This window comes from Bos taurus, chromosome 28 (genome assembly GCF_002263795.3).
Source record: "Bos taurus isolate L1 Dominette 01449 registration number 42190680 breed Hereford chromosome 28, ARS-UCD2.0, whole genome shotgun sequence".
NCBI lineage: Eukaryota > Metazoa > Chordata > Mammalia > Artiodactyla > Bovidae > Bos > Bos taurus.
This window is the reverse complement of record NC_037355.1, coordinates 7427569-7499657: the sequence shown is the minus strand read 5'-3', so window position 1 is coordinate 7499657 and position 72089 is coordinate 7427569. Positions and strand designations below refer to the sequence as shown.

The 72089-nt window shown below is 44.5% G+C and overlaps 1 long non-coding RNA gene across 1 annotated transcript; it reads left to right on the top strand.

Moving 5' to 3' along the window:
* The first annotated feature begins 53330 nt into the window (after positions 1-53330).
* Positions 53331-60434, top strand: LOC104976162 (uncharacterized). The gene is made up of 3 exons (XR_816146.4): positions 53331-54204; positions 54776-55030; positions 55577-60434. It is a non-coding gene; the product is annotated as an uncharacterized lncRNA (long non-coding RNA).
* The last annotated feature ends 11655 nt before the right edge of the window (positions 60435-72089 follow it).

Here is a 72089-nt window from a genome sequence, read left to right as displayed (position 1 = left end):
CCCCTTAGCTCCTTTGGCTGTCATTAAATTGTTCTGCCTTTTTCTTTCTTTCTTCCTTTCTCTCTCCCACCCTCATGTTTTTCCTGAAAACTTTAACCTAATCCTGGTGTTCTTTCTCATTTCCCCTCCCTTGTGTCTCCATTTTTTGAACAAGTTCAAGAGGGAGTTGCTCCTTTGATTTTTTTTCCCCTGGCCCGGCTGAAAACACACGGAGCATTTCTTTTCTTTCTTTCTTTTTTTTTTTTTTTGCTATTTTTTGTTCTGTTTCACAGGGCCCACGGTCTTGGCCCTGCAATTATGGCGTCTTTCATGTTATCTTTCTCCCAAGGCAACGGCTCACATCCTGGCAAAGGAGACAATGGCAGTGTGTGTCTTTACTTAGCTTTTATACCTTTTGTTTCAGAATGCAGGATTTCCTTATGGTTTGTTTGGGCTTTTCAAAAAGCTTATTTACTGATCCAGAGAGGTGCCAGACTCACGGCCTGAAGAATGCAGGCCAAGTTTATATGTGCCTGAAAATACACCATCGTGTCCAGGCACATTGGGTGTTTGGAGCCAATGTCGAGGCTGATTTGATTGCTGTGTGTTCTGTCCTGTTCTTTGCCAAAAAAAAGTGGCTGTTAACACAGGCCAAAACCTCAGCTCACTTGAGCCTCTTGTGTGGGGAAAACAGGGCTAGAAATTCAGACCAGGATAACGGCTGAACTCTGAAGAATGATGACCACCTTTCAAATTATGATCCTGTTTATGTGCTGGTAGGCGCCTGTAATCATTTGCTTGTTTAAATTAAGCTCCCTTCCCTTCATAAAAAGTTGGGATTTAAAAAGTTTATCCAACTATATTTAAACCTCACATTCCTATATTCTGTCCCCAGGCCCTATCTCTGTATTTTTGATATGATACCATATTTTCAAAAACAAACTGGAGACCTGAGGTCTTTGGGGGAGAGAGAATATGTGATCTTCCTGATAGAACCACAGAAAGGACTGTTGGGCATGAGCGTGTTGCTGGTTACTCAGTTATCTCTCATGAATGTAGGCTGCCATATTTATTTTCCTTGAGGTCAGTGTGATGTCATTGTCCAAGGATCACTGTTTATTGGTTGAGAATACACACACACACACACACACGTACACTCACAACAAAGGCAGGATTGTTCCCCTGCCTTCCTCACAGAGCCATGGTGTGGACCCAACCTTTGGTCCGAGAGTAGTTAAGGAACCTGCATCTTGGTGACTCAAGAGGACATAAAAACTAGATCCAAGTAACTTTTGCCAGAAACTTGACTCTGTGTACTAGATTCTTACCTGATTCTTACTCCTGTGTGTTAAGACAGTGCCTCCAGAGGTTTCTCCTAAACTTCTCCTTAAAATATCGCATCCTCTGCCTGACATGACCATCTCACGGTCAAAGGCTCATGGACCATCCAGTTAACCTTTATACCCATTGTTCAAAGTTTGAAGTTATGCAACCTTCTCAGGGAGACTTTCCTTAATCTTCACTTAAAATATATATTTGATTTTTCTTTCTGGGTACCCAAAGTACGAGGCTTCTCTTCTAAAGCAATACTCCTGTTATAACTCTCCATGGACATAAATGGTAATAAGCTCCTTGAGAGCAAAGATCATGTCTTGTTTCTAGTGATCCTGACTTATGCTAAACACTACTCTGCCCAAGATTCATGGTTTTGCATTTTGACATGTCTGTCCATATGTCTCTCTGGAACCACAGATGGAAAACTCTTTGGACACGTGGACTTTTGTTATATCCCCAGAGTGGGACAGATTGTCATGTTGAAGGTGCCCTAACACCTGTGGCATGGTTGAAGCCATCTGACCTGCAGACAGGATTGCAGAAAGTCCACACAGCCTTCTCAACATTTTCTCTTATATATACCTTCCTTACTGCCTTGTGGGTTTCCCAGGTAGTACAGTGGTAAAGAACTCACCTGCCAATGTAGGAGATGCAAGAGACCTGGGTTTGATCCCTGGGTTGGGAAGATCCCTTGGAGAAGGAAATGACAACTCACTCCAGTTTCTTGCCTGGAAATCCCATGAGCAGAGGAGCCTGGCAGGTTACAGTCCACAGGGCTGCAAAGACTTGGACACCACTGAATTCTCTAAGACCCTTGCTGTCTCCACTATGCCTTTCTTACTTTTTTTTTTTTTTTGGACTGAGATGCACAGCTTGTGAGATCTTAGTTCCCAGAGCAAGGATCGAACCCAGGTCCTCAGGAATATAAGTGCAGAGCCTAACCAGTGGACCACCATAAAATTCCCCTTACTTCTTTTTAGTCTACTTAAATCTGTAAAAAAAAAAGTATCTGTGCCTGACACTTTTTCATCGTAACTGTTATTACTTCAAATATATGGACCTCCTAAACGCCTGTATTCCAAAGGGCATTTTTCATGAGACACCTTCTTCTGTCCTCCTGGAATATTTGGCCCTGATGATGGCCCGTCACCCTGAAGCTCCCTCCTCCCTTTAGCATTCATGGTGTAACGCTCTTCTGCGTTTCTTCCACTCACAGAACCCCTGTGTATTCAGTTGATATTGGTGCCCCAGCTTCCTGAGTCCCTTCTCTTCTTCAGCTGTACATGCTCCCAGGAGGCTCCCAAGGAGCCTCATCCAGGGCTCCCCGGGTGGTCCAGTGGTTAAAACTCTGAGCTCCCACTGCCGGATGGATGATTTAGAACCCTGGTTGGGGAACTAGGATCCTGCATGTGGCATAGCCAAAAAAACCCCCCAACCCAATCAAACAACAACAAAAACCAACCCTAGCCCAACTGTGCCATCCACAGCCATGCCACCCACAGCTGTAATTCATCTAAATCAGGGACCTCTTCATGGTACTTGAATATTCATTTCCCAAAGTATGCGTGACATCTCCTTATGGAAATGCCATGTGTGAGTCCTAAGTCATGTCTGACTCTTTGCAACTCCATGGATTATAGCACTCCAATCTTCTCTGTCCATGAGATTTCCAAGGCAAGATTATTGGAGTGAGTTGCCATTTCCTGCTCCAAAGGATCTTTCTGACCTAGGGATCAAACGCACATCTTCTGTGTCTCCTGCATTGCAGGTGGATTTTTTACCACTGAGCCACCTAAGGCAACCCGCTCAGTACATATCTTCCCACCCAAATCTGTCTCCACCCTCAACTCCTTTTCATCCCAGTATCCTGAGAGTGTACTTAACAGCTTTATTCATCCCTTTGCCTCCCATTCACCTCCCCATTGCCACTGGGCACATTTTTCTGAAATAGACAATCTAAGAGATGCAATCATGTCATCTCATCCAAGTCTCCATATGCACACAGGCTAAGCCCAGCACCGGACACACAAAGCCTTCCTGATACTATCAAAGATATGTATTCTCCCTGGTTTTCAAAGATTCACAGTGCATTTATATTTTCTTCTTGATTCATCATTTTCAAATGCTAATAAGAAAGAAGGGGGAGAGGAAGGAAGATTCCTCCAGATGTATGGCACTGCTATAAATCCTGAAATAAAATGATCTTTGTGAACTAGATGGTACCTGGGTTTTATTCAAATGAAGAGCTAAGCAGTTGACTGTGATTTTAGACTATCAGTGTTCTATACTTTAAATGCACTGACTCAGATTTTTTTTCAATGACCTAGGGAACATATGCAAACTGAAGTTATATTGTTTAGTCTTAAGCAGTCAAGGCTGACTGAATAAATTGATCTACAAGTACACATAAAGTGTCCTGTTGGGATTATATACTATGATTTACCACTAAATAGTACACACAATTAACATGTACTTAAGGTGTGCAGGAACTATGTCGATTAGCTAAAAAAAGACCAAAAATCCTAAAATAGCTAATGTGTAGTTGATTTTCAGAGGTTTTGTTCTGTTTTGTTTGAAGGTAGGAGAAGATATGAGGGAAAGATAAATATACTGAAAGCTTCCTCGATGTCCATTTACAGTGTAGGGTCTGTTGTTTAGTCACCAAGTTGTGTCCAACTCATTTGTGACCCCCATGGACTGTAGCCCACCAGGCTCATCTGCCCATGGGATTCTCCAGGCAAGAATACTGGAATATCCATTCCAATATACCATTCCTTTCTCCAGGGGATCTTTCTGATCTAGGGATGGAACCCACATCTCCTGCATTGGAAGGTGGATTCTTTACCACTGAGCGACCTGGGTCTGTATTATGGAGCAGATGTTCTCAGACTCTGGTCTGGGGAAATCTTTTATTATTTGCTTCTTTTAATATGCCGCCATGTCCTACCCATGACTGTGGAGTCTGATGTGGGTAATTGATCTTCTCAAAAGGGCTACAGTCAAAAGTCCTGGTGTGCATCCTGCCAAAACCAGCAGAAATTAAGCAGTTAATTATTATCTTGCCTACAGAACACCTTTCCTAGAGAAGATGATGCTGGCTGGGGCCCTGAGGTATTGAAAACACACATTTTGCCTCTGTTTATTCCCTTCCTTTAAAGGATCTGACTCACGTAGCCACATTACAGCTACGGGTCGGGGGACGGTGGGGGAGAAGCAGGACAGATGGAGTGGGAGCTGTCACCCCACACGAGTCACCCTCTTCCTCCACACACTTCCCTCAAGGGATTCAGGAGTGGGAGTTACTCTGCTCTGAGATGGGCAAGAATATGTCTTGGAAGGTTAAGTAAGTGTCCTTTGAGCTGGCACACGTGGGGACAACCTCAAGGCCAAGAAGGACTCCATCTTTGCTGCGAAGTGCCAATCCCTGCCCCCTGGAATGGGCCAGCCCCTGCATCCCCAAACCCTTGTTGCTGGGGCCCCTATCTGGATCCCTGCTAGCCTTGGTCCAGACAGAAGACAGGACCTGGAGTGACGCACAGCAGTGAGTGATGGCAAACCACAGTGAGGTGCTATGAGACTCTGCTGTCCTGGTGACCTAGTTCATGCCCTCAATATGCATGTGAACAGGAAGCAGCCATCTGAAGGGCCAGATCACTTGGTCTTTGTTTTTGTGTAAGTTGTTCTCAACTCTGGGATCACTTAGGGAGTTTTGAAATACTACCTATGCCCAGGCACGTTCTCCCTGACCAATGAAATCAGATTCTCTGGGGAGGAGAGCTGGCCATGGTGCTTCTTAAAAAGCTCCCCAGATGATTTTAACATGCATCCTGGGTTGAGAGGTTCCCTGGTGGTTCAGACGGTAAAGAATCCACCTGCAGTGCAGGAGACCTGAGTTCAATCCCTGGGTCAAGAAGATCCCTTGGAGGAGGGAATGGCAATACACTTCAGTATTGTTGTCTGGAGAATTCCATGGACAGAGGAGCCTGGCAGGATACAACCCATGGGGTTGCAAAGGGTTGGACACAACTGAGCAACCAACACTTTCTGTGTTGAGAACCGCAGGATCAATGGCCATATTTCTGACAGAGGCATAACTTTGAGTCAAGGTTTGGGCAACGTTAAGAAGCCCTGCCCTGTGCAGGACCTGTGCCTGGGCTCTGGCGATGCATGAATGCATCCAACACAGGCACCTTCGTACTGTAATGAAGATTCAGATAGATAAAAGATATTCCTTTACCAGGTGGGAATGCTCTGAGGCACGCACGGGGAGCACGGTTCAGGGACTCTGTGATCTGGGAGAGCTGTGAAAAGTTTCCTGCAAAGGTGGGAGCCTGAGTAGAGCAGATGATGTGGGGTATGGGGAGTGGGACATTTCAGCAGGAAGGACAGTGTGCAGATGTGAAGCAGCTTGAGTTGCCAGGGGCCTAGAATGTCAACTCCAGGAGATCTGGGTGTCTGGGTCTTCTCAGCTCTTTCCTGAGAGCCTTGACCTGAGCTGGACACCATCTGGTACATAATAAATATTAGCAGAATGAACAAATGAACATATGATTTTTATCTTCTCAGGGGTGTGGGGCTACCGAGAGATGAGGCTGGGAGAGCAGCAGGAATGCCATCACAGATGGAACTCTGAACCATGTTCATCAGATTTTATCCATAAGGCAGTCATTCTCAGTAAGTTCAAAAATGAGGACCCACATTGAGTGAGGGGGAAAAAGTCTTCTCAGACACTCCCATAGTCGCAGCAGTACTTTTAGTACCATAGATGGAGAAAATGCATACAGACTTTAAAAAAAAACACAAATTTTGCGATCTTTACAATGAATTCTGTGATCACTGTAGAAACATACAAGTAATATATTTCTCCTTAACATCGAAGGGTATGAAATGTGTGAATCATGACCGTTTGAGCTCTTTCTAGCAAACATAGAGGGGAAAGTCTTTCTCAGTCCATTGTCTGGCTGAGAACTTTGAAGAACTCCAGATCTCATGTGGTCTGGTCTGTGCTGGTCCCATCTCCTGAAGGTCTACAGAGATGTGTGTCCCTCCTGATCATCTTCTACCCTCCTTGCAAATCTTGCCAAGGAACCCCAAGATCAGGGGTTTTGAGGGTCCAGTCTTCCCAGAATTCACTTCACCATGGCCTACCAGGGCTTCACAGGTGGCGCTAGTGGTAAAGAACCTGCCTGTCACTGCAGGAGACATAAGAGATGCAGGGCTCAATCCCTGGGTTGGGAAGATCCCTGGAGGAGGGCATGTCAACTCATTCCAGTATTCTTGCCTAGAGAATCTCAAGGACAGAGGAGCCTGGGCTATGGTGTATAGAATCACAAAAAGTCAGACATGATTGAAGCAACTTAGGATACACGCACACATCCTCATCTCCACCCAATGAGATAGGTACTGTTACTTTCTCAGTCTTACAGAAAAGAGGAGAGAGATCAGGGAAATAGGTGGCAAATTTTAATGAAAAACTAGATGGAGGAAGGAGGAAGTGGATGGTTTAGGATGATTCACAGATTCTGCTTTAGTCTATGAGGAAATATTAAGGGAGCTGGGGACGCAGGGGAAGAGCTTAAAGCCGTATTAGTAACTTTATGGTCTTTAACCTTCCATATTTATTCTTACTGTTCATATTCCTCTTGTACTACATTTCCTACAACAACTTCTAAATCATTCATCAGTAATTAACCAAACTACTAACTATCGATTAAATCAGACTCAGCCAAAGAGATAAAACTTTGACACTGACGGTGAAAAATGGATTCTCTTTACACTCTTTTCCAAGTCCTTCACCATGACCCTGATTCATTAGAGGCAGTCTTTAAATCAGCCTTGGAAACGCAAGGAGAAAAATCTTATGAAATTGGGCATGTGCTTTACGCAGGCCTAGGGTCCTGGGTGTGCTGCATCCTGGCTCCGGGGACCAGCTCCCGAGACAGCTTTGTGGTCACGAAGTTTCCAGGCCAGCAGCAGTCTCTCTCTCATCCTTTGTCAGGTGCTGCTCTCACCCCGCAGCTGACCTGAGGCCGTGGTATGACTGTGAACCTAATGCAACCAAAAGTTACCCTTAAAATGAAAGCCTATAAAGTAAAACAGGACTTCCCTGGTGGTATAGTGGATAGGAATTTGCCTGCCAGTGCAGGGAACACGGTTTTGTTCCCTGGTCCAGGAAGATTCCATGTGCTAAGGAGCAACTAAGCCTGAGTGCCATAGCTACTGAACCCACCTGCTGCAACTAACTGACCCGGCGCTCCTAGAACCCACGCTGCACAACAAGAGCCCGTGCACCACAAGAAACCCGTGCACCGTAATGGAGAGCAGCCCCCTGCTCGCCCCCCGCCCGCGTCCTGCAACTAGAGTAAGCCTTCTTGAGTCAGCAAAGACCCAGTGCAACCAGAAACAAAAATAAATAATAAAATAAAGCAAAATAAAATAACAACAAAAAAATGAAAGCAAAATAAAATACAATAAAAGGCTTCAAATGTTCATCTCAAAGTTATTTCTACAATTCACTTAATCAATCACTCAGGAGATCATTATTTGCCTCTTCTGTGCAAGACGCTGTACTATAAGTGACCATAAAGGAAAGAGAAGAGGGTATGGTAGACATCTTTGAGGAAAAAGAAGCCCTGTTCCAGCCCCACAGGCTGCCCTGGCCATGGAGAAGAAGCATCAGAGACAGGGAACCCCACAGGTGAGGCAGGAGCTGTCCTGGGGCCCAGTCTGTTCTTTTCGACTCAGCTGGCGGCAGTTAGAGTTGTCTTAAATCACTTGTAACATCAAAGAAATACCTTTGAATCTTGGCCTAGGGCTTGCTTAGGATCAACTCCAGAGGTCCAGTTTAAAGTGCTCAAATAAAGGGCTTCCTCTTTGCAGTTAATTCCAACAAGGAGTCGAGTTGTCTTCAATTTGGCAAATATTAGGACTTGAGGCCAGGCCATGATATATCTGTATAACGAAGTCACAAAAACTCCTAACACAGAGTCCCAGGTTCAATGGATTGGGGTGCCATTGGAGAAACTGGTCCCTGCACGTCCTTACACCCTGGGGAGCCTTTCTGGGGCCAACGGTGATCAGCACACAATCATCTGATGCAAATAAGCTCTGATGTGCCACCTAAGGCTCAGGTTGGCCCCCGCTGTAGGAGGACAATGTGTGCCAGAGGGTGGTCATGATACCAAGAAGGAGCTATTGTGACCGTGACCCTGGGTCCAGATGCACAGTCATACTTCAGAGGAGAGGTGGGTGGGAACCCCTTGATCCCTGCAGCCTGAGCACAGAGCCTTTCACCCCCCGCCCCCCCGACCCTCCTCGGATGGGTGCTCTTCTGGCCACAGTGCAGGGAGCCTGGGACACTTCAGGGCTCAAGTGGCAAAAGGCACTGGTGTCAGATCTTCAGGTGATCCTTCCCAGCAGCCCTGTGCCCTCAGGCCCCAGGATACCAACCTCAGCAGAGCTAGCCCCCAGGGATGACAAAGAGGCCAGTCGGGAGTAGCTGGACAGTGTCCCATGGTCCTCACCACACACAGAATCAGCCCCCGCTCCTCGGCTCACCCCTGGGGGCAGGCCTCCAAGCCTCCACTTGCCCCCCTGCCTTGGCATCCGTGATCTTCCCCCAACCACTCATCTTCCATCTAACTTTGTGTAGCTGCAGTCTTTTTGTTTCTGTAAGATGTGTTCCCTCTCCACATGGCAACTCCTATCTATCCATTGCACTAAGAACTGTCTTCTGGCTTGTGAACTTTCTTGACGCACACCCCGTCTGTTAAGCTGCTTCTGTTGGGATCCCTCAAGTCCACGCTCTACAGAAGACCAGAAAGATCAGATATTCAGGTGTGTCACCACTTCACTTCCTGGTGAGTTTATATGAAGCCTACATACACCCAGGGCCGCAGCCCTGCATCCCATCCAACCAGCCAGCTCCCTCCCTCCCAGCACCAACCTTCTCTTCCTTCTAGTGCCATTGCCTGGTGTGGTTCCTGGACTTGCCTAGGTCTTCCCTTTTACCCTGGGTACTTTGCACACACTCTCACTTCCCTGGTGTTCTCACTCCTGGTTTCTAGATCTCAGCTTCCTTCTGTACCTCTCTGTCTATAGGAGGTTCCCACCACTGCTTCACTGCTAGTCACATTTTATTTCCTTTTTTGTTTACTTCAGTCTTCCCCCTCCCCTTACTAAATTGTGGGCACAATGAGGACAGGACCACATGTGTAATAGCAGAATGTATGTGGGCTAAACACCTGAAGCATTAGTTACATAGTTATCTTTGTCATAAGGAACATGTTTCTCCAATTGCACCCAAATCCATTGAACCAGGGACTCTGTAAGGAGTCTTTGTGACTTAATTATATATATATATATATATATATATCATGGTTTGGCCTCAGGTCCTAATATTTGCCAGATTGAAGAAAACTTGACTGCTTATTGGAATTAATTGCAAAGAAGGAAGCCCTTAATTTGAGCACTTCAAACTGAACCTCTGGCATGAACTCCAATCAAGTCCTAGGCCAAGATTCAGAGGCACTTCCTTGATGTTACAAGTCACTTAAGGCAACTATAACTGCCCCAAGCTGAGTTGGAAAGAACAGACTGGGCCCCAGGACAGCTCCTGCCTCACCTGTGGGGTTCCCTATCTCTGATGCTTCTTCTCCATGGCCAAGGCAGCCTGTGGGGCTGGAACAGGGCTTCTCCGCCTTCTTGAACCTCCAGCCTGGCTTGGTGGAAAGTCATTGTCCCATGGAGTCTGCTCTCTCCTCCTGCCTTGCTTCCCAGTGAATCCTCACCAGCAAAGGGAGGGTAGCTGGGAATGAGATGGACACTCCAGGTGGGTGATTAAAACAGTCAAACAAACAAAACCACACAAGCAGAAATGCCCCCCCAAACTGAGATGGTGTGCTGGAGGTTGGGGTCATGGGCTCAGCTTAGCCTCTGTGCTCTCGTGGTACTGGCAGCTGGCCCCTGGCCCCCTTTCACATGACCAGGCATAACAAGCATGACATTTAAGCTCTGCAAAACCTGGAGAACAGCCTCGTGCATTTTGCACACAGTCTCCAAGATTTAGAGATGCTGAAATGTGTACCTGCTGACTGTAAAGAGTTAAAGCCCCCCAAAGAAGGTCTTCCTGGGAACTGAAGGCCCCCTGGCCTCTTATACACCTTCACAGGGCTTCCTCTTAGAGGTTTTCAACAGTTCAGTCTTGTTCCAAAGCCAGAAGGAGACTGGGTGAAATATTATGCTGTCACACTGGCAGGGAAGGGGGTGCTCTGTGTGTCCCAGCACCCAGAAGCCATGGGATCAGCGATGGCATCACACTACCCCAAAATGATTTCCTGGGGGCTCACTCAAGTCCACTCTTGGGAGGGGCATGTGGGAGGAAGGAGAGGGATGGCTCTGATTATGTTAGTGGACAGAGGTGGAACCACCTTCCCTGCCCCAGTATATCCATCTCATTAACCAGTGGCATAGGAAATACTTATACACTGTGACAGGGTCACTGGCCCACTCCTGGGCCCCACATCCTAAGATGAGTCCACTGTTCTGTTCCAGCCATGCTGATGCTCTTCTCCTTAGTGGGGCCAGTCAGTCCTAGACACAGGTGTGCAACAAATGATGCTGGCCCTCCAGAGCATCCTCTTCCTTTCTCTCCCTGCACCTGATTCTGTGTGCTCCCTTCCTCAAGATCCCAGTATTCTTTTACAGTTCAGGCTCTTCATGCCCCCCCTCACTGAAACCCAACTGTGTGTCCACACCTTTCCCAATTCAGCCCTTTGACATCCCCCCATCCTGACATAACAGTCCGCTCACTGCTGAGAAAGAAGTTTGATCATCCACTCTCTATTCTTTTCTCCACAATACAATCAATGAAGGTCCAACCGAAAGGGCCATCCTGTCCAGGGTGCTCTGAGTGATAACAGAGAATCCCCAAAGTGACACTGCCCGTGGCTGGGCCTCTGGCATTGATATTTTGTTTGTCTTTTCATCTCTAGGGTCTGGCACACAATTCAGACTTCAGCATAAGCAGCTTGTCATATTTTGGACTATTTTCATATGTGTTATTTCTGTCTCTCCATCTAGATTTTAAATTCTAAATCTGCTATGTCTTAGCACAGGATTAAAACATTGGTTCACTCACAGAAATAACTCTCTAATGTACATGAAGTCAGAAAGGAAAACAGACTCATAAGTTGCCTCATCCTATAGTTGAGAAATCTGAGTTCAGAAAACCATGAACACTTAAGACAGTGAATCATTTATTCATCCAAGAACAAATATTTAGTCAATGTCTAATCCAGTTATTGTAGTAGAAATATAAAGATGATTCAGTCATGGACCTTGTTCTCTAGGAACTTCATGTCTGATGTGTGAAGGAGATAAGATATGAATGAACATCAGTAACTATTCTATGTGAAAGGAAGCTGTAAGCACTACTAAGGTGCTAAATGGACTGTAACCAGGTGCTAAAAATGAATAGAGTTGATCCAGCAATCCCATTGCTAGGCATATATCCGAACAAAACTCTAATTCATAAAGATATATGCATCCATATGTTCATAGCAGCACTATTCACAATACCAAGACATGGAAGAAGCCTGTATACCCACTGGCAGATGGATACAGAAGATGTGCACATATATACAATGGAATACTACGCAGCCATAAAATAGAATGAAACAATGCAATTGTAACAATGTGGATAGGCCTAAAGATTATTAAGTGAAATAAGCCAGACAAGACGAATATCATATGATGTCACCTGTAAACGGGATATGAAATATGACACCAATGAACTGACAGGACAGAAACAGACTCACAGACACAGACAACAATTACATATAGAATGGGTGAACGTCAAGGTCCCACTGTATACCACAGGGAACTAGATTCAATATCTTGTGATAAACCATAAGGAAAATAATTTAAATTATATATGTGTATATATATCAGATCAGATCAGATCAGTCGCTCAGTCGTGTCCAACTCTTTGAGACCCCATGAATCGCAGCATGCCAGGCCTCCCTGTCCATCACCAACTCCCAGAGTTCACTGAGACTCATGTCCATCCAGTCAGTGATGCCATCCAGCCATCTCATCCTCTGTTGTCCCCTTCTCCTCCTGCCCCCAATCCCTCCCAGCATCAGAGTCTTTTCCAATGAGTCAACTCTTCACATGAGGTGGCCAAAGTACTGGAGTTTCAGCTTTAACATCATTCCTTCCAAAGAAATCCCTGATCTCCTTCAGAATGGACTGGTTGGATTTCCTTGCAGTCCAAAGGACTCTCAAGAGTCTTCTCCAACACCACAATTTAAAAGCATCAATTCTTCGGCGCTCAGCCTTCTTCACAGTCCAACTCTCACATCCATACGTGACCACAGGAAAAACCATAGCCTTGACTAGACGAACCTTTGTTGGCAAAGTAATGTCTCTGCTTTTGAACATGCTGTCTAGGTTGGTCATAACTTTCCTTCCCAGGAGTAAGCATCTTTTAATTTCATGGCTGCAGTCACCATCTGCAGTGATTTTGGAGCCCAGAAAAATAAAGTCTGACACTGTTTCCACTGTTTCCCCATCTATTTCCCATGAAGTGGTGGGACCGGATGCCATGATCTTTGTTTTCTGAATGTTGAGCTTTAAGCCAACTTTTTCACTCTCCACTTTCACTTTCATCAAGAGGCTTTTTAGTTCCTCTTCACTTTCTGCCATAAGGGTGGTGTCATCTGCATATCTGAGGTTATTGATATTTCTCCCGGCAATCTTGATTCCAGCTTGTGTTTCTTCCAGTCCAGCGTTTCTCGTGATGTACTCTGCATATAAGTTAAATAAACAGGGTGACAATATACAGCCTTGACAAACTCCTTTTCCTATTTGGAACCAGTCTGTTGTTCCATGTCCAGTTCTAACTGTTGCTTCCTGAGCTGCATACAAATTTCTCAAGAGGCAGATCAGGTGGTCTGGTATTCCCATCTCTTTCAGAATTTTCCACAGTTTATTGTGATCCACACAGTCAAGGGCTTTGGCATAGTCAATAAAGCAGAAATAGATGTTTTTCTGGAACTCTTTTGCTTTTTCTATGATCCAGCGGATGTTGGCAATTTGATCTCTGGTTCCTCTGTCTTTTCTAAAACCAGCTTGAACATCAGGAAGTTCATGGTTCACATATTGCTGAAGCCTGGCTTGGAGAATTTTGAGCATTACTTTACTAGCGTGTGAGATGAGTGCAATTGTGTAGTAGTTTGAGCATTCTTTGGTATTGCCTTTCTTTGGGATTGGAATGAAAACTGACCTTTTCCAGTGCTGTGGCCACTGCTGAGTTTTCCAAATTTGCTGGCATATTGAGTGCAGCACTTTCACAGCATCATCTTTCAGGATTTGAAATAGCTCAACTGGAATTCCATCACCTGCACTAGCTTTGTTCGTAGTGATGCTTTCTAAGGCCCACTTGACTTCACATTCCAGGATGTCTGGCTCCAGGTCAGTGATCACACTATCGTGATTATCTGGGTTGTGAAGATCTTTTTTTTGTACAGTTCTCTGTGTATTCTTGCCACCTCTTCTTAATATCTTCTGCTTCTGTTAGGTCCATACCATTTCTGTCCTTTATCGAGCTCATCTTTGCATGAAATGTTCCTTTGGTATCTCTGATTTTCTTGAAGAGATCCCTAGTCTTTCCCGTTCTGTTGTTTTCCTCTATTTCTTTGCAATGATCGCTGAAGAAGGCTTTCTATATATATACATATAACTGAATCACTTTGCTGTACAGCAGCAACTAACTATGCCAAAGCCTTTGACTGCATGGATCACAATAAACTGTGGAAAATTCTGAAAAAACTGGGGATACCAGACCACCTTACCTGCCTCCTGAGAAATCTGTATGCAGGTCAGGAAGCAACAGTTAGAACTGGACATGGAACAACAGACTAGTTCCAAATAGGAAAAGGAGTATGTCAAGGCTGTATATTGTCACCTTGCTTATTTAACTTTTATGCAGAGTACATCATGAGAAATGCTGGGCTGAATGAAGCACAAGCTGGAATCAAGATTGCTGGGAGAAATATCAATAACCTCGGATATACAGATGACACCACCCCTATGGCGGAAAGTGAAGAAGAACTAAAGAGCCTCTTAATGAAAGTGAAAGAGGAGAGTGAAGAAGTTGGCTTAAAGCTCAACATTCAGAAATCTAAGATCATGGCATCTGGTCCCAGCACTTCATGGCAAATAGATGGGGAAACAGTGAGAGACTTTATTTTTTTGAGCTCCAAAATCACTGCAGATGGTGATTGCAGCCATGAAATTAAAAGATGCTTACTCCTTGGAAGGAAAGTTATGACCAACCTAGATAGCATATTAAAAAGCAGAGACATTATTTTGCCAACAAAGGTCCATCTAGTCAAGGCTGTGGTTTTTCCAGTGGTCATGTATGGATGTGAGAGTTGGACTGTGAAGAAAGCTGAGTGCCGAAGAATTGATGCTTTTGAACTGTGGTGTTGGAGAAGACTCTTGAGAGTCCCTTGGACTACAAGGAGATCCAACCAGTCCACTCTGAAGGAGATCAGCCCTGGGTGTTCACTGGAAGGACTAATGCTGAAGCTGAAACTCCAATACTTTGACCACCTGATGCAAAGAGCTGGCTCATTGGAAAAGACCCTGATGCTGGGAAAGATTGAAGGCAGGAGGAGAAGGGGACGACAGAGGATGAGATGGTTGGATGGCATCACCGACTCAATATATATAGGTTTGGGTGGACTCCGGGAGTTGGTGATGGACAGGGAGGCCTGGCGTGCTGCAGTTCATGGGGTAGCAAAGAGTCAGACACGACTGAGCGACTGAACTGAACTGAGCAACTAACACATTGTAAATCAACTATACATCAAAAAATGAATAAGAGGCACTTGAAATGCTGTGAGTGACCAGGAAGGGAAGAGCTGAGGCCAGGTGGCACTATAGAGGAAATTTCCTAGTAGATCTGTGTCAAACATGTAGCCAAAGTTGGAGGATGAAATCAAATAATGCCCTGCTCGTTGCTTGGTTGGTGAAGCTGTGATTTAGCCCCGTGTTTATGAGGAGTGTATTGTGTGCCCTGACATGACTACTAAAGAGACAAGGAGGGAAGTTGAAAGAGCAGAGTGAATGGACCAAATCACCACCTTGGAACCATCCAGCTTAGCCTGACTTTTAAACAACACAGCACCTTAAAAAAGAGGAAGAGAAACTGTCTTTGTTTCTTTTAATATCCTCTCTTTCCACCAAGTAATTCTTATTTTCAACTGTAAGTTGAGTTTTCCCCCTCATCTTATTCCAACTAAATCCACGCTTGCCAAGTGTACTAGGTCAATGCAAATAATCTTTAAAGGCATCCCCAGCTCTCAAGAGGTGAAGAGTGCCTGGCACTTGGTGCTTCGTAAAGATTTGCCTGGATAATCTGAAAAAAACATCAGCAATGAGCAAGACAAGGTTCATTCACAAATCACACAATTCTTATCCTTGGTGATGTTGGGATGGCAAAAGTAGTGGGAGCCACAGTCCTTACCTTTAAAGAGATGACTATCTAAGGGAGAGGATATATCCATGCTTGAAATACTTAGAGAAAACCGACTCCTACATGCAAGACAGCATGGTTTGCATCACACACACACACACACACACACACACAAACACACACGCACAGAGTTCTGGAAACAGTGGTATGTTTTGTGGCCTTACAACTTCACTCAGCTTCTCATCCATCCTGAACACTTTTCTTCTGCCTCAGAAAATGAAGGATCATTGCTCTTTAAAGGCTGCCCTGTCACTTAACCCTGTACCACCCCTGAAACCTCCACCTGCGATCTCTTCTCGATTTTGAATCTTCAGTCCTGTCTTCTCCTTGGCTTCTTTTCCATGCCCTTCAAATATGCCAATGATACCCTGCTCCAAAAATCCTTCTCAAATGACGGCTCTATATCATGCCTTCCCTTCATCATAAACATTTCCTTTTTTTTTTTTTTCTTTAGGCCTCACTATGTGGCATATGGGATCTTAGTTCCTGGACAGGGATCAAAGCCACCTCTCCCCCTGCATTGGAAGGGCCGAGTCTTAACCACTGGACCACCAGGAAATTCTTCAATTTCATTTTTTAATAAGGCTACCCATACCATCTCCATGGCCCCAACTTCTACCCGTTCCTCAGCTTTTTTATAGTTCAGCTTTAGCTATGGCCACCCCACTGAATGGCTCTCTCATTCTCATGACTGCTCTTGAGATGTAAATGACTCCCCGTTTGGGTCTTGGGCTTACTGCCCCAAGATGCACTTTCCAGCCCTGATCACAATTCTGAGATACAGAGACAGTATTTCCAATGACCCACTAATTTCCAGTGACCCACTAAGCATCCGGTCTACTTGGCCATCCTTGAAAACTGTGAAATTCTACATGCCCCAAATGGACTCAACCCTTTTTCCCTCAAGCCTGTGTGCACACGTGTGTGCCAAGTCACTTCAGTGGTGTCTGACTCTGTGCACCCCAATGGACTACAGCCCACAAAGCTCCTCTGTCCATGGGAATCTCCAGGCAAAAATACTGGAGTAGATTGTCATGCCCTCTTCCAAGGGATCTTCCTGACCCAGGGATCAAACCCGTGTCTCTTACATCTCCTGCATTGGCAGGCAGGTGCTTTACCACTAACACCCCCTGGGAAGCCCTCCTTAAGCCTGCTCCTCCTCTAATCGGAACAATATTTTATGTCATCATCAAGCATCTACCAGGCAGCCCCAAGCTAGAACTTCAGGGTTGTTTTAGAGGCCTCCTTCTTTTTCATCTGCTTCCTAACCATCTCTTAAAGTTATTCCCACTTGACATTCTATCCCGATTACCTCAGTACAATGGACTCATCTACATGCTTTCTCCTGGTTTCCCCTCCCTACAAAATCAGCAAGCAATAGACATTTTAGGTAAGAGCCCCAGGTCCCTCCTCGTTGTTCCCAGCTCTCTGCTTCTTGACTTCTATTTTGTACCCCCAAACCTGATTTTCCATTTCTGGCCACTCCGGTTTCATGGATTATAGATTTCCATGCGATTTTCCACAGTGGATCTCCACCTGTCTTGTACTTCTGCTTTCAGATATAAAATCACACCCATTGTCTCTTGGAGAAACATCATGATCCATTCCTACTCCTGTGAGCCCTACTGGCCAAGCCAGCCTCAAGGCTATTACCTCAGTGCTTCCACAGTCTTTTTCTTTGTGTGCCTATTCCTTTCACTGAACTTGAAGTTCCTTGAGGATAAGAACTGGCCATTATTAACTTGCCTTTGAATTTCATTATAGGTACAGTATGGCTTCCCAGGTGGCTCAGCACTAAAGAATCTGCCTGCCAATGCAAACAATCCCTGGGTCGGAAAGATCCCTTGGAGGAGGAAATGGCAACCCACTCCAGTATTCTTGCCTGGAAAATCCCATGGGCAGAAGACCCTGGTGGACTACAGTCCACGGGGTCACAAAGAGTCAGATATGACTGAGCATCCATGCACGCATGCAAAGGATTATTATCAGGTTAGCCAAAAAGTTTGTTTGTGTTTTTCCATACCATATTAACAGATAAACCCGAACAAACTAATTGGCCAACCCAATAAATTGGAAAGAGTGTAGTGCATACAGGAAACATTTAAGAATGATTCAAGGCAATACATGTCCTGTAGAAATACAGAGAGAGGGATGGGGCTGCTGTGAACTGAGTCAGTACAGGAAGCTGGATCCCAAGCTGAATACAGACGTTGTAATTATGATATGTCCTGAAAACAGGAAAGTGCTGGTTACTCTGATAAAGTCTATCTTTTGACTCCTCCCAGTGCCCAGAATTCTCCTCTTACTCTATTACCTTTTCTTAACCCAGCTGGAATGACTACTGCTGGTAACACCAAGAAGAGCTGCCCATGGTGTCATTAGAGGCATGGTCTAGCCAACAAGAAGCCATGGGCCAACAGCCTCCCTGATGTGTTAGGGCCAGGAGTTTGGGAGGCCCTCGTCTCTGTTTACTTCAACCAAAGGGATAATGTACTCTTTGCTTGGCTCTGGAGGAGCTTCAGAATCAGAAACATTCATCATTCCAGATGAACATCCAGAGAGTTTTCATCATGAGCCCTCCCTAGAGTTGACTCCCCAGCCAAATGTGACAGCCCTTGGATAATCCTGGCAGATGCTCATGGCCTTAGATTTTTTCAAAGAAGTATCCTGGCCTTCCTGTTGATTTCTCCATTTATTGTTTCCTGTCAAGCTCTCATGTGATTGGAATACCGCTGTCCTTAAGGCTGTGTCCCTTTGGTACCATGAGCTCAAGTTCTGCACCGTCCTCCTGGCCTCACCCACTGGCCAGCCCCCTTGGCTGAGAGACTTTTGGACTGCACTGCAGCATCAGCCTGGACTGTGTTTTTTCCTAAGATCCTCCTCTAGGCTTTTCATCACAGTTCTGTGAAGGGCACTGTTTGGATCTGGCTTATACTGAAGGGAACATCAGTCCATAAGAAGCAGTTGAATCAAACCACCTTCCCAGTTGAGTTTTGGCAGCCAGGCCCTTCTTATTCATCCCTCTCTGGTTCCTTCCTTTTGGCCACTCACCCTAACCTCATTGTCCTCCTGGCTGCAGCGGGCCACAGATTTTCAGAGAAGTTGCTAGAGATGACTTGCTGTTCATGGTGAGGTTGTATGGGTGGACACTTGGCCAACCACACCACGAGTGGCCTATCAAAATAGTGTCTGAGGGCAGATAAGCCTTGACCCCTGGGCCTATTCTGCATGGATTTGTCCCTTCTAAGATGCGTGTGTCCCCTGGATTTTGCTGACTTCTTAAGCTTGACGCAGAGGTATTTATAGCCCAAGCAAGTTGCTCAATGGTCTTATTCATGGTCCACGTGTAAGTCATCACACAATCTCTCTTCCAGTTTCTTTGGTTCCTGAAAAGCATGGATGAACTCTGTGCAACAGAAATCTGATCATTTTGTAACACATGGAATGCACATGTTCAGAACCCCACATCCAAGTCATAATAGGTTCATTCACCCTTTTGGGTTTCTAAACCTAAAAGAAGACCCTTCCTAAAGAAAGAAAGAAAACAATGAAATGAATATGTAAATAAAGGAAAGCACCCTAAGATTCTCAAAAACTTCTGTCTCACTCTCTCAAAGCACATCCATGTATTAATAAATGCCTTCTCTTCTTGCCTGATCCAACCTTGTCTCTGGCTGCAGACAGATGATAGGTAAAGAGAGAGATCCATGGGGGAAAAAATGTCCAGTATCATTCTCTTTGGAGAAGTTCGTCATATTATGAAGAGCCTAGCTTTTCCACGCATGAACCTGCTAAGCAAAGCCTTGGACTTTGTACCATCTCTGTTGATACAATCACCTTGTGTCAATCATGGGCTACACAATCCCCTGGCAAATGTTTCCAGGTATAATGTAATTAATGTGGCACTAGCCTTGCTGTTTTTTTTTTTTTTTTTTTGCTGCACCGCACAGCTTGCAGGACCTTATTTCCCTGACCAGGAATCTAAACTAGGCCCCCTGCAGTGGAAGTGTGGGTCCTAACCACTGGACCACCAGCAACTTCCCATCTGATATATTTTTAAACTCAATCCAGGCTGGGTCACCTTGCAGAATGCTTGCTCCTTTTCAGAAGTCAGGCCATAGCGATGATCTTTATCCACCCTCTACAGGCCCTGAGCTTTGAGCTGCCCATCTCGTCTGGAGGGGCCAGAGGTATTTATAGCCCAAGCAAGTTGCTCAATGGTCTTATTCATGGTCCACGGTTCATGGTCCATGGTTCATTCCTCCTCCTGGTTCTGTGCTGCTCAGCCCACCTTTCACTCCCTCTCACTGCCACGCTGCCTTCTAGCTGTGTCAGAGAGGGGTTCCCCTGAGAACCATTAGGTCATTCATTTGCACATGGCTGGGCCCACCAACCTTGGCAAAGCATTTTCTATAAACCACGTGAGGGAGGGCGAAAATAACAATAATAAATAACGCCTCTGAGTCATCCATTAACTTCTGTCACCACCGCCTCCGTGTCAGCTGTCACGTGTGAAGAGTGTCACCCAGAATTCCCGATGGGGCAGTGCCAGCTTTCCCACGTTCCCTCCCCCATAGCAGTGCTGATGGCCACTCCTCCCTTATGGCCCAGTCCTCACGTTCCACAGAGCCAGGCCTGTTTCTCTCAGATCTCATTCTGAGCCCCGTCGAGCTTATTCTCATGACCGTGGCCGTGAAAGTTTCAATGTCCTCTGCTTCCCTCTGATCTTTGCTGCAAACCAGGACGATGTAGGCTGGCGATGCATCGTGTTGCTAACTTGCCTTCGGGTCAGAAATCAATGCTTGGATTTCTAAAAGCTCTGGGTTGGGTTTGTCTTGGGAAATCTCTGCCTGCCAGGGCCCCAGGGCTCAGCCCACCCTGGGAGTGTCTGCAGAGTTCAATGGACCTCTGTCTTCCAATCTGCCCTTGTTCTTGCTTAGTTCAGCTCTCAGGGCTTATGGTGACATTCTCCTCGCTCCATGGCCTTGCCCTGAACAGCCACAAATGCACCACCCCAGCAGCTTATCTTGAAATGGTGGCCAAATCTTCCCCTCCGTGAGACCTGTCACCTCAGTGAGCTGAGCACCAGCCAAGCCAAAACTAGACCTCGTCTGCGGGGAGGTCAGAACCACCACTCCACTCCAGAGTGTAATTTCATGACACAGCTTCTGCGTTCGCTCTCAAGTTCTTCTTGAAACATAAATGGGGCAGGGGTTGTGTCTGCCTTTCTGGAGTGCCGCTGCGTCTCACGTGGTTCCTCAGCCTCTGGGTTCAGAGGTCTCCAGAGGGTTTCTTCTCTCACTTTATTCCTTGTGCATCACACAGTGTTTGGTCTCCCAGTGTAAAGCTGGCCCAGGCCAGGTGCTGAGGCTCCCACCGTGGCTAAGATTGCTGCCTGCTGTACCTGAGGGGAAGCTGTGGGGTGTGGGAGAAGTGCAGGGAGGTCCTGCAGAGGAGGCTGGAAGGCATTTGAGGTGGACCTTAAAGCAGGACTCCCTGGTGGCTCAGAGGGTAAAGCGTCTGCCTACAAGGCAGGAAACCCAGGTTCAGTTCCTGGGTTGGGAGAATCCCCTGGAGAAGGAAATGGCAACCCACTCCGGTATTTTTGCCTGGGAAATCCCATGGACAGAGGAGCCTGGCAGGCTACAGTCTATGGGGTCGCAAAGAGTCGGACACAACTGAGTGACATAACTTCCGCTTTCACTTAAAGCAGGATGAGGAGTTTAACACTGAAAGGGCAGTGGCAGTTCAGCCAGAAGGAAGCGTGCCCCTTGAGGGGGCCCTGGGGGCTCTGGCATTGGCAAGGCATGGGGTGGGGACCCCTGCGTCCAGCTCCTGTGTGACAGGCCTGGCCTGTGGTGAGGATGTCTGAGGCCACTGGTAGGTCCCCATGTGCGTGTGAAGGAAGTCAGACATTGTCCTGGAGATGACAAGAGTCACGGATGGTCTCTTAGCAGTTGGGTGTGAAGTGTGGATTAAACAGGCCAAGCCTGGGGCAGGGAGGCAAGTCACGACAGTCTTGGTTGGAGAAGGTGGGGAGGTTGGCTCTGGGGCCATGGGCAGAAAGGTGACATTCATGGGACCGAATCAACCAAGTCTAGCCATGAGTTGATTAGAGAGAAAGTGAGGGAAACATTGAGAATCACACTGAGATTCTGAACTGGACTAGACTGTGAAGGTGAGGAAAGATGAGGACAGAGTGGGGAATGATGGGGTAGGGACAGACTGTAAGATCCCCATGAATGTGGTGACTAATGGCGAGGAGGCAGTGGGCTTTGTGAGCTCTGTGGAGGAGGAGGAGGGAGACACTGGCAGTGCTGGGGACTTTTCTAAAGCAGGAAAAGACCACATTTGTGAGGAGAGGAGGAGACACAGTAGAGAAGGAGGCACCCCTTACTTGCGGGGAAGGTGGGGGGCATTGCTATGAGCAACCTTGCCCCACACAACGAAGACACCTAGTGTGTTTCCAATCTCATGAGGTAGGGCTTGCTGCTGCTGCTGCTGCTAAGTCACTTCAGTCGTGTCTGACTCTGTGCGACCCCATAGACGGCAGCCCACCAGGCTCCCCCATCCCTGGGATTCTCCAGGCAAGAACACTGGAGTGGGTTGCCATTTCCTTCTCCAATGCATGAAAGTGAAAAGTGAAAGTAAAGTCGCTCAGTCATGTCAGACTCTTAGCGACCCCATGGACTGCAGCCTACCAGGCTCCTCCATCCATGGGATTTTCCAGGCAAGAGTATTGGAGTGGGGTGCCATTGCCTTCTCCGAAGTAGGGGTGATTATACCCATTTTCCAGATGAAGAATCAGCCCAACTATTGGTGCAGCCACTATGAAAAACAGTATGAAGTTCCCTCAGAAAACTAAAAATAGAGCTGCCATGTAGCCAACAACCCTACTCCTGGGCATATACGCAGAAAAACTCTAATTCAAAAAGATATATGCACCCCTATGTTCAAAGTAGCACTGTTCACAATAGCCAACACATGGAAACAACCTACATTTTCATCGACAGGTGAATGGATAAAGCAGATGTGGCACGTATATACAGTGGAATATTATTCAGCATAAAAAATGAAAGCCATTTGCAGCAACATGGACACAACTAGAGATTATCATACTAAGTGAAGTAAGTCAGAAAGAGAGAGACAAATGCCACGTGATATCACTGATATGTGAAACCTAAAATACCGCACAAATGAACCTATCTACAAAACAGAAATAGACTCACAGACTTTGGGAACAGACTTGTAATTGCCAGCGGGGAGAGCGAGGGGACAGGTGGATTGGGAGTTCAGGGTTAGCAGATGCAAACGATGATATACAGAATGAATAAACAACAGAGTTGTACTGTATAGAGTGAGCCTCTGCTCGCTCAGTTGTATCCGACTCTTTGTGACCCTGTGGACTGGTAGCCTGCCAGGCTCCTCTCTCCATGGGATTCTCCAGGCAAAAACACTGGAGTGGGCAGCCATTTCCTCCTCCAGGGGATATTCCTGACCCAGGGATCAAACCCGCGTCTCCTGCATTGGCAGGCAGGTTCTGTAGCACAGGGAACTATATTCAATACCCTGTGATCAACCATAATGGAAAAGAATATTTTAAAAAAGAAGGTGTAAAAGTGTATAACTGAATCACTTTGCTGTATAGCAGAGATTGCCACAACATTGTAAATCAAGTATACTTCAACTTAAAAAATATTTTTAAAAATACAAAAAAAAGAAAAACAGAGCCCAGCTAATTGATTCTACCAGAAATGGGGGTTCACTGAGCAGTTGATGCAGAAGAATGAAGTGGTTGGGATGGGAATAAAATGAGATATAAGGGAGGTAATTGGAGGGGGTTGGGGAGGCGCTTGAGGCCCTGCTGCTGCTGCTGTTGCTAAGTCGCTTCAGTTGTGTCCGACTCTGTGCGACCCCATAGACGGCAGCCCACCAGGCTCCCCCGTCCCTGGGATTCTCCAGGCAAGAACACTGGAGTGGGTTGCCATTTCTTTCTCCAATGCATGAAAGTGAAAAGTGAAAGTGAAGTCGCTCAGTTGTGTCCAACTCTTAGCGACCTCATGGACTGCAGCCTACCAGGCTCCTCCATCCATGGGATTTTCTAGGCAAGAATACTAGAGTGGGTTGCCATTGCCTTCTCCCTGAGGAAGGCCAAAATTTTAAACTTGGGATTTGGAGCAGTTCTGGCTGAAGAGAAAGACCAGACACAAGGACCAGGGGCTCAATGGTTCACAGAAAGCGTGATGGTTACCCGAGATGAGCTAGCTACAAACAGCCTTCGGAGGGGGCGGTGGCCAAGGTGACAGGGAGGCAGGTGTCTGCCCCTTCTGTCTCTGCTCTTCCTCTTCTCACATATTCAGAGGTGTGTGTGTTCCCGCCCATCCCACTGTGGTAGAAAGTCAGTCTTGCTTTCTGCCAGCCTGTCTTTTTGAAGCCTCTACGAACCACAAATAGATGCAGCCCACATTTTGCCTCAAAGATTTATTCTTTGTTTGGTCTCAGTTACCAAGTTGAACTCCAAGCTGCTGTTGAATTTATCTGAGGTACCGAGGGATGGGGGACAGCCTTGCATAACTGGAATCTGAAGATAAGCCAAAAGCTCACTGTAGCCAAAATTCCTATATATTTTCCTACCAAATCTTTATGCCAGTGTTGCCAGCCAATAGCAAATTGACTAGTCTGAGTTTGATTTGTTCTTTATGCAATGTGTCTGACCTTGCATAACTGGTGGTGACTGGGCGTTCCAGTTGGTCCAATGCACCAGAGCCCCGTTGTAGGGTCCTTTGAGATGCAGACACTTCATGCTTGGGTGGCCATCCTAACAGATCCCAGTAAATCAAAGCTTTGTCTCTACCTCTCATATATCTTCCTGCTGATTTTGGAAAACACAACCTCAGTCGACAATGAACTTCTGGTGAAATTACTGAATAGATAAACAGATTAATGAGTGAATGAATTTCTAAGCCACATAAATTAAATTTCTGGATGGTTCAACCATGTTAGAAACAACTATTATACAGATTTCTGTGAAAGAAGTACGCTGATCATCACAGACGCAAACATATTCCAACATGTGAGATGTTTTGGAAGATTAACCGAAACCAAGATGAAATTTACCAGGGATCGTATATAAAATTAGCCACCTTGGTTTTTGTTTTTAACACCCTCCTGAGTACAGAAGTATAAAATGGAAATAATAAGATGTAGAATCAGAGTGAAAACAGACTATCAGACAATCATGCAATCTATCCATAAGGAAAATTAAGCACAGTGAGATTTCAAGACTTGCCTAAAGTCTTGGCAAAGATTGTTCAGAACCAAAATCCATTTGAAGAATCTTACATTTAAATGTATTTAACCTGAGGTTTCCCTGGCAGTCCAGTGGTTGGGACTTCACCTTCTAATGGAGGGGGTATGGGCTTGATCCCTGGTGGGGTAACAAAGATTCCACATACCTTGAGGCCAAAAAATCAAAGCATAAAACATAAGTAATCTTGTAACAAATAACTAAAGACTTAAAAATTATTTTTTAAAAGATGAACTTAACCTCACAAACAGAAAAACCTCATGGAGACTAGTCAGAAGAGGTTTAGTGGGAACTTGTGAAAAGTGATGTCATTGGTTTAGTTTCTCAGTCTCTGTTTCCATGGGGCCCTTATGGACTGCTTTCTGGACTTCCCAAGTGGCACAGTTGATAAAGAATCTTCCTGCCAATGCAGGAAACACAAGAGATGCGAGTCCAATCCCTGGATCGGGAAGATCCTCTGGAGGAGGAAATGGCAACCAGCTCTAGTATTCTCGCTCAGGAAATCCCACACACAGAGGAGCCTGATGGGCTACTGTCCATGGGGTAGCAAAGAGTTTGACATGACTGAGCACTCATATACACCCTGCTTCTAGAACCTCCTTTATGCCCTCTGCAGCCTGGTTTCCCTGCTCACTCACAGCCATCTGAAAAGACAGAGTCACTTTCAAGTCTCCATGACCTTTTAAAGGCTCCTCACAGCTAAGTGATCTGGGTAGGATCTCTTAGGTCTAGTTAAGACCAGAGCCCACTTGTGGCCCATTCCTGGGGCAGGGAGTAGAGCTCTCCCTTGTGGAGCTGGCAGAGGCTGATTCTCTAAAAGGAAGGTAATGTTGAGAGGATGAGACCAGCCACTCTAGTGACCCCCAGATGGCACAAGCAGGTCAGAACCTGACTGTCTGACTCCAGGCCAGCCTTCCATCAAAGACTGGAAGGCTTGGGTGAACTCAAACACAACTGCAGGGAAAAGTGAGGTGTCTTCTGAGGGTGAAGGCAATCATAAGCCAAAATAAAAGCGAGAACTTTGCTCTATTGTTCCCTGGCCAGGTAACACCCAAAGGTGCATGCTGCTGCATTTTAAGAATAATCCAGAGACAGTTTAGAGCACTGCCAGACAAGGGTGACATTGATGGTGAAGAGATCCAATATTATGTTATCAAAGACATGATTGGAGGATTCAGCATATTAGCCTGGAGAAAAAGGCTTAAAAGAGATGTGATTCTTTTTGTCCAAATATTTGAAGGGCTGGTTTTGTTCTTTAAAGAATTCTGTGTTTGCATACATCTGCAGAGGTTCAGAAGTAGTACCAAAGGGGAAAAACTAAAAGGAGGTAGTGTGTGTGTGTGTGCTCAGTCCCTCAGTCAGACTTTGGCTTAAAATTGGGGCCAACATTCTTTCTAATAGAATTATCTAAAAATAGATTGCCCTGTCATGTTCAAGAAGTGATGGTATGATCACTTGTAAGGACAAGTACGTTTATTTTTGTTTTTTTAAGAACTGATTATTTAGAGTCTAGGTCTTCCCAAGTGGCTCATTGGTAAAGAATCTGCTTGCCAATGTAGGAAACATGGGTTTGATCCCTGGGTCAGGAATATCTTCTGGAGGAGGAAATAGCAACCCACTCTAGTATTATTGCCTGGAAAATCCCATGGACAGTGGAGCCTAGTGGGCTACAGTCCATGGGGTCGCAAAGAGTCGAACATGGCTTATTAAAGAACAAATGAAAAAAAGGAAAGCTGTAGAAGTAATATATGAGTTAAGAGAGTTCTAAAGTCCATTCCAATCATGGAATTCCATAACGCTGTTGCAGGTGCATCTGGTTGTCTAGGTTGACTGCTGTCACAAGAGTGAAGGCCACTGTGTGTGGTCAGTTGGATTAAAGATATCAGCAGATGCGGTGTGGCTCCCTCTGAAACTTCAGCAGGCTGCCCTGATCTCACACTGGATTTCTTCTATCCTGGACCTTCTCAGGTCTGGTTGTGACAAGGCTCCTTCAGTTAAGATGCTCTGGATCATTCAAACCTCCCTACCATCTGCAGGAATGGCCAGCAGGATGGGGTTGAATACCCAAGCTATGAAATTCACCTTGATAAGGTTCTTCAGACATAGCTTATTTGGTTGCAAGCTTATTCACTGAAAGGACTGATGCTGAATACTTGGCCAATACTTTGGCCACCTGATGCAAAGAGCTGACTCATTTGAAAAGACCCTGATGCTGGGAAAGACTGAAGGCAGGAGGAGAAGGGGACGACAGAGGATAAGATGGTTGGATGGCATCACTGACTCAATGGACATGAGTTTGAGTAAACTCCAGGAGTCGGTGATGGACAGGGAGGCCTGGCATGCTGTACTCCATGGGGTTGCAAAGACTGAGTGAACTGAACTGAAATATTTGGTTGCAAAGATCAGTAGCCTTTCAAGGTAGCTCAGATTTAACAAAGAATAAGATAAATGTATCAAGGGATGCATTTTAAGGATATGAGGAGGTTTTGAAGAAACTTGGAAAGCTGAGCAGCATGAGCAAGGAGGGGCAGGACTTACAGACCATGGGGCAATCTGTCCCCAGTGACTCTTCACTCAAGATGCTTCAGAGGCCTCTGACTGCTGACCAGCTGATATATTATCTGGTTGAATCTCCTAGCCATCATCAGACTAGTAAAGTGCAGTTGGTAAGGCCTAATTATCTAGGAGCTGTACTAAGAGCAAGTTAAGCTGGAAAGAGAAATTGGGCTTGGGAAAGTGGACCAAGTCATCTGATTCAGAGGTGACCAAGGGTCCTAAGGATCCCAGCACAATGTGCATTCAACCAGTTCTCATGAATTGTGGGTTGTTGATACTTTTATAGGGGCTTCCCAGGTGACACCGTGGAAAAGAATCTGCCTGCAATGCAGAAGACCTGCAGGAGACACAGGTTTGATCCCTGGGCTGGGGAGATCCTCTGGAGGAGGAAATGGCAACCCACTCCAGTATTCTTGCCTGGAAGATTCCATGGGCATAAAAGTCTATACCATAGGGTATAGCTCACAGGGCTCAAAGAGTCAGACATGATTGAGCACATACACATAGGTTTATAGTTTTAGTCTTCTCTTCTTTCCCCATTGTCCTTTTCTCTGCATCTCTACACACTTATATTGCTCTCCACTGAATCAACAATCCCCCCAAAACAAGATCAATAGGCCTGGTAGGACAGGTGCCTGTTTCAAAAATTTAGACAAGGATATTGAATATCTGGGTTTCTCTGGTGGCTCAGTTGGTAAAGAATAAAGAATCTGCCTGCAAAGTGGGAGACCTGGGTTCAATCCCTGGGTTGAGAAGACCCCTAGAGAAGGCAATGGATACCCATTCAGTATTCTGGCCTGAAGAATTCCATGGACAGAGGAGCCTGGTGGGCTACAGTCCATGTAGCCAGTTGCAAAGAACTGGACACAACTCTGTCTTGGGCTTCCCTGGTGGCTCAGACAGTCTGCCTGCAGTGTGGGAGACCAAGGTTCTATCTCTGGGTCAGGATGATCCCCTGGAGAAGGAAATGGTAACCCACTCCAGTATTCTTGACTGGAAAATCCCATGGACAGAGCAGCCTGACAGGCTGCAGTCCATGGGGTATCAAAGAGTCAGACCCGACTGAGCAACTTTCACTGAATATCCAGCTTTGATTTGTGTGCTTGCTCAGTCTCTCAGTCATGTCTGACTCTTTGTGACCCCATGGACTGTAGCCCACCAGTCTCCTCTGTCCGTGGAATTTTCCAGGCAAGAATTCAGGAGTGGGTTGTCATTTCCTCCTCCAGGGGATCTTTCTGACCTCAGTTCAGATCAGTTCAATCACTCAGTCATATCTGACTCTTTGCGCCCCCATAAATCACTGCATGCCAGGCCCCCCTGTCCATCACCAATTCCTAGAGTTCACCCAAACTCATGTGCATTGAGTCGGTGATGCCATCCAGCCATTTCATCCTCTGTCGTCCCCTTCTCCTCCTGCCTTCAATCTTTCCCAGCATCAGGGTCTTTTCCAATGAGTCAACTCTTCCCATAAGGTGGCCAAAGTACTGGAGTTTCAGCCTCAGCATCAGTCCTTCCAATGAACACCCAGGACTGATCTTTAGGATGAACTGGTTGGATCTCCTTGCAGTCCAAGGGACTCTCAAGAGTCTTCTCCAACACCACAGTTCAAAAGCATCAATTCTTTGGCTCTCAGCTTTCTTTATAGTCCAAATCTCACACCGATACATGACCACTGGAAAAACCATAGCCTTGACTAGACGGATCTTTGTTGGCAAAGCAATGTCTCTGCTTTTCAATATGCTATCTAGGCTGGTCATAACTTTCCTTCCAAGGAGTAAGCGTCTTTTAATTTCATGGCTGCAATCACCATCTGCAGTGATTTTGGAGCCCCAAAAAATAAAGTCTGACACTGTTTCCACTGTTTCCCCATCTATCTCCCATGAAGTGATGGGACTGGATGCCATGATCTTAGTTTTCTGAATGTTGAGCTTTAAGCCAACTTTTTCACTCTCCTCTTTCACCTTCATCAAGAGGCTTTTTACTTCCTCTTCACTTTCTGCCATAAGGGTGGTGTCATCTGCATATCTGAGGTTATTGATATTTCTCCCGGCAATCTTGATTCCAGCTTGTGCTTCTTCCAGCCCAGCGTTTTTCATGATGTACTCTGCATATAAGTTAAATAAGCAGGGTGACGATATACAGCCTTGACGTACTCCTTTTCCTATTTGGAACCAGTCTGTTGTTCCACGTCCAGTTCCTGACCTAGGAAAGATCAAACCTACATCTCTCGCATCTCCTGCATTGCAGGCAGATTCTTTAGCACTGAGCCACCAGGGAACTCTTTCTAACTCACTCACTCATTAGTACAGGTAACACATAATTATTGAGAGCTTAATTGTGAGCATAGCTGTCCACTAGAAACAAGGAGATATGATCTATGTTTTATATCCTCAGGCAGCTTGCAGTCTATCGGGGAAACCAAGACACACACCCTTAAGCAAATAAATACAATTTAAGGTAGTTCCTATTATCTCAGAGCTATGTGGATTTTAATTAATCTCATGCTAAAAGGAATCAGATTCAACTCATTCAGTGTGGTGCTAAGGAGAATCCAGCATCTCCATTCAGCACTGAGAATCCCTATCTCTCTGAATCACTGAACTGCAGAACTTGATGTCTTCTGCAATTTATTATGCTGAGTCCAATCAACATGCAGAATAAAGATGGAGCTCCATGGATAAACAAGGTCCTACTGTACAGCACAGGGAACTACATTCAACATTCTATGATAAACTATAGTGGAAAAGAATATGAAAAGAATATGTATGTATAATTGTGTATCATTACATATATATATGAATCACTTTGCTGTATAGCAGAAATTAACATAATGTAAATCAACTATGCTACTGCTAAATTGCTAAGTCGCTTCAGTCGTGTCCGACTCTGTGCGACCCCATAGACGGCAGCCCACCAGGCTCCCCCATCCCTGGGATTCTCCAGGCAAGAACACTGGAGTGGGTTGCCATTTCCTTCTCCAATGCATGAAAGTGAAAAGTGAAAGTGAAGTCACTCAGTCGTGTCTGACTCTTAGCGACCTCATGGACTGCAGCCTACCAGGCTCCTCCATCCAGGGGATTTTCCAGGCAAGAGTACTGGAGTGGGGTGCCATTGCCTTCTCTGAAAAAAATCAACTATACTTCAATAAAATTTTTAAAACATGTTTTTGATTTTTAGCCATTGTTTAATGACTGAAATTCTAACATCAGAAAAATAATATGTATTTCACTTCTGGAATGCTCTTACCAAAGGAAATAGCTCTAATTGAACATATTGTTTATTTTTTCCACAAAATGTGTAATTTTCAGTGAACTATTACTTAGAATCAGCTGTAGCTATTAAGACTCATTACTTGTGTCAGACAGAAATAAGAGAACTCAATATTTTATAGTATTACAAAAGTTCTCTCCATATTGGAAATTTTTCCTATCAGATTATTTTATCACAGATGAAGATGTAAATTAGTATCAGAAGGAACACAATCTGCAGTACTTGATGAGAGATCAATTTTAGGAAAATAATATGAAAATCCCACAGATTTCCGTTCCTTTAAATAAATTAAGAGACATACCTATGTATGGAAAGGAATGTCACACACATTTCATAGAAAATAAAGATGGCCAAATCTTCCCCTAGGAAAAGCTGTTTTTGCAAAGGGTATTTAAAGATAAAGGGCTTCCCTGGTGGCTCAGAAGTAAAGAATCTGCCTGCAATGCAGGAGGTCTCTGCAGGAGATGTGGGTTCAATCCCTGGGTCAGGAGGATCCCCTGTTGAAGGAAATGGCAACCCATTCCAGTATTTTTGCCTGGAAAATTCCATGGCCAGAGAAGCCTGGCGGGCTATGGTCCATGGAGTCGCAAAAGAGTTGAACATGACTTAGTGACTAAACAAAGACAAAAACAAAACAAAAAAGATCAAGACCTCTGCCCAACTCCAAAATAAAGTCCCCTGCTTTCTTCTCTGAATCTTCTACTTTTTACATAATAAAATCTTAGGGACTTTCATGGTGGTCTAGTGGCTAAGACTCTGAGCTCCCACTGCAGGGGGCCCAGGTTGCATCCCTTGTCAGGGAAGATCCCTCATGCCTCTATGAGGAAGGAAGATCCCACATTCCATGCCCAAGACTCAGTACAGCCAAAGAAACAAATAATAAAATCTTCCTTTGAGTTAATAAAAAAAAGGAAAATAAGTGTAATGTTGCAAAATCTTGATTGAACCTGTTGAATTTGGGCAATAGGTATATGTGTGGGTATATGTTAAGTCACTTCAGTAGTGTCCAACTCTTTGTGACCCTACAGAATGTAGCCGGCCAGGTTCCTCTGTCCATGGGGTTCTCCTGGCAAGAATACTGGAGTGGTTGCCATGCGCTCTTCCAAGGGATCTTCCTGACTCAGTGATCCAGCCCACATCTCTTATGTATTCTGCACTGGCAGGCTGGTTCTGTACCACTAGTGCCACATGGGAAGCCCCATAAGTATATGGGGCACACTCAGTATGCCACGTGAGTGTGTGTGAAATTTTGAGAGAGAGAGAGAAAAATTCCTTTTACCTAGTAAGACTGGCACCTTCCCATTCTCTAACTGCTCTTTCTTTATCCAGGCAGTTGCTAACAGTAGCAATGCTTACCACTTTGCTATTCACATTCATCTTCATTTTTTTTCATATATTGTTTATTAATCCTTCGTTAGTTTGTGTATTTCTTAGTGTTGAATAGTTTATTTTATTTTATTCATTTATTTGGCCACACTGCGTGACTTGTGGGATCTTAGTTTCCTGAGCAGAGAATCCACCCCACAACTCCTGCAGGGGAAGTTCAGTCTTAACCACTGGATCTCCAGGGGAGTCCATCACCTTCATTTTTCACCCCAGGGATTTCTCTTACATTCTTGGAATTCAAATGATAACTTTAAAAGGTGTTATACGTTTTCAGTATTTCTAGGTGTTTCTTAGGAAGAGAGATTTCAGGTAGTCCAACCCACCTTACTTTTGGAAATGGAAGTTTCAGCTGTGCTTTTGAAATAGTTTTAATTGAATTTTAATATACAGGGCTATATTTAATATACAGGACTATAGACTAATATACAGTCTATAAAGTGACTATCTTCTTATCAAATATTAGTTCACACATGATTGGTGCTCAAACAATATAAATGAATGATAGCAACACCTATCCTCACTCTTACCAAGAAAAAAAGATAAATCAAAGTAAATTTCCTATTTTAATAATTTTTGCATAAAAAGCTAACAGTTTTGTTTTGGTTTTTTTCTTTGGTATTACAAAATACTTTGCTCTAAATTTTACCTCAAGAACCATGAGTGAAGAGCGCTTAGCTAAGTCAAGAGGACAGTATCATCTTAAAGTATAGAGTACAAGAGGTTGCAAAGCATTACCACATGGAACCCTCACTGCAACCTCACAACAAAGCAGGTATTGCCGTCCTGCATTTACAGATGGCAAGACTGACACCCAAGAGGGTGAAGAAATGGAATAAGCCTTGCACACTAAGTGCAGGGACCAGAATTTGAACTCTTGGGGTTACACACCCCATAGCATTCATCCTCCAAAAGGTGAGGCTGTCTTCTCATAATGGCCATTAGTGTATTCACTTTCAAGGTATAAAGCAGCTAAGCCTTCAAAGGGAAAAAAAAAAGAAGTATCAATAGCTTCTAAATCCAAAGAAGGGAGTGGACTCTGTTTTAGACAAAAAAAAAAAAAAAAAGTGGTAGTTGGTGCAAAGATTAAATCTGAAAGGGAAAAAGTCATCTTCTCCAGGTTTAGGGAGGTAGTCAGATATCTGTATCGCCTCCTGTGCTCGTAGGACACATACGGAGCATCCTTCAGACAAATAGCAACACTCCTAACGGGAGCTCCTCTGTGGCTGGCTGCCCTGTCGTTTGTCTCTTTTGTCATTTTTATCCAAACAGTTAAATCTGGGGCCGTAGATATTAGTGGCTGGGTCAAAAAGACAGTTTTGGTATGAACTATTTATACTTAATTGGCCTCTGTGTCTGTCTGTGTAGTTTTGCCAAGCATTTTAATAGTTTTCATTGAGTATTCTTTATTCTTTTTTTGGGAAAAAAAGTTATTCAGGGTGGGGAAGGGGAGAGGACAAGGCATGAAATGCTGTCTTCCCTAAAGACTTTGGGCACTCTTCCCAAATCAGAGGGCAGAGGGAACACTGACCTCTGACTTGCAAATAATTTGAGATATTTTTCTTGTAGTTCACCACTGTTATTCTTTGCTTTTAGACTCTCTGATTTAAATTCCAGTGTAGTCTTGATATGGTAGAATAATTGTGTGGTTTTTTATTTGCAATTTAATTTTTTAGCACGCTTATTTGAATAATTCTCAGCCAATATTTCAAAAAGTCTTTAGTTTTATGTTTATGAAGTAAAATACAGCTATTGTCAAAAAATATAAAGAAACAAAACCATTCATATCACATGATACCAAAAAAAACAGTTTATTAAATTTAAGGTGTCTCATATATGTTCAAAACCCTCAAATGAATTTTCATTCAGAATAAAAGCCAAAGTTTATTGATTTTTTTTTTTGATTGATAGACTTAATTTCTTTGTCCATAGTCACATAGCTGGCAAGTGGCAGAGTCAGACTTCAAACGGCAGCCCTGAGTTTCTGCACTTGGTTATCAAGTTTTTGTTGTTGTTTAGTCACTAAGTCATGTCTGGCTCATTGCAGCCCATGGACTACAGCACATCAGTCTCCTCTGTCCTCCACTGTCTCCCAGAGTCTGCTCCAATTCACGTCAATTAAGTCAGTGATGGTATCTAACCATCTCATCTTCTGCCACCCCCTTCTCCTTTTGCCTTCAATCTTTCTCAGCATCAGGGTCTTTTCTAATGACTTGGCTCTTAGCATCAGGTGGCCAAAATACTGGAGCTTCAGCTTCAGCAAAGCCCTTCCAGTGAATATTCAGGGTTGATTTCCTTTAGGATTGATTAGTTTGATCCCTTGCAGTCCAAGGGACTCTCGAGTCCTCTCCAGCACCACAATTCAAAAGCATCAGTTCTTCGGTGCTTGGCCTTCTTTATGGTTCAACTCTCACATCCATACACGACCACTGGAAAAGCCATAGTTTTGGTTGTGTGGACCTTTGTCAGCAAATGACGTCTCTCCTTTTTAATAGGCTGTCTAGGTTTGTCATAGCTTTCCTTCCAAGGAGCAAGCGTTTTTTAATTTCAAGGCTGCAGTCAAGCTTTACTGCTTCTCAGATATATATTTGATAGATAAGTTCTTTTGTATTTTATGCTCAAGTCATTCTAGACAATCACATAATTTGCAATATTTTTCCTCTTTTTCAAATATTTTTATTTTATCGTATTATTTTTTCTGTATGCCTTCTAATGGAAACTTCTAGGAAAATGTTTAATAGCAGTTATAGTAATAAACATCCTTATTAATTTTTTAACAGTCATGTCTTTATTATTTTATTCTTAACCGTGATATTAGGTATGTGTTTATTAATTGCTTTTACTGGGAATAAATGTTGAATTTTAACAAATGCCTTTTTAGTATCTGTTGAGATTTTTTTCTCAAACCTTTTTGTGCGATAAATTATATTATTATTTTCTTCACATTGAAGCATTCCTGGAATAAAATCTCCTTGGTATGATATATTATTCTTCTAATATATTTCTGGATTTGATTTGCTAAAACATTGTAAAGCTTTTTATCTCTATTTATAAATGATATTGGTGTGTAGCTGCTGTTTTTGTTCTGGGTTCCCCAGGTTTGGTAACAAGATTACACAAATTTATAAATTGACTTGGAAAGCTTTATCTATTTTGCTGTTTTATGCAATGATTTATTTAGTATGGGAATTATTTCTTTTTGTAAGTTTGAAAAAAGCCACCCATAAACTATATATCCATTTGAGCCTTTTGATTTTGTTGAAGATAGTTCATCAACAACTTGTTTCATACCTTCTATAGCTACTGATTTACTAGGATATTTTCTTTCTATTGATTTAATTTATATTTTATTAAAAAATTCATCTATATGCTGCCTATAAGAGGCACACTAACTCATAAAAATTAAAAGATTGGCCAAATCATTAGGTCAGCACAAAACAAAAAGAAAATAAATATCACAAAATTAATATCAAATTAAAATTCAAAGGTGGGAGAATTCATGGGCCACAGGAGGTAATATTTTGTTGATGAAGAACATCACCTTCTGGAATGAAATAGCTAACAGGCATACATTTTTTAAGTCCTAAGTAACATAGCCATGACATATGGAATACAGAACTTATTCAAAGTCTAAGTATTAATTGACAGAAAAAAGTGACAGGAAATTTTAAGACATCTTGTTGTTAGTTCAGTTGCTAAATTGTGTCTGACTCTTTGCAACCCCCTGGATTGTAGCATGCCAGGCTTCCTTGTCCTTCACAATCTCCTGGAGTTTGCTCAGATTCATGTTTATGGAGTCGGTAATGTTATCTAACCATTTCATCCTCTGTCACCCTCTTCTTCTTTTGCCTTCAATCTTTCCCAGCATAAGAGTCTTTTCCAATGAGTTGGCTCTTCACATCAAGTGGCCAAAATATTAGCGCTTCAGTTTCAGCCTCACACATTTTACTCATTTCTTAAAAAGTCAAGTGACAAAACATGAATGAGCATAAGGAGGTTGAATATGTTTCCCATGTCTTCAATTAGGGTTAGAGTTAGCCTTAGGGTTAGTAGACTGACTGAGCAGCCCTGTCTCCTAGGGCCCAGCAAGCATGCACCTCACACAACTCACATGTACCAACCTGGGCTCCTCTGCCTGCTTCCCTAACTTGTTGACCCCATGGGGTACATGAGGACTTCATCCCCAGTCCTGCTAACAGATGGTTTCCTCCTTGAGCCCCACCCAGAGTCCCTCATCACCATCAGCCTCCCCTCCTCCCGAAGCAGTTTCCAGCCTTTTCTCTGGGAACGGAAATCTCTCAACATTACGGGGAGAGAGCTAGGAAGGCAAGAGTTGGAAGGGCAGTTTGCAGACTTCCTGAAAGAAGCAAAACCCACTCATAGGGGACCAGAGGCTCCTTTTTCCGACTGGTAGGGTTTTGGGGTTACTGACCCAGAGCGTGAAGTGGGAGCATGAGACAAAGTAACCATCATCCTACCTTGTCTGAAAGTCACTGGACTCAGTGTCAGAAAATGAGGCAGGGTAGCTCTTCTTTTTAAATCAATTTTATCTCATTTTCAATAGAAATCCCTCCTAATTTCCCCAACACAAGATGAAGATGGTGACTGAAAGCTACAAGATCGTTTCCCCTCCAACTAAGTTAATGAGGACTTGGGAAAAGCAGTAGAAAGACCGGAAGGGTGGTCAAGAACCTTCTCCCTTCCCACCATCAAGGCCTCTTGAAAGTGAAAGTATTAGTTGCTCAGTCACGTCCGGACTCTTTATGACACCATGATTATAGCCTACCAGGCTCCTCTGTTCATGGGATTCTTCAGGCAAGAATACTGGAATGAACTGTCATTCCCTTCACCGAGGGATCTTCTCCACCCAGGGATCAAAGTTAGGTCTCCTACATTACAGTCATATTCTTTACCATCTGAGCCACTAGCTAAGCCCTCAAGGCCTCTTACTGGATTCGCAAAAGCTTCAGCAGTGACCAGGGCAGCCAATACTGGAATAGCCTAGCATTCTGCTATGGAGGATTATGCTGAGAAAAAAATCTCTACTGCCTTCCAAGATGAGGAGTTCAAGGCGGAGTAAGAAGGGAAAGAACAGAAAGGGAGAAAGCATATGAGTACAGTAATTAACACAGGATGGTATCATCCTTCCAGTTGACTATTTCAAGGCTGTGGTCCAAACTGCAGGAAAAGTGGGGAATAATTTTAATCCAGTAGACGATCTTTCTCGGATTTTCTTATTTACAGTAAGCAGGTGTGTTACACAAGTGAAGTGAAGTGAAAGTTGTTCAGTCATGTCCAAATCTTCGAGACCCCATGGACTGTAGCCTACCAGGCTTCTCTGTCCATGGGATTCTCCAGGCAAGAGTACTGGAGTGGGTTGTTATTTCCATTTCTAGGTGTTACGTAAGGGCCTGACTTAATACGTCTCCTTTAGGAATTGGGCTTTCTGAATCCTTTCACTAAAAGTACCACTATTACGATGAAAGACTTAGCAGATAGGTGTGCCATGCCCAGCATTGCGGTGATCTGCCTAGAACTAGTGAAGGTTTTGGAGAATCCCACCCCAGCTTGCATGGAGGTCTGGCTCTAATATCTGCTTGGAAGTTTGGGGGACAGTGTTAGTTGAGCTGGAAAGACTAAGTTCTTGGAGACTGAACCCCATGGCCTTGACATGTGGCTATATTTGGTGCCTGTGAAACTACCCTGATGCCCAGGCAACATGAGAGCTTCCCGGGATCAGTGGTGCATCACACCTGCCATGGTGGATGTGCCACTTCCTCCTCCCACCTGTCTCAGCCTCCAGGTGGATTGGTTTTCCCAGGACCCTAGCTACTCCCAGGACTTACTAGGTGAGATTTTATTCCTCTGAGTCTGCTAGGTACAGGAGCTCCTGTTCTCAGAGCTCTTGTAATTTGGATCATATCTATGATTCTGGAACTGATGGCCCAAAGATGATCTTTTATAAGAGACATATGTATATATATTTCTATATTCCTCTAGCACGAGATTGTGTGTGTTCCCAAGCATGAATGTAAAACTACCTCCTTTCTGAAGGCTAGCTGGTGATGGAGTATCACCATACCTGTTTTCACAGACCACCCCACTCATTGGGTGTTGTTCTTATAAAGCCCAGACTCCAGTGATTGGTGGATACTAATGAGTCCCAGATGGTAACAAATCTACCTGCAAAGCGGGAGACCCAGGTTCAACCCCTAGGTGGGGAAGATCCCCTGGAGAAGGAAATGGCAACCAACTCCAGTATTCTTGTCTGGAAAATCCCATGGATAGAGGAGCCTGGCAGGATACAGTCCATGGGGTCACAAAGAGTTGGATATGACTAAGCAATTAACACTTTTCACACATTATGAGTCCCCTTAATAGTAGCAACCCAGATTTCATAGGCTCTGATCCCCGCCTAGCATACTGAGCACAGCATCTCAGTCTTCTGCTCCTGTTTAGAAGGATCTGTGTCTTACAGGTGCTAACAGTCTTGTCCTGTTCCACTGACTCCCCCACCCCCACCCCACTGCTGATGGCCACAGTCTGCATCCCCAACAAAGAACATGCAGGTCCTTCCTCAAGTACCCAGACCCCCTTGGAAGTGGAGGAGCTCTCTCCTCTACCCTGTGTGACTCTATTTTTATTATTATAACTCAGTTCAGTTCAGTTCAGTCAGTCAGTTGTGTCTGACTCTTCGTGACCCCATGAATTGCAGCACGCCAGGTCTCCCTGTCCATCACCAACTCCCAGAGTTCACTCAGACTCACGTCCATCAAGACAGTGATGCCATCTAGCTATCTCATCCTCTGTCATCCCCTTCTCCTCTTGCCCCCAATCCCTCCCAGCATCAGAGTCTTTCCCAATGAGTCAACTTTTCCCATGAGGTGGCCAAAGTACTGGAGTTTCAGCCTCAGCATCATTCCTTCCAAAGAAATCCCAGGGCTGATCTCCTTCAGAATGGACTGGTTGGATCTCCTGGCAGTCCAAGGGACTCTCAAGAGTCTTCTCCAACACCACAGTTCAAAAGCATCAATTCTTTGGCGCTCAGCCTTCTTCACAGTCCAACTCTCACATCCATACATGACCACTGGAAAAACTATGGCCTTGACTAGCCGGACCTTTGTTGGCAAAGTAATGTCTCTGCTTTTGAATATGCTATCTAGGTTGGTCATAACTTTCCTTCCAAGAAGTAAGCGTCTTTTAATTTCATGGCTGCAGTCACCATCTGCAGTGATTTTGGAGCCCAGAAAAATAAAGTCTGACACTGTTTCCCCATCTATTTGCCATGAAGTGATGGGACCGGATGCCATGATCTTAGTTTTCTGAATGTTAAGCTTTAAGCCAACTTTTTCACTCTCCACTTTCACTTTCATCAAGAGGCTTTTTACTTCCTCTTCACTTTCTGCCATAAGGGTGGTGTCATCTGCATATCTGAGGTTATTGATATTTCTCCCGGCAATCTTGATTCCAGCTTGTGTTTCTTCCAGTCCAGCGTTTTCTCATGATGTAATCTGCATAGAAGTTAAATAAACAGGGTGACAATATACAGCCTTGACGAACTCCTTTTCCTATTTGGAACCAGTCTGTTGTTCCATGTCCAGTTCTAACTGTTGCTTCCTGACCTGCATACAGATTCTCAAGAGGCAGGTCAGGTTATTATTATAACTACTACTCTCTATTATTCATTATTCCTCTGGCTGAGGGAGAAGGGGAGAACTCTAGTTATGTGAAATCTGAATTTCAGTTCTTACCTTCTCCACCAATCTCTGTTCTGTAAACATGTATGCACCTCTTCCTTCTGTCTACCTGTCTGCTTCTCATTCCCGAACAGCAAGCACAAGTGGGTCTGCTGGACACCTGTGACCCAGTTACCTTGCAGGTCACACAAGGCTCACCTCTACTAACCACTGAGCAAACCATTTCCCAAAGGGATCATTGCCATGCAGTGCAGAAACAGTCTCTGTGCCGCGGGTGACCCCACAGAAGGGGAGGATCCCTCTCCACACAAGAACTGTCTATCAGAGTCGGCAAATGAAGGGGGCGGATGAACTTTCGTGTTGATGAAACCCAGCCACCTGGCAGAGAGTCCCCACATGAGGATAGTGGGTCTGCTTGACCAGGGAAGACCAGCTACGACTCATAGCAAGAGTGGATCAGACTGGCCTCCCATCCACGCATTCCATCAGCAATCCATGAGCAACCCTGCCAGTGACCACGGCCCCATCACATCTCCATTTAGCAAGGCTTTTGGTAGGGCACACAGACCAAGAGGGACAGCCGCTCAGGCCCCCTGGGAGGGTGGACCACTGCAATGGCAGCCAGGTGGCATGGACACTGGGTAACAGGTGGTGTGGTGATGAGCTCCATGGGCAGACAAGAGGGAGTCTTCTGGAGCAAAGGACAGGAAGGAAGATAGTAAAGGCTGGTGGGCTGAACCTCTTCTCACCATCATCTCTTCCTTGGGAGACCTGCCAAAGAAAGCAGAAAGAGAAATACATTTCCTCTGAGTTCTCTAAAGTGAATGTTCTTCAGAAAACAGAATAGTTGAGGCTGGTTAAAATGGATTAACTGTCTGATGTCTATCCAGAGAGGTGTCTATCAACAGATATGAAATGGAAAGTTGAAACCATGGGGCCAATTAATATTTATGACCAGTTGAATTAGGCAGAGGGGAAAATGCAACAAGGGAAAGGTTTACATGCTATAGATACTGCAGAATGGATTTGTTTGGATAAGGCTCCTGTTTTGATCACTGTTTTTGGCAATCTTATAGAACAGGAATATAGGATAGAGAAATAAAATCTATATCTAGAAGATGCTAACTCTATGCACAAAAGTGTTGTTGGTGCCTATTTTTGTGGACTATTCCATCTTAAAAATAAGTATGATTTTATACAGCCAGTTGTGGTAGAAAAGGAACTCTGAAGGGTGAGCAAGTTTCCTACCAAAAAATCCAAACTACAGTTAAGACATGGAAAGAATTACAGATTTTACTCCTTTCAATGAAAGGAAAGTTACAAGCAGGAGAGAAATTACAGAAGGAGCAAGTTCTGAGACAAGAACTCTAATTACAGCAGGGAAAGATGAGCCCGCTTCGGGAAATTCCTAAAAGGTTAACTAGGAAATCTGAAGGTCAAAACCATATTGTGATGAGAATAAATAGAGAAGAAGGGTTTGCAAGGAGCTAAGCTGGGTAATCACGAAGGAAAGAACAAGGACAAAGAAGGAAACCTGAAGACCCCAGTACATAAAAGAAACTCAGCCAGTAAGAGATGCTGGACATAGTCCACAAATACTCAGAAGATGTGGAAACATAAGTTAGAAGCCAAAATTCAGCATTATCATGCAAAAGAACAATGGAACTAAAATGCATGAACAAAATGCAAGAACAAAAATGCATGACTTTGCAGAAAGAAACTCATAGAGAACAGACAGGTGGTTGCCAAGAGAGAAGGTGGGTCGGAGAGAGATGGACTGGGAGTTTTGGATTAGTAGATGCAAACTTTTATACACGTGATGGATAAACAACAAAGACCTACTCCATAGCACAATATCCTGTCAATATCCTATGATAAATCATAATGGAAACAAATATGAAGAAGAATGAATCACTTTGCTGTACAGCAGAAATTAGCACTGTCGATCAACTATACTTCAAGAATAAATTTTAAAATAAATAAATGACATCACACATAATACTGCTTTTCTTAGGTAGCTTGGTCTGCAGAGAAAAGGCTGATAGTTAACCCCATCTCAAGGATTTTCGGGAGAAGGCAATGGCAACCCACACCAGTACTCCTGCCTGGAAAATCCCATGGATGGAGGAGCCTGGTGGGCTGCAGTCCATGGGGTCGCGACTGAGCGACTTCACTTTCACTTTCCACTTTCATGTATTGGAGAAGGAAATGGCAACCCACTCCAGTGTTCTTGCCTGGAGAATCCCAGGGACGGTGGAGCCTGGTGGGCTGCCGTCAATGGGGTTGCACAGAGTCGGACATGACTGAAGCGACTTAGCAGCAGCAAGGATTTTCAGTCCATTTAAGTAGGAGCCCCACAAATAGGAGACACAGCCATGATTATTGACCATTGTTATCTTTCAAGAAAAAGCAAGCTGTTGTCCTGTATTAGAGTTTGTTAGCATTCCCCAACACACATTACAAAATACTTGGAAGAATTCTCCTGAAGACATTGGGCAATGCTAGCAAACACGTGCAGGTAAGTGTTGCCAGTCTGATTGCTCTGGACCAGGAAACGCTTCTCAGCAGATGGTGGCATGATTTCTTTTTCAAAGATGAAAACATGGATATTACTGTCACTAGATCAGAGCAGGAAGAGAGCGGCTGGGCTGACGAGACTAACAGATACTGCAACTCCTGACAGAAGAAATAGAAACCTATCTAGCAACACACATTTTTGTTTGTTTGTTTGTTTTTTGCAACACACATTTACTGAGCATCAGAGTGTGATAGGAACCAGGAACAATGGTACCACAATAGCTGATGAAGGATTTCAAAAGTATGTCTTCCATTAATTCACATATTTTCAAGCGGGGGATGCTGTTAGCCCTCTTCGTTCATAGGCAAAATTAAGATTCAGAGAGGTTAATTGAATTGGAGATCTCCTGATTTCTAGCTTGAGAGCCTTGCTGTGTACCGTCGTGGTTTAAATCCCGGTCACATCACTTCTTAGCGAAATTAGCTGAAGAAATTTTTTAGCCCCTGTATTGTCAGTAGTGAATGGAGAAACTAATCCCTACCGCCTAAGATGGTTGTAGGGATTCAATGAGAGAATGTGTATAAGAATGCCAGATGTGATGCCTGGTACATAGTAGGTCCTCAGGAAAGGTTGGTGTTTCTCCCTTCTCTTTCCTAATGCACAGTGGTGGATGGAGCTGGCTGTCCACCCTGGATGGCACAGCAAGCAGACACAGCACAGAGTGATGCTCCAGGGAGATGCAAGGTGATCCGCCAACCACGGACCATGCTCTGAGGTCCAGGAGGAGTCCCTAGGCTCGGTGGGGAGGTGCTGTGTAGGTCTGCGAGTGCAAGGACAGGGACAGAACCTCCTAGGAGGAAAGGGATTGACGTGGCTGGAGAGGTGGGCAAAGGTTGAGCAAGCAGAGAGTAAAGGCATCGAAGCTGGAAGATGGGGGCCGTGTGTGAAGGATCTGGAGCTGCTAACCAGTTTCCTGAACAGTGAGCTAAGTTTGGGGAGGAGAGGTGGCAGGGGCTCCCACGTGAGCAACTTCCACATTCAAAGATTGTTTACTTGATCTCACAAGAGAAGGGGAACTAGCAAATGTCTATCGACTGTCTCATTTATAAAAATTAATGTGGTGCTGGTGTGTAGAATGAACTGTCTGGGAAGCATCAAAAAAACAAGGAATTTTTCTATTTTATCCACACATACAGCCCTTTTTATTACCAAATATATACAATTCGTTTAATCCTCTTAAATGACTTGGGCATTCATTTGACTTGTAATTGATTACAGAGATTTCAAACAGCTGTGTTTTTGCTTTTGTGACATATTATGGTCATATCTAAAATTCATCTGATGTTAAATCAACAATAAAACTTTGAATTATATCATTGTGCCTATGGTAAAATAGAATCTACTTTAAGGCAATTCACTTTGTCATAAATTTTCCAGGAATGAAACTGGATAAAAAAGCAGAGACTTGCTGCATATGACAATAATTAAATCTATACTCAACAAGTATAAAAGAATGACTGTAGGCATAGATGATTTAGAAGGAAAAAAAAACAGACTTAAACATGTCTAGAAATCATACTAAAGTTTGAGAGCCATGGTCCATTGAGATATGGGATTATGTTATACACTTGAGAAAGAAAAAAACAAAATCCAGTAAGTACCCAAATTATGAAATGAATTGTATTTTCAAAATACAGGCTGGAAGTCCAAGGTCAAGGTGTCAGCAGGTTGGGTTGCTCCCAGAGCCTGTCTCCTTGGCTTGCAGATGACTGCCTTCTTGATGGGTCTTCACCTAGCCCTTCCTCCAGGGCATGGGTACTGCTGCTGCCCCTCTCTCCTTCCGTTAAGGATGACCTATAGGATTAGGGCCTCACTCTTATGATCTTATTTGACATTCAGTCAGTTCAGCTGCTCAGTCATGTCCCACTGTTTGCAAACCCATGGACTGCAGCATTCCAGACTTCCCTGTCCATCACCAACACTTGGAGACTGCTCAAACTCATGTCCATTGAGTCAGTGATGCCATCCAACCATCTCATCATCTGTCGTCCCCTTCTCCTCCTGCCTTCAATCTTTCCCAGCATCAGGGTCTTTTCCAGTGAGTCAGTTCCTTGCATCAGGTGGCCAAAGTTTTGGAGCTTCAGCTTCAGCGTCAGTCCTTCAAAGAATAGTCAGGACTGACTTCCTTTAGGATTGACTGGTTTGATCTCCTTGCAGTCTAAGGGACTCTCAAGAGTCTTCTCCAACACCACAGTTCCAAAGCATCAATTCTTCGGCTCAGTTTTCTTTATGGTCCAACTCTCACATCCATACATGACTACTGGGAAAACTATAGCTTTGACTAGACGGACCTTTGTTGGCAAAGTAATGTCTCTGCTTTTTAATCATCTCTTTAAAGGTCCATTTCCAAACAAAGTACTGGGTTTTAGAATGTCAATATATGAATGAGGAGGTGTGCATGAACCAGCCCATAACAGATGGCCTGAGGAAGTCGGGCTGCAGTAAAATTGTCCACCCAGATGAAGATCCAGCAGTGGGGCAGGAAGGATCAGCTAGCAATATTTACATGCTGGGGCTCGGCCACAGCCCAAGCTTAGGATCAAGGGCACTCGGGAGGGAATTTCAGAGTCCGGCTCCTGCAAGTATAAATAAGCATTCGTCTGAATCCTGGGGGCTTACTTGGAAATGTTTTTCAGTGTCTCCAGTTTGGGGAAAAGGAACTGAGAGCTCCCTCTGCCCCCGGATCCCTGTTGCCCAAAAAGCATGTGATGGAAAACCCCACCTGTGCCAGGGACAGCCTCAGGGTGAGCGAGCTCCCTTGGCTGTGATATACATTGTGGTTGATGCCTGCACTGATGGGGCTTCTCCTTGGCGATTGGTATGATCTGGAGGTTGGCACTGTTAAAGAGAGGTTTTCTTTGTGACCAGAAATTAGCGGGGAGTGGGAAATGACTGTAAATAAAGTGGTATTTGGCTGTTTTCAATTTTATTCGGCTCATGATATCATGGTCAAATGAAAACCTTGACATTTGGAGCAGGAAGCATGTGGTGAGCGGGGGTGGGTGGACTCCAAGCAGGACTGTGACACTGAGTTAAAGACCTCCAGGGTCTCACAGGAGAGAGGCACACAGAGGGGTCTTCAGAAATCAATCTGGTGACTTCCTCTTCCCCATAGAGTTCCCTCCTCCATAAATATCCTCCTCTGCTAGTTAATAAAAAGACAGGAACAGAGGCTCAGGGAGTGTGGAATGGACTCTATGGAGACAAATACCAGTGGCTGGGGCAGGCTTCTTATAGAGCAAAGCGATCTGTCCTTGTTCTGGAGCCCTGGGTTGTGATGTCAGATGGACCCAAGGCCTTGTCGTCTCTGAGGCCAGGCTGACCTGCTCAGGCAATGCTCTGAGCAATTCCGATGCTTTAGGAAAAGGCAAGGAACTTCCCCAAGTTGTTCCATATCTGGCCCGAAAAAGCAGTCACCCACAACTTGGATGCAGAAAATTTAGAATTTTTGGTACTTAATCTCCCTTCAGGCCAGCTGGCTCAGATGGTTAAGAATCTGCCTGCCGTCAAAGAGACCCAGGTTCAATCCCCAGGTCGGGAAGATGCCCTGGAGAAGGGAATGTCTACCCGCTCCAGTATTCTTTCCTGGAGAATTCCATGGACAGGAGAACCTGGCAGGCTACAAACAGTCCATGGGGTCACAAAGAGTTGGACAACGGAGTGACTAACACTTTTACTTTCACTTGGGCTTCCCCGGTGATGCTAGTGGTAAAGAACGCACCTGCCGATGCAGGAGACATAAGAGACTCAGGATCATTAAGTTAAAAGAGCTTTTAACATCACATGTATCCGTGTAATAAAATCCTACTAGAATCCTGTTCTCTATTTGAAAATCTGGGGACTTCCTCTGCACTCTCAACATAAGGGGTCAGAGTTCAATTCCTGATTGGGGAGCTAGATCTCACATGCCTCAACTAAAGGTCCTACAGGCTGCAACGAAGATCGAAGGTCCCGAGTGCCATAACTAAAATTTGGCACAGCCAAATAAATATTTTAAAAAAGAAAAAAGGAAAAAAATCTGTGAAGTAAAAAGTGTGTAAGAGAGAAATTATAGAATGGTGCCGTTGCTGAGAGAATGGATTAGGGCCACCTGACCTGGGTTTAAACTCAGGCTGCGACACACTCTGGTGACCTTGGACGAGTGAGATAACCTGCCTGTGGGTGATGAGACCGGCTCCCTCCTGGCCATGTCGTGAGAAACACACACACAAGGGCCTGAGACAGACAGCCACTTGGAACAAAGAGAGCTTGTGAGTATGACTAAACAAAGGTTCTTTTGGAAACTTCACTGGGTGAGGGGAGAGGAAGAGAGAGGGGAGAGAGAGAGGGAGAGAGAGCAAGGCTGTTTACACCTACTTTGAAATGGTATCTAGCCATGGACAGGCAAACCGGTTCTGATGAAACATTGCTGTAAACACTATATGATGTTAAACATCTCTTTCCAAGTGTGGGCCTGTGGCGTAGTTGACAGATAGCACGTTGTTTTCCTCTCTAAATAGAATATATTCTATTCGGTTGGCCAAAAATTCATTCAGGTTTCTCCATAAGATGCTCTGAAATACCCAAACTGAAACCTTTAGCCAACTCAAAACTTCCCTTGCTCTGAGACTCTGTTCTTGCTTAGTTGCTCAATCATGTCTGACTCTTTGCAACCCTTTGGACTGTAGCCCACCAGGTTCCTCTGTCCAGGGATTCTCCAGGCAAGAATACGGGAGTGGATTGCCATTTTCCTCCTCCAGGGGACCTTTTCAACCCATGGATCAAACCCATGTCTTCTGTGTCTCCTGCATTGCAGGCAGAGTCTTCACCTGCTGAACCATAGGGGAAGACTCTACAGGTCTTGAAAAATCCAGGAAACACCTTTCCATGCCTCGGTTGTCTTGCCTTCCTCTTCCTCTCCATCTTGATCACCGTCCCAGGCTTAGAATAAACCAGTCGCCAGCCCCAGCCCCTCCCAGTAAGACTTGCTAGTACCAGAAATCTGTCTTCTGCCCAGCAGTGGCCTTGAAATGTCTTGGATGTTGGGTGTTTGTGAAATTCTCTGGTGTGCATCTTACAAGGATACTTTGCAGAGTCGAAAAAGATGTACCCTTCTGTCTTAGGACACACAGGCTTGAGATGAAGGTAGGTGGGAGGGAGGGAGAAAGTATTGGCCAAAAAGTCAAGATTTTCTGTCACATCCTATGGAGAATCCAAACAAATTTTTTGGCCAACTCAATATAAGGAAGCAAGGGAAGGAAGGAAAAAAGTTGGGGAGAGAGAGGGAAAGAGAGGTGGAAAGAGAAGATACATTTTCAAAGTTTGCTGCTAAGGAAGAAGAAAAAGCAAGCAAGTGAGACTTTTCACGAAACAGATGTAAAAATATGAACATTCATAAGAACCAGGATAATTTTAATAGCAGACAAAGAGACATACAAGGATACTCAACGCAGTAGGACAGCACATTTGCAAACCTGGATTACAACAATGGGAAAACCAAATGAAAACTGAGGCAGGAAAAAAATGACGCAACAGAAATTATTTCCCAAGAGTCAGCAGAAGTCATCTTTGGGAAGTTGGGGGGAATTCCATTCTTTTTAGAGAACATAAAGAATTAACAGACTGATCTCAAAGAGATAACTGGTTCCACAATTGCCTTCCACCTGGAAGATCCATGCCCTGTGCTCAGGATGAAGTTCCACCATCCAAGAGCTGGGATGTGCCTAGAAGGCTCTCCCTTGCAGTTCCGGCTTCTATCGCTTTTCACCAAGCCATGTTCAAGAGCTTCCAGTGGATGCTTTGACCTCCAAGCATCTCCTACCCTGTCCTTCCCCAGTGCCGCTGGCCTCATCCGCCTCAATTAATGAGCTCTTCCCGGCCTCCGCCCTCACCTGTTCATCTACTGCCTCCATTTCTCACGTCCTGCCTGCCCCTCCCTTGGCGCAGGTCGATCTCTCCCATGCCTCCCTCCACTGCCCTCGGGACAAAGTTCAAACTCCTACCGCCACCCACAAGTCCATCCGTGGCTTCCCTACCTGCAGACCACCAGGTGTCCAGCCTCATCCTTAAGTTCCAAAAGCAACCCAGTTATATTTCTACCGCTGCACTCATCACATTTCACAGGAAGTATCTGTTCCTTATTCATCTCTCTCCCAAACTAGAAAATCTCTAGGAGTAACAACCATGTCTTATTCATGACTCAACCTCTGGGATCTATCACAGTCCACGGAAAAGGGTCAGTTCTCTGTCAATACTGCCTCATTGAACCATTCCTTCCTTACAACACTTTGTTGTGGGTCCCTCCGAATCAGTCCAACCCCGTTGCCTGAGTTTCAAGAACCTACAAAGGCTGATTAGAACCTGCCTTGGTCACCTTGTTTCTCCCTGCCCTGTGCCCGGGCCCAGGCCTGCTGTGCTGAGTACTTAAGCGTACTTGACACATGGTTTACCCACTCCTTTTCTGGCCATGCCCAAGGTACCCTCCCATATCCAGTGTCCTAATATAATTCTGATTCCCTTTCAAGTCCCAGCTCCAGCCCCAGTTGCTTTCAAAGCCCGTCCACCACCACACTCAGTCAGGGCCACAATCTTTCAATGTTTCTGGAACTTCTCCTGTGCACTTGTCTTAATTCTCTAGTTCAACTTAAACACCAGCCCCAAGCCATGGATCGCAGGCCCTCAGCCCCCTCCCAGTGTCTTATACACAGATAGACCCTCTCGGTGAAAGCTGCTGAATGAAGGATGCTGGGTGGGGTGAGGTGAGTATGTTGGTTGTCCCCATTTGGGGTACTGAGCTGTGGATCCAGTTCTCTCACAGGCTGTTTTGAAGGAGTCCCCTGGACCTACAAGGGAGAGGTTAGGTCACCCGAGGCCTCTCCCAGATCCCCTGTCCTGCGTCCTTACTTCCTGCCATAGGACACAGAAGAGGGGATGGCCAGAGGTCCTGCCACAGCTCAACCAGGAGCAAAGCCCCCACATCCTTCATCCAGCATCCTGCTCCTCAGAACCACTCACCACACGTGTCGAGAAACTCCAGCATCTGCTGAAACTGTAGGCAAACTCTTAACATCCACCAGAAAGTGTCCGAAATGAGAAGATTGTGTTTGGTTTCCTTTTTGCTGCAAACTTCCAGGCCACTCCACTTGGAATACCATCCAAGGCACTTGCAACCTTTACTATGTTTTTATCCAAATCTGCCTCTCATTAATCAGATACCATCCAAAGCCAGCCTGTACCTTTCACTCATTTAGAAAGCAATGGGAAATTCCTCACTAAATGCACAAATAAATTAATTTATCCACTTGTGATGGTTGTACATTTCATCTTATGTGTTCTATGGATTTACTAGTCAGTGAGGTGCTGGGCACCCCAGAGCGACTTTACCACATCCTGGTTGGTGTCCCTGAGGGCGGGGGAGGGGCTGGCTTGAGCCAGTACCAAGGAATGCAAAGAGCTTGGCAAGAGAACAAACCTCCTTGGCCTCCAGACACACGGTGACATCACTGACCGACCCCTTCTTGGTGTTTCTCCTCCCTCAGTGGAGGTGATGTCAACAGCGGCCCTTCCCAGCCTGGAAGACAGGACTGGTTGTGTGGAAGGGTAAGGTAAGGTAAGCTGAGGACAGGTAAATAAGACTTCTTGGCGTGAATTGAGGAAAGCTGGGTTTGCATAGCTTAGAGGAGAAGGAAGCAGGGTGGGCTTGTGGGGCGAGGACCCCAGGGCCTCGGGGCTACTTGGAAGGCAGTAGGCTCTCAGTTCTTGAACCTGGGCCTGAAATCATCCCCATTGTATACAGATCAGGGAGTGCTCCTTACCCTCCACCTTTGGGTGTTACAAAACTGGGGCATGGCCTTTGCTTAACCAGACAGAGGCCTGGGCTGTGACTCATTCTAACTCATCTGAGAAGCTGCAGCTCTTTCGCTTCAGCCCAGGCCGCCTGTCTCCCAGGTGCTGGCCTTCCTGTATCTATTGGGACAGCCTTAAAGCCAAGGGAGCTAAGAGAGCAAACTTGAGATTTTAAAACTCAGCAGTGAGGACTTTCCTGATCGTCCCATAGCTAAGACTCCAAGAGCCCAGCTCAGGGGGGCCTGGGTTCAATCCCTGATCAGGGAACTAGATCCCACGTGCCACAACTAAGACCCTGCACAGCCAAATAGATAAACAAGGTAATAAATATTAAAAAAAAACAACAACACCTGGACCTCCTCAGAACGGGCTCTTCCTCCCCCACTGACCTCTCACACCCACAATCACCAACTGTAATCTTCCTGAAATGTCCAAGCTATTTGTCATCCCCTGGGAAAACCTTGTCCACAGAGCTCCTGGACTAGGGGCTAAATGATAGGAAATCAGAGAGATTAAAAGGGCCATATTCCTAATCTTACTTCCCTGCACAGAGACACAATGTCTACATATGTGTATGAATGGGATGCACAGACTCAGTTATTTATCATCATAATTGATAAGAGCAGAATCACTCCTGGAGGAAATGTCCCAGCTGGGATATCTTTCATCAGAAACACCTAATCTGGGGCCAGCTCTCTCTTCCCTGACCTTCAGCCCACTCTCTCCTCCACATCCCCCAAGATCTGTATTGTGTTTGGGTTCCCAGAGAAGGAAGAAATGCTTGCAACTGAATCTATGTGGTATCCTTCCAGAATTCTGCTGCCCTGGAGGAGGAAATGGCAACCCACTCCAGTGTTCTTGCCTGGGAGATCCCATGGACAGAGGAGCCTCATAGGCTACAGTCCATGGGGTTGCAATGCAAGAGTCAGATATGACTTAGCAACTAAACCACCACCACCATTTGAATGAGCAGGAAGCTCCAATGAATGCCATGAGGCCCTGGGTGCCACCCAGATACTCCTGTGAAGGTGACCACAGTGACGATGAAAAAGCGAAGTCACTCAGTCATGTTTGACTCTTTGCCACCCCGTGGACTGTAGCCTACCAGGCTGCTCTGTCCATGGGATTCCCCAGCAAGAATACTGGGATGGGTTGACATTTCCTTCTCCAGGGGATCTTCCCGACCCAGGGATCGAACCTGGGTCTCCCGCATTGCAGGCAGATGCTTTACTCTCTGAGCCACCAGGGAAGCCCCACAGTGATGGTGCTGTCACCCATTTGTCTAGCACCAACAGCCTGCAGGGCAGATTGGAGACTGGATGTATCGCCCACCCAAAGGCCTTACAGTCGAAACAGCCTTAGGTGTCCCTAGGGACATTTCCAACTCAGTTTACATCATAAGGGAAAATACATATCCCCAGACAACTGTCTTCTGTTCTTCTCTTCCTTTCTCCCTCTTTGATAATGGAAGATGTCGGTGGGGCTACTTGGGGACAAAGGCCACAGACCCCAAGTCTATCCCATGGGGCTGGGCTTGTCCATGAAACTGTGTCAGCTGGAGATCCCATTACAGACAGACCTCTCTTCATTTCCAGGCAAGGCATGTAATGGGCTCCAGCTTCTTCCTGGGTCCTTGGTGCTTCCATCTCCATCAGATCCAGGCTGAAGACAAGTTGAGTTTTTCCCTAAACAGCTTTGGGGAAACCCGTCCTTTCCCACTGGGAAACAGAAGCTGCATAGACCTGCCTGTCCACTAGGATCCTGCCCAGTGTCTGGCCTCCTGCAGGTTAAGCTAGACCCCTCCCAGCCTGGCCTAAGCCTGGGTGAGCTGGCCTTGGCTGACCAGCCTGGCCTCAGCCAGCCTCCTGGTTGGGCTTGGCCTCTATCGAGGAGGCAGGGAGCCTGAGGAACCAGAAGGTTAAGCAACAGCTTCCCAAGGGCAAATTCCTGTCCAGTGTCTGGTATCTGGGTTCTGAGCCAAACATGGGCGGCTCTGTTTCTGCTGATCTCTGAGGGTGACTGCACGCTGCTTACTGCTTCTCTTGGCTTACCTGCATATGGCTTCCCAGAAGAGGAAGGGCAGTCAAGGGGCATGAGAGTTACCAGCCCAGACGTAGGTCTCATATGCAAATACTCCAACTCTCAGAAGATAGTAAGGCCTTTTAGAGCCAAGCCAGAGTCCTGTTAGCATTTCCTCTGGACCCAGCTTAGTCGTCTCGGCCAAGGCTTGTTTAATACCTCAAATGGGCAAGTGCTGGAATCAAGATTGCTGGGAGAAATATCAACAACATCAGATATGCAAATGATGGCATGCTAACCTCTTGATGTAGATGAAAGAAGAGAGTGAAAAAGCTGGCTTGAAATTCAACATTGAAAAAAACTAAGATCATGGCATCCAGTCCCATGACATGACATGACTTCATGTCAAATAGAAGGGGCAAACGTGGAAGCAGTGACAGATTTTATTTTCATGAGCTCCCAAATTGCTGTGGATGGTGACTTCAGCCATGAAATTAAAAGACGTTTGCTCCTTGGAAGCAAAGCTATAATAAACCTAGACAGTGTATTATAGACCAGAGATGTCACTTTGCTGACAAGGTCCATATAGTCAAAGCTATGGTTTTTCCAGTAGTTATGTACAGATGTGAGAGTTGGACCATAAATAAAGCTGAGTGCCAAAGAACTGATACTTTCAAATTGTGGCGCTGGAGAAGACTCTTGAGAGTCCCTTGGACAGGAAGATCAAACCAGTCAATCCTAAAGGAAATCAATCCTGAATATTCATTGGAAAGACTGATGCTGAAGCTGAAGTGCCAATACTTTGGCCACCTGATGCAAAGAGATGACATTGGAAAAGACTCAGATGTTGGAAAGACTGAAGGGAAAAGGAGAAGAGAGCAGCAGAGGATGAGATGGTTAGATAGAATCACCGACTCAATGGACGTGAATTTGAGCAAACTCCGGGAGATAGTAAAGGATGAATAGGGAAGCCTGGCGTGCTGCATGAGGTCGCTAAGAGTCGGACACGACTTAGCGACTGAACAACAAAAATGGCCAGTGCTTGGCATCAGGGTAGTCTAAGTGTCAGTGGGCCAAGGCATGGCTTAAGGTTTGAGGCCAGAACCTCTCATGAGCAGACAAGAGCCTTCTTTGTCATGGTGACAGCTTTGCTTAGTTTCACCCCTCATTTCTCAGATCACTCCCTGAGAGTTGGACCTAATTACTTTTGCACATGAGTTAGAAATGTATGAAAGAGAGTCTGAATTTCTCACCCCCTTCTCTAAGCAAAATCAATGGCAGAGGCTGCAGCGAGCTGCTGCGGTTCTCTCGTGGGCTAGGAAGTGAGAAGCTAAGGAAAACCTGTGCTAGCCCCAGGGTTTACCTGGGATTCTAGAATCAGCCAGGGACAAACCCACCACAATGAGCAGCACATTAGGTTCCTTCTAGCCACGTTGTTTGAGGATGTGCACAGAGCCTGGCAAGATTGCAGACGTGGGGGATGAGGAAGGGAAGTGGCTTGTCTACGCTCTCGTGGTGACTCAGTAGCAGGACAATTTAAGAGAATCCAGGAGCTTTGACTAACCGGCTACTCAGCCATGACCCTGCCCTGTTGAAGGAAGTAGAAAGGACGGGAATTGGTCAGTCAACAGCACTCAGGTGCCAAGTCGTGAACACACTGTGGGGAGGAGACCGGCAACAGAAAATGACTGGAAGACACAAGGAATCCCTAAAAGTATGTGGGTTGAGAAGAGAGTGCCCGCATGCCCACGCATGTGAAGTAACTTCAGAAGACTTACAGAGGGGAGGCTGCAGAATAATATTGTCTGATGCTGAAGGCCACATGGAGCTGGGTACCCGTGGTTGATGGCGATGATGGGTTATGAGCACCCACGAGGAAGAGGGGAGGGAAAAGGAGTGATCGCAGGACAAGCTGGGTGACTTGGGGAGTCACTGGGCCGCCTCCAGCCCTAGCCCGGGGTGACTTAGCGAGAAAGTGCTGAGCTAGGTTCTGGAAGGGGAAGTCTGTCCAGGAGAAAGGCGGGACTTGGCCTGGCTGGGGCCCAGCGTGAATGAGGGGTGTGTGGGGACAGCGGGCAGACAGGCAGGCCTGGGGCACAGAGGTTGGGGTAGGGGTTACCAACAGACGTGGAAGAAAAGAAACAAAGAATGTCTGGCCAGCATCCTCATTATTTTTTGGTTTTATGGGAAACATGGTGAAACTCTTTCTTAAAAGTGGCCATTATAGAGGGTGGGGGTAGGAGAGAAACCACAGTGATTTCTTTCTTTCTTTTTTTTTTTTTCAGGATCGAAAAAATGTTCTCCGCAATCTAAACAAAGTTAGATTGGGAAATGCAGCATGGTACCATGGGGGCCTGGTTCGGCCATGACCCGCCTGCCCGCAGGCGCCGGCCTCAGATGCTCAGAGCGGCCTGGGGAGAGAGGGGATGCTTTGACTTTTCAAGATCTAAGAGTTATGGTTCCCTTTTGGCGAAATGCTTTTTGTCCTGTCATAACTTGAGTCCTTTGTGGTAGCACCGATTGTGGCCTCGGAAGCCCAGGTGAGTGCCTTACCTGCCTACCTGCCCCGGGATGGACTCCTCTGGAGATCCAGGGACGGCACTGATGCCCTTGTATTCAGTGCCCTTGGGGTGGGGGCTGCTGTGTGGCCTGAAAGGTGACTTCCCTGGGATGACAGGGCTTCTTGGGTGACACTAGTAGTAAAGAATTTGCCTGCAATGCAAGAGACATGAGAGACACAGGTTCAATCCCTGGGTTGGGAAGATCCCCTGGAGAAGGAAATGGCAACCCACTCCAGTACTCTTGCCTGAGAATCCCATGGACAGAGGAGCCTGGGGTCACAAAGAGTCGGACACAAGTGAAGTGACTTAGGAGGCACACACTGGGAATACAGAGCTGTACATCATTAAAGAAACATAGGGATCCCAGAACGACGAGACTGAACTCTGCCTTCAAAACAGAACAGGAGGAAAATGGCTGCTAGGGACCTAGATGGCCTTGCTGAGTTGAATTCTTGGGTGATTTGATTCAATGAAGCCATTCATTTCAAAGCTGCCTCTTTTTTTTTTTCTTTTTTAAACAAAAAGGTAGGAGTCATTCAACCTTTTTCAGCAGATTGAAGTGATTTTTAAGTGAATACAGAAAGCAGCCCTACCCACACCATCCTCTGTCAGGAATGAAGCATCTGTGATGGAAAATACCTGCAGCCTGGGGAAAAAATTTACTGCAACAGCTCCATTTCATGTTGTGGGGTCATATTTTTATTGATGTGAAATTCTTGCTCTCTACTGTCCGATTTTTGTTAACTACTGAATCTAAATCTTGTTGGGTCTTGTGCTTGCAAACCCCTGTAATTAGCATGATATCCTAGATTGTTTTTAAATTGAAGTGGCCTGGTTTCTGTGTCTAACCTGTGCAGTTAGAGGCCCCGGGGCTGAGATTGTATCTGGGGCTCTCCCTGGACCCCTCTCTTCCACGCCCTGGCTGGAGACTGAGCATCAAAATCTCCCATGGAAACCTGGATCCAGAGTTCAGGAACCGGGAGGCTGGCACAGGCGAGGGGGTGCGGGTGATGTCAAGCACCCTTCTCTGGGACTTGCAAGTTGCCACAGGTGGGTGGCATATCTCCCCCACCCCACCCCACCTCTGCTGGCTGTGCATGATAGGGATGGGTTCCATCCTCAGTGGGAGGGCTTCGCTGTCTCACACAAGGCTGCCTACAGGGCTTGAACACTTCAAGTGTGGGGAGGAGATGCCCAGATTTGGATCCTGGCTTGACCAGTCCTGGCGCGGATGTCCAGCCTCTCTGCTGGGTGAAGTCTGAATCCCGGCACCCGTCACCGCAGCTTTTTCCTCGCAGCCTAGATGAGACAATTAGGAAAACCAGAGCCTGGAGAATTCCAGGGACGGGAAGCCTGGTGGGCTGCCGTCTCTGGGTCGCACAGAGTCGGACACAACTGAAGCGACTTAGCAGCAGCAGCAGCAGCAGAGAGATAAAGAGAACTTCCGCTGAATCCTAGCTTCTGTCTTCTCAATAGAGGAGAGCGTGGCAACCCACTCCAATATTCTTGCCTGGAGAATCCTATAGACAGAGGAGCCCTACAGTTCACGGGGTCAAAGAGTCAGAGGTGACTAAAGTGTGACCATCTCACCAGAGGATCCCTCCCACCTACCCTACACCACGAAGCCAAATGGACCAATGACATGGGGCAGCTTCTTTTAAATCTCACCCCCAGGGCCTCTGACTGCACAGGTAAGACACAGAAACCAGGCCACTCCAATTTAAACAAGCCTTGCAGCTTCTTAAAGACCAGGGTCAAGTCCATATGAAGTCCTTCCGTTACTTACCTTCACATTGGTCTCAGTGGTTTATTTCAAATTCTAGCCTATTCATTGATAGCTTTTCCTGAATGGTCTCCAAAAGCTCTCTGCAAAAGCGATTTACAGAGTGGCTGGCCAGTGTGCTGATCTGCACACTGAAGGAAGGATCATGTAGCTAAGGACTGCCAAACAGACAGAAGAGACATGTTATCACCGAGGCAAGAAGTGCGCAGTTAGCAGGGTTAAGGACCAGGATTTGGGGGCCACATAGCTGCTTGTAGCGAGAAGGTTCTTGCATGAAGAATCTTCTCAACTATCTTTCCTTGCCCACAGCTAAATAGTAGCTTCTACTTTAAATCCAGGTCACAGTCATTAGCTACCAGCATGGTCGGCACTAGATACTCAACGAGTATGGATCAGTTTAAGATTTGCTTGAAGGTGAAAAGAGGAATTATTCAACAAATGGTGTTGGAACCACTGGCTAGCCATTTGGGAAAAAAAGTTTAGAACTTCCCTGGTGGTCCAGTGGTTAAGAGTCTGACCTCCCAATGCAGGGAGTACAGGTTTGACCCCTGGTCGAGGAACTAAGATCCTACATGCCACTCATGTTGCCGAGAAATAAAGTAAATAAATAAATATAAACTTAAACTGATTCTTACCTTACTTGTCACTCCCAGTAAAGCATATGTGGATAAAAACTTCAAAGATAAAATTTGAAACCACAATTTAAAAACTGTGGGTGCATTTATTGCTCATCCCTGTTTGGAGAAGTCCTTTTTAGCAAGGAAGCCATAGATTAAAAAATCATAAATTTCATACCATAAAAGAAAACATAATTTTGTGTGACAAAAAGTACCTTAAAAATGACAAAACAGAAAATATTTGCAACATTTGTATATGAGAAACATAATTTAATTTATTTAAATTACAAAGAGCTCACACAAATCAATAAAGAAAAAGCAGAATAACACAATAGAAAATAAGGCAAAGGATATGAATGGACAGTTAAAAAGTGATGCAAATGTCTGATAAAAAATTTCACTGGAAACTATAAGATACCATCTTTCATCTAAATGTCAGAAATTGTAAAGTTTTATTATAATTAGTGCCTGGGAAGAAGATATGTGGACAAGTAGGCATTTGCAAATATAAATTTAAGAACTGTCAACTGGTGTTCATTTGCCCAATATTAAGATCCTTCTAAGAGCAATTGAGTAATATCAATCATGATTTTAATGTCTATAACCTTTGATCCAAGAACTTCACTGCCTGAATTTAGCCTACAGTTACATTGGCAAAATTATGCCATGGGGAAACTGTAGAAACAGTGTCAGATTTTATTTTGGGGGGCTCCAAAATCACTGCATATGGTGACTGCCCCATGAAATTAAAAGATGCTTACTCCTTGGAAGAAAAGTTATGACCAACCTAGATAGCATATTGAAAAGCAGAAACATTACTTTGCCAACAAAGGTTCGTCTAATCAAGGCTATGGTTTTTCCAGTGGTCATGTATGGATGTGAGAGTTGCACTGTGAAGAAGGCTGAGCACCGAAGAATTGATGCTTTTGAACTATGGTGTCGGAGAAGACTCTTGAGAGTCCCTTGGACTGCAAGGAGATCCAACCAGTCCATTCTGAAGGAGATCAGCCCTGGGATTTCTTTGGAAGGAATGATGCTAAAGCTGAAACTCCAGTACTTTGGCCACCTCATGCGAAGAGTTGACTCATTGGAAAAGACTCTGATGCTGGGAGGGATTGGGGGCAGGAGGAGAAGGGGACGACAGAGGATGAGATGGCTGGATGGCATCACTGACTCGATGGACGTGAGTCTGAGTGAACTCCGGGAGTTGGTGATGGACAAGGAGGCCTAGCGTGCTGCAATTCATGGGGTCGCAAAGAGTCGGACATGACTGAGAGACGGAACTGAATTGAAATGAATTGATACAGGACAAGGATGCCCATGACAGCGTTGTTTGGAACAGCAGAAAGCTGGAATCCATTTAAGGGTCTATCAATGAGACCGGCTAGAAAATGGAACTCTAAGAAACAGTTTTTGTGTCTTAAAAAAAAAAATATTAACAGGGTCTTCAGGTCATGAGACCAAGGATATGTGAGTTTATTTTTTATTTTTGTCTGCACAGCATGTGGGATCTTAGTTCCCCAACCAAGGATCAAACCCATGCCCCCCGAATTAGTAGTGCAGAGTCTGAACTACTAGACCACCAGAGAAGTCCAAGAAGCAGTTTTTAAAAAGGTTGAAAGGCGATTGGTAGAGCTAGATATAGAGGACCTTTGATTTTTTAATAAGTAGGAAGGGAAAGCAAGGCTCTGGGCAAGGTATTTAGGAATATCTGTTTTCAAATTGTGTACCTTACTAGCCAAACCTTTTGAACGCATTCACTAACGTATTTGTTGATTGATTTATACATATGTGAACCGATCCAAAAATAGCATAAAAAAGTGAATTGAAGCAAAGCATAAGATCTAAAATTTTTTCGGCTACGCTGAATTGTTTTAAGGACCTTTCCACCTTACATGTATGCACTTATGCCACGTGAGTGACGTCAGTTCGTCACCTGTCAATTTTAAAATATATCTGCAAATTCTTTGACACACCTTCCATTGGTTTGCGTGATCTATGCCCTGTTCCCTTCAAATGGGGCAGACCTTTGCCCTTGTTTTGGCCACCAGGGTATGGCAGAAATGACAATATTGGATTCTGAGTCTAGATGAGAAAACACTGGTGCCTGGTTTGTTTTTAGTTTTCTGGGATGCAAAACCAAGCCAACACTGATGTTGATACTTGTGCGGAGGTTTAGACTTTGTTTAGACAGCACTTCCGTGCTATGAATAGTAGCTGCAGAAGTGATGAACACAGCGCAGACAGACATGCTGTACTTGGAGAATTAGAATTAGAACCAGGAAAGGCTGGATAATATTTGCTCTTGCACAAGGAGTAAAATCATAGTCTTCCATGTGATTAATCATTGTATGGACTTACATCATTGTCAGTATCCGTTTATGCCATTTGTCAGACATAACTGGGACCTGATTTCTTTCCCCAGCTCTCCTCCCTTCTTCCCTCCCTCTCTTTCCATCTTCCCTCCCTTCTTTCTATCGCTTCTTCCTACCTTCTCTTAATATTTTTAACCCCCTGCTACATGCCAGACTTTAAGATGAGTACCTCACATTTGATGTACACACCTATTATTTCCACATCTCTCTGATTTTTTACTGTAACCAGGGGTTTACTTAAAAGATGGCTTACCTTAGATTTCTTGCCATATATCTCTTTCTCTTTATAAGACTTCATATGTTCTACAGAAAGCGTAAATTCACGTTTTATTATGAGAAAGCTAAAATGCAGTCTTTCTAAATACCTGCCCAAAATATAGTTAACCAACAAGATGACTATTCACTCTTCAATCTCTGGTCCATTGAGATGATAGACAGGTGGCTGGCTGGCTGGCTGGCTGGATTGATGGATGGATGAAAGGATGATGGGTGGATGGATAGATAAGTGACAGATGAGTAGTTCCCCCACACTCACACTCGATGTAAGAGGAGGAAGGGAAGTAGTCAGGATAAAATAGTGGTTTCAGCACTATGTCTGATTGTCATAGTATTCACTTCAAACTGGACAGACTTGTCAAACCAATCTTCCAGAAGAAAACAAAAACTATCTCAACCTTGTCATTCAAATAAATGTCCATTTTGAGTATTGTCTGTTTTTAAAGAGCATGGAGCTCATTTGGACATTTTGCATAATGGCTAGCATACTATGGCTATCTAGGAGATATTATAGGCTAAATTGTGTCCCCCAACCCCTCCTCAAATTTATAAAGTCCTAACCTTGGAATGTGACTGTATTTGGAGATGATGTTTTAAAAGAGGTAATTTAGAATTCATCTGGGTGGGCCCTAATTCAATATAACTAGAAGAAGAAATTAAGACCCAGACCTATACAGAGGAAACTATGTGGACACAGAGTGGAGATGGCTGTCTACAAAGCAGGAAGAGAAGCTTCAGGAGGAACCAACTCTACTGACACCTTGATCTTAAACTTCTAGCCTCTAGAGCTGTGAGTAAATTTCTTCTGTTTAAGCTGCTTAGTCTGTGGTATTTTTTTTAATGACAGCCCTAACAAGCTAATACAGTAGATATTTCTTTTAAATCAACTTTGGTTCAGTTTGTCTAAAAACAAGGACAGAATAAGCAATATTTACATTCACATAGGTAGGTAACACGGTGTGGTATTTTACGCTTACCTGGTCTAGGCCTGGGTTCAATTTGTCCATCATTTACAACCAATGTGGCCTTGGACAAATGACCTAATCTTTGTGCACCTCTGTTCACATACATGTAAGCTAAGTTAATATAATAACAATTTAATAAGTTATATGCAGAGTACATCATGCAAAGTGCCAGGCTGGGTGAATCACAAACTGGACTCAAGATTGCTGGGAGAAATATCAACAACCTCAGATATGCAGATGATACCACTCTAATGACAGAAAACGAAGAGGAACTAAAGAGCCTCTTAATGAGGATGAAAGAAGAGAGTGGAAAAGCAGGCTTAAAACTCAACATTAAAAAATCTAATCTCATGGTATGCGGTCCCATCACTTCATGACAAATAGATGGGGAAAAAGTGCAAACGGTGGCAGATTTTATTTTCTTGGACTCCAAAATCACTGTAGACGGTGACTGCAGCCATGAAATTAAAAGATGCTTGCTCCTTGGAAGAAAACCTATGACAAACCTAGGCAGCATATTAAAAAGCAGAGACATCACTTTGCTGACAAAGATCCGTATAGTCAAAGCTATATCTTTTCCAGTAGTCATGTACAGATGTGAGATTTAGACCATAGAAAAGGCTGAGTGCCAAAGAATTGACGCTTTCAAATTGTGGTGCTGGAGAAGACTCTTGAGAGTCCCTTGGACAGCAAGATCAAATCAGTCAACTCTAAAGGAAATCAACCCTGAATATTCATTGGAAGGACTGATGCTGAAAGCTCCAATACTTTGGCCACCTGAAGGGAAGAGCTGACTCATAGGAAAAGACCCTGATGCTGGGAAAGATTAAGAGCAGGAGGAGAAGGTGATGACAGAAGATGAGACGGTTGGATGGCATCACCAACTCAATGGACATGAATTTGAGCAAACTCAGGGAGACAGTGAAGGACAGGGAATCCTGGCATGCTGCAGTCCATGGAGTCCCAGAGAGTCGGACGTGACTTAGTGACTAAACAACAACAACGTCACAAAATTGCTATGAAAATTAAATGAACTTGTGTTTTAAGCACTTTGAAGAGCACTTAACACATTGCATCTGATACATAATATGAAATAAAGAGGTTGGAGAGCATGATGAAATCAAGTTTATTAAATCCTTTTAAATGATAACATATTTTTAAAAATTCTAACTATAGAGGATTTTTAAAAACTGTATTTCTTTATTTGTTTTGGCTGTACCTGGTCTTAGTTACAGCTTGTGCGATCTAGTTCCCCGACCAGTGGTCAAACCTGGGCCCCCTGCATTGGGGCCCCCTGCATTGGGAGCACAGAGTCTTAGCAACTGGACCACCCGGGACGTTCCTACAGAAGCTTCTTGATACAGGGAGGAAATAGTTGTTAGCAGCATTCTGGGTTTTCAACTGCATGCTGAGTTTGGGTTTATGTTAGGATGAGCATCTAACATCAATGAACGTGCTCTGAGGCTAACAAGAGCAGCTCCCAGTCATCTTAACAGCAGTGGTTGTGAATCATTTCCGGTATTTTAACATTTGCCAAAGATTGGAAAATGTCTGGTTTTCCCACCAACGTTCATTGCAATGGGAACTATGAAAGAGAGAGTCGAACATGTGTGCTGAAAATGTTCGCAGGTGCTATTTGCACATGACTTGCTACAAAACTGCTGTAAACACGACTTCATTTCTATTGGTAAAACTTTAACTCAAGATAAACTTGCTGACTGCAAAGGGTATCACGAGACTGTGCTGTGCGTGATAGCTAATATAAACAGTGGGGGCAGCGGAGGCCTTCCAGGGTCCAGGGACCAGTGTGGATCTTTCTGGAAAGCCAGTCATTCACCATCTGCTCCAAGTCCCAAATTGCACTGGAGGAAAGAGGCCAAAGTGGAAAATCAGAAGCATCTCACAGTTGAATGTGACAGTGTTTGGTGACCAACTGCTCCCAACCCACTTTTGGGATGTATCATACTCATTCCAGCTTCTTCCAGGAAATCTTGAAGGACTGGCAATTGTCTTGATTACACTTTTGAACCAATAGAACATAAACAGAAACAGCTGGTCATGGATACACATCTCATTAACCAACTGAGAAAAAAAGAAAGTGTTTCCAGTCAGGCAATAGCGCCTGAGACAGATTTTTGATGATATTAATTATCTGTGATCAAACACCACCTTTGATATATTGGGTTTTATGAGCATAAAGATCACTGAAGGAATCTTGAAATATTTTCCTCTAGTGTCAGTTGCATCCACAGAGCTATTAAAATTTTCACAATTTCAGGGCATTGAAGAAATATATTATCTGAATAGAAGCATTTGAATAACTAACCAGTCTCATACAGGGCTTCCCTGATAGCTCAGTCGGTAAAGAATCCACCTGCAATGCAGAAGACCCTCATTGGATTCCTGGGTCGGAAAGATCAGCTGGAGAAGGGATAGGCTACCCACTCTAGTATTCTTAGGCTTCCCTGGTGGCTCAGCTGGTAAAGAATCTGCCTGCAATGGGGGAGACCTGGGTTTGATCCCTGGGTTGGGAAGATCCTCTGGAGAAGGGAAAGGCTACCCGTTGCAGTATTCTGGCCTGAAGAATTCCATGGACTGTACAGACAGTAGCAGAGAGTTGGACACGACTGAGCAACTTTCACTTCACTTCAGCCTCATATAACTGACAGGGGTGGAATTTTACGTAGAACTGAGTCATTGCATCACCTCAATTATGCAGAAAATAGTTTAGAAACAAGGAATTTTTTTTAATTAGAACAAAACTTGAAAAATATTTTTCTTATACATATATTTGCTCATAGGAGAAATAATTCTTAGGCTCAGACTCAAAAAGTAAAGTTTATTGTACACACAGCTGTAATTGTGATCTTCTCACTTTCATGCCCAGCGCACTTTAGAAATAGAAAATTAGAAGTAGGGAGAGGCCTTGCTATAGACATACATGCTAATGAGAAGAAACTGCTCACACCCTAAAGGGGAAAGTAGAAAAGTAAAAAAGCAGACTGAAGAATTAAAAAAGGCCCAGGAATATGGAGACTTGTTGTGTGCCCACAAATATTCCTGTGTCTCTCAATTGCCTAAGCACATGATTTTATTATACAATAACATTAGAATTGGTTCTTATTATGATGACGTCAAGGGGTTTCCCAGGTGACTCAGTGGGTGAAGAATCCGTCTGCAATGCGGGAAACACAGGAGATGCGGGTTCAATCCCTGGGTGGGGAACGTCCCCTGGAGTAGGGTATGGCAAACCACTCCAGTATTCTTGCCTGGAGAATCCCATGGGCAGAGGAGCCTGGTGGGCTACAGTCTGTGGGGTCGCAAAGAGTCAGACATGACAGCAACTGAGCACGCACACGTGCGTGATGACATCAAGACCATGGAAAGAAAAAAAAGATGTTAAACAGTCTCCCAGACTTTTTCAGAAAACAAGAGAGGTTGAATTACAGTTTAGGAACTTTCTTACCCAAAATGTCTTTTCTTCTTTCCTTCCTCCCTCCCTTTCTTTTTTCTTCTCTTTTTCTTTCTTTTTTTTTTTTTTAGTGCTTCAGAGTACAAATTTTCAATGGCCTAGAACTCCATTCTCCAGAATGGCTACTTTCTCAAAGAAAGCCCAGATTTTATTACATATTATGTGATTAGTATTAGTTCATATCCTTTAAGAGTTATAGTTTTTTCCATTTCTGGACAGTTGAAATACTGTTAAAGATACTGCTACTCAAAAGAAGAAGAAACAAACCCAAGCAACAAAAAATACAGATAGCGGGCATACAGCAGAATGAATATTACGTTGCCAGGGCAGTAGGAGGAGAAAAGAGGGTTAAATAAACCAAACTTCACTGTTCCATTGATTTTTACTTTTAACTCCACTCAGACCATGAAATGTTTTCTTTCAACTGATGAAAGACTGAAAGAAAAACCCAAGTCTCCTTCTCATATGATATATAAGAACTGTTGACACGTTCATATTTTCCTGGGGGGAGAAAGTTCAACTATAGCTACTCTGACAGCAAGCCTTATCGATTGCACCCTCCTTTCTTCCACATACATTATAGATATGTTCACCAAAGCACACACCTTGTATGAGGAAAGGTGTCGTCTATGGAATGTGTAAAAACTGTAAGGGCTGTCCTCTACTTGAGAGCATTCTATAAGCAGGGCAATGGGTCAAAGGGCAACACTTTGCTATCGCTTGTCCACACCCCTATGAGGAAAGTGAGGCTTGAGGAATTTAAGTAAACTTTCTGAAAAGCAAGAAACTTGCAAACAACAGACTTGGGATTTGAACCAAGGGTGCTTAATAACCACTGGGCTGTGCTATCTCCCAGTGAGGTTTAAATGGTTATCTTGATCAATGACTCAAGACCTGGGATGTGCAGTGGAATCCCAGGGCACACTGTTGCTGTTTGCTGACTGGTACCCATTTTCCCTGAGTGACTCGGTGAAATCCACACATCAGGGCCTGGGAAAGGTTGTGGGAAGAACATACATCCCCAGAGGCTTCTGCATCAGAAAACCACCTGCTTAGATGCTTCTCTGTTCACCAAGAGGCTTTCTACAGCAGGGAGTAAAAGGTTTATAGTCGGGGGATTTCCCTGGCAATCCAGTGGTTAAGACTCTATGCTCCCGAGGAAGGGGGCATAGTTTCAATCCTTGGTCAGGGAACTAAGATCCCACCTGCAATGTGGAGCAACCAAAAATTAAAAAAAAAAAAGTTTAGGCAGGCCCACCCTTTGCAGTGGGGGCACTCTGTAAACAAACTATACATGCCCTTGTCAGTGGGTCTCAACCACAGGTCACCCTTCACGCAACAGCAAGCCCCGGCTCCATCCAATGTAAGGAGCGAGGAAGCCCCTAGGGGTCAACTGTGCAGGGATTGGACTGAGGGAGCCCAGACGCCCTGCTTCCTCTTTTTTGAGGTACTTAGAATATGCAACTGGAAAATAGAAATGTGTAAATTGGAGAGAGATGAGGAGAGAGAAAGGGAAAGGAGAGGGGATTGACTTTGGAAATTATCAGCCTGTCAAGCTAACATAAGGAGAAATACAGCAACCACTGATCAACTTATCAAGCAGTCAGTGCTGAAACAGGATGCTAAGAAATTCCTGAGCTCTACAACCATATAACAAGCCAAGCTTCACGGACCAACACAACTTCCTTCTGAGACAGAACAGCGGAAGACAAGATACCGTGAGATCAGGATGGGAAACTGTAGAAACTTTGCCTCCATGCTTTGTGGAGACTGAGCTGAGAAGCTGAGCCTGGGTCTTAGATGCTTGGGCAAGGCTTAGTTAGCTTGGGTAAATTTGCCCAAACTTTAGGAACATCTTGTTCTTCCCTAGTGGCTCCTATGGTAAAGAATCTGCCTGCAAGGCAGGAGACCTGGGTTCGATCCCTGGGTTGGGAAGATCCCCTGGAGGAGGGTTCGAAGGCTACCCACTCCAGTGTTCTTGCCTGGAGAATCCCATGGACAGAGGAGCCTGTCAGACTACGGTCCACAGGGTCACACAGAGTCGGACACAACTGAACCAACTTAGCACCACACATCCTGGGCTCGAAATAAAGACACGACTGTATTCTATACAGAATTGTACAGAAAGTACACACAAGCACAACCCCTTGTAGAGGTGCATGCATGTGACAATGTACGCCAGAAATTTGAACTAACTTATGTGTTTGGATATAACAACTCATGTTCCCATCTTTGAAAATTCCCAACTTGGAAGCTGGTACTTAGGGGACTTACTGTAAATATCTGTTTTGACTGAGTCATTTATGTGTGAAAATAGAGCGTTTAGTCATAACTCTGCAACTCACTACTTAAAAGCCAAACATGGTGTCCACATTTTTGATTTGGCAGGAGGACATTTGTCATTTTAATGGAATGTACATGAATAACAGAACCTTAAAATTAATATTTCTGACATTAAAAGCAATACAGATTTGTTGCAGAAAATTCTTAAAATACTGCCAAATATAAATAACTGGAAAAAATCACCTGTAATCTTATAATCCTGCTGCTTAGATACAGTGAGTTAACACTTTGGTGTAGTTCTTTCTGATTTTTTTTCTGTATAGGCATATATATGTGTGTGTGTGTGTGTGTGTGTGTGTGTGTAGAGAGAGAGAGAGACATAATATATATTTAAAATTATAACTATGTGAAATATTTGATTGTGAATCTGCCTATCTCACTCAACAGATTGGGCATTTTCCTTTCTCAACAACCATTTCTAAACATGTGACTTTTAAACATTCCATGCCATCATATGAATGGACTATGACTTATTTAACCATTTTCTCATTTTTGTACACTGAGTTTGTTTCCCACTTTTCCTATAAGTAAAGCTTCAGTAAACAGGCTTATTCATCCATCACTTCGGGTTACACAGTTATGATTATTGAGATAAATATTGAGAAGCAGAATTACTAGTACAAGAGATATAAGCACTTTTACAGCTCTTGTTACATATTTCTTAAAATATTTTTAAAAACTCTTTTTGAAACATAGGACTAAGACCTAAAGGAAGTTATGGAAAGAAATGACAGGTTTTTGGTTTTTAGTTTGTTTTTGCCTATTGCCTCATTTCCTTTAGCTCAGACCACCCTATTTGTCATCTTTAGAAAGGTAGGAAAGTAAGAAATAAGGAAGTATAATGAGAAGGACTTGACAAAATACAACCATCAAAATAATTAAATCTCAAATTACCTAAAAAGGAGAAAAGCATATTTATCTTTTAGAGACGGATTCTAACATCCATCCTGCTCATCGTATTTCCCCTGTGTCTCAGGAGCCCTCACCTGACAGACTCTTCTATTATCTAGGGTCTGTGTTGCTTGGCCCACGTTTGAGGAACAGTGACCTATGGTTCAAGGGCACTCTGATCCACCCTATGTAGAACCAGGAATTTCTCTATGGAGAGGGGATTTCAAGGCTTGACACACACTAAAATCAAAAGCCTATTGTCTCAAAAAAGCAAATAAATATATGCAAGAAACATTGATTACATTAGATTAAAAATTGTAGATTACTTCGTGACTCTGTATTTCTACCCACTCACCCCGCCTTCTAGCAGTGTTCAGGAATAACAAAGGACATTTTAGTTACAGAAAAAATTGTTGATTCCAAGAAACACAATAATGCTATGCTATGCTATGCTAAGGCACTTCAGTCGTGTCCGACTCTGTGCAACCCCATAGACGGCAGCCCACCAGGCTCCCCCGTCCCTGGGATTCTCCAGGCAAGAACACTGGAGTGGGTTGCCATTTCCTTCTCCAATGCATGAAAGTGAAAAGTGAAGGTGAAGTTGTTCAGTCGTGTCCGACTCTTAGCGACCCCATGGATTGCAGCCTAACAGGCTCCTCTGTCCATGGGATTTTCCAAGCAAGAGTACTGGAGTGGGGTACTGCAGTGGGGTACCATTGCCTTCTCAAAACACAATAATGGTCCTCTTTTAATATGGTGTTTGTTTGTGCAATTGTAACTTGAAGTTAGGGTTATTTCAGCTTTTTCTTTTATGCAGTGAAAAATTGTTTGGCTGTTTCCATTTAAAAGGCATGTAGGATTTCTAATTGTATCTAAAGGCAGCTTTTGCTTTTCTTTTTTCCTAAAAATTATCTTTGCCATAGCATGAAATATACCTATGTTAATCATGAATACACTCTTTTCCTTTTTAGGTAAGTTGAGATTTAATGATTATAATGGATATATTTTCTTAAGTCCTTCTCATTGTATTTCATTATTTCCTACTTTTCTACTTTTTTCAAAAACCTTGTCAAACTTCCCTGGTAGTCCAGTGGTTAATACTAGGCACTTCCACTGCGGGGGGCACGAATTCAACCCTTGGTCAGGGAACTAAAATCCCACATGCTGTGGGGCGTGGTAGGAAAAAAAATAATAAATAAGATAAATTCAAAAAATAAAAACTTTGTCTTCTACATTATACAAAATCTATTCTGAAAAAGTATGCAAAACAATTTAATATTATACACCAATCAAGTCACCAAATATATTCCCACATATTTCAGGAACTTAGGCATATACATATCCCTACTGATAAATCATAAAATCAAAGGGAACAATGAATTTAGCTGGGGCCTTGGGATAGTAACAATAAATCCGTCATTTGGATAAAGAAATTGCAGTCCAAAGAAGTAAAAAGTTGGTTACTAAGTCTTTGGGTTTGTTATCCAATCAAAGATATGGAATAGGAAAAATAGTAAGCATAATAACTAACTTCTTTATAGCCCTATACAGTTTATAAAATACTTTCACACTCAGCACTACAAGATGCCTCAGTTCCAGGGTTTCAGCAAATGAAAACTCCCACAGGTTCTATTTCCCGCCAAGAGACCCATGTGGCTGATTTTACATCTGGTATTATTTCACTGAGTGGTTGTTGCTGGTGAGGGCACCCTTTACCTACAGCCTCAGGAGGTATTTAAGATGAACTCATGCACAAAAGAGTTATCATTTTAAGTAGGCTGATTTTAAATGGAGAATAACACACTTTGCCCTGAAAGTTTAAAAACTGTAGCTACATCTGAGTAGCAGAATAACAACATCAGGGGGATTTTCAGATTGAAAGAAAGATGTGACTAACATTTGCCCCTGAGGGGCTCCAAGGACCAAGTTAGAAACCCAAGATCATGTCTTACAGAGTCCGAGAGTGGATTCCCCCAATGAAGGTACTGGACCTGATTTCTTTGCCAGTTACTTTTTTTTTTTTTAAGATTTTTTTTTTAATGTGGACAGTTTTTAAGACTTTATTGAATTTGTTACTATACTGTATCTATTTTATGTTTTGGTTTTTTGACCCTGAGCATGCGGGATCTCAGCTCCCCAACCAAGGATTGAACCTACACCCCCTGAATTAGCAGGAAAGTCTTAACCACTGGGGAAGTCCTGCGAGTTTGTTGTTAACACCAGGGAAGTCCTGCGAGTTTGCTGTTGTTGTTCAGTTGTTCAGTCACGTCCAACTCTTTGAGACCCCATGGACGGTAGCACACCAGTCTTCCCTGTCCTTCATTATCTCCTGGAGTTTGCTCAAACTCGTGTCCATTGAGTGATGCCATCCAACCATCTCATCCTCTGTCATCCCTTTCTCCTCCTGCTTTCAATCTTTCCTAGCATCAGGGTCTTTTCTAATGAGTCCGCTCTTTGCATCAGGTGACCAAAGTATTGGAGCTTCAGTCTTGCCAGTTACCTATCAATTAATGAAGTCAGTCAGTGTTAGTCACTCAGTCATGGCTCTTTGCGACCTCATGGTGGAGCCCAGCAGGCTCCTCTGTCCATGGAATTCTCCAGGCAAGAATACTGGAGTGGGTGGCCATTTGCTTCTAGATGGGAATCTTCCCAACCTAGGGATCAAATCCAGGGCTCCTGCAATGCAGCGGATTCTTTACCATCTGAGTCAACAGGGAAGCCCATGTACTAATGGAAGATGATGACACTTAAGTGATAGTGTGAAATAACGTGAATCACTCATCTGACATACATTCTCCCATTGGTTTGGTCATATTTTCAACATGTATCAAGCACTGCTGGTTTCAGGCACAGAATGAAGGATGCAAAAGAGAACAGACATGGTTCCTGCCCTAAAGCAACCCCAGTCTCAGGGGTGGGGCCTCACACGTGCAGCCACATCTAGGGAGCCTCTCAAGTCCTTAGGGAGCTGCACCTCCTTTGGGGAAAGTGGCATCTTTCATTATGACTACTTGGGACAGATCTATGGTGACCTTTTCCTGCACTTACTCTTTAGTTGGGTGTATTAGTTTCCTTGGCCACCTCATGCGAAGAGTTGACTCATTGGAAAAGACTCTGATGCTGGGAGGGATTGGGGGCAAAAGGAGAAGGGGACGACAGAGGATTAGATGACTGGATGGTATCACTGACTCGACGGACATGAGTCTGAGTGAACTCCGGGAGTTGGTGATGGACAGGGAGGCCTGGCGTGCTGCGATTCATGGGGTCGCAAAGAGTCGAACACGACTGAGCGACTGATCTGATCTGATCTGATCTGATTAGGTTCCTAGGGCTACCATTACCAGATTGCCAACAGAGTGGCTCAAAGCAGCAGAAATTTATTCTCACGGTTCTGGATTCTAGAAGTCCTAAATCAAGGTGTCAGCAGGGCTATGCTCTCTCTGAAGTTCCAGGGGAGAACCTGCCCCATGCATTTACTCTCAGCTTCTGGTGTTGCTGGCAACATTTGATGTTTTTCTACCTTGTGGACACATCACCCCAATCCCTGTTTTCGACATCACATGGTGCTCTCCTCATGTCTCCTCCCTTCTCGTGCAGACACCAGCCAGACCGGATCAGGCCCATCCAGTTTCCATCTCATCTCACCTTCAGCTGATTGTGTCTCCAGGAACCTGGGACTTTGACAGGTCTTGGGATTAGGGACTTCAACATATCTTTTTTAAAGGATTTTATTTATTTATTTTTAAAATATTTATTTATTTATTTGGCTGTCCCAGGTCTTAGTCATGGAATGCAGGAATTAGTGCCCTGGCCAGGGATGGAACCCAAATCCCTTGTATGGGAGCACAGGGAAGTCCCCAACATACCTTTGAAAAGGCACCATTCTACCCAGAACACAGGAGTTTGCTACATCCATATCTTTTCTCAGCAGAGGCAGTAATAAGACACTTGTTATTTCCTTTTGAATGACAGGCTGCAGCTTCCTATGCCTGGGGTTGACAAGAAACCAGAAAAGTCTAGGTGTCTCGAGCTCTGGAGTGGACCACAGATGGTTAAAACACTGTGAAATGTGTTTTCAGGGGTAAGAGGACAGAAAAGCCTAAAGCAGACCTTCAAGTAAGTGACATTTCATGCACCCCTCTCTCTTTCATCTTTATGTGTCCACAGCACATTAGCCTTCATCCTAATGTCTTTTTCTCCTTGTTCCAGTGAAGCGGCAAAAAGCGTAAAAGGGCTGAGCTCCTGCTGTAAATTAGGTGTCACTTGACGCCCCCCCCATCCATTTGGACCACTCACCGCTCATTCTCGGCGAAGGG